The sequence below is a fragment of the Coffea eugenioides genome, chromosome 11 (genome assembly GCF_003713205.1).
Source record: "Coffea eugenioides isolate CCC68of chromosome 11, Ceug_1.0, whole genome shotgun sequence".
NCBI classification, from domain to species: Eukaryota; Viridiplantae; Streptophyta; class Magnoliopsida; order Gentianales; family Rubiaceae; genus Coffea; species Coffea eugenioides.
The window spans coordinates 5,796,659-5,868,747 of NC_040045.1; the positions used below are offsets into that span (position 1 = coordinate 5,796,659).

A 72,089-nucleotide genomic window follows, 5' to 3' on the forward strand; every position below is an offset into this window, starting at 1 on the left:
CAAAAGAACTTTAGATGTGTACCAGGAGTTCTTTTGCAAAACTTCTTTTTCTTCTTTTCTTTATTTGCTTTATTTCATTTATTCGGGCTACTAGTTTCTTATTTCTTTGTTCTCTTACACTAGTTTCTCATTTCTTTCTTCTCAAATTGGGCATATTGTTTGTATTTATAATTTTGCATTATGAATAATCAATTGTCATGGATTTTATCTTTTTCTGCACTTATATTGATTATTAAATATTCGAGTTAACATCCATTTATCATTTTAAATTATGAATAATATATACTCAATGTAAATATGTTGATAATCTAATAAATTCATTCTTTTGTGTTTTAATTGGTTATAAAATGAATTTCAAATGAAATAAGTATTTTATAGAATTATTTGGATCATTAAATAAAGTTATCATTGTACACAAACATAAAAAAATAATTACTTTTAAAACTTTATCCTTAGAGCATTAGATTTTAATAGGAAGGAAAAAAAAAGAAAAAGCTAAAGGAAATTTGTTAAAGAATTCCTAAAAGCAAATCATATTGGCATTTACCTTTATTAGTTAGTGTAATAACAATTTCTATTGAACCAAACAGTTGCTGATTTGGCAGTTATTAGATGATCCACCTAGATTCACGCACTGCTATCGGGAGGCTAACACAGTTGCTGATGCTTTATCCAATGTGGGTATATCTCATCCAGATAAACAAATTGAGGTTTACGATACTTTCAGTAAATTCCCAAGGTTGGCTCGTGGGGCAATCCGTTTGGACAGAATAGGGATACCTTCAATTAGAAAAATGAGGATTATGTAAGAGGAATATTTGGTTATATTTTCCATCAATAAATAAAAAGAATTTCTTACTAAAAAAAAAAAATTTCTATTGAACCAATGACCCCTTGGGCTATTAGCCACTACAAAGGCACTTAAGGTTTTTGTAGGATGAAAGGTCAAGAGTTCAACACTTACCTTCCATCAATTGCCATTAGCATGTGGTTTCTCTAAATCCAACAGATGCCAAAGGGTACCTGTCTAGTCTAGAGATGGTTTAGTTCCATTCGGTTCTCAATGATTTAGTTGGGTCTCTCCTTCCTCTTCCCCATAGTATAGATGTTAGTCTAGAGATGGTTTAGTCTCATTCGGTTCTCAATGATTCAGGTAGGTCTCTCCTCCCTCTTTCCCGTAGTATAGGTGTCTAGTCTAGAGGTGGGAGTCATTCGTTTGACAAAAAATGGAGAAAAAGGTAATAACAATTCCTGTTGGAAAAATAAACCAAGATAGTAGTAATTGGTTAATTTACTTAACCACATGGAAAAATGGGACTACTACATTTGTTTTGATCAAAATATAACAAACCAATTTGACATACTAGCCGAATATTGAGAATCAAAACTGCACTTCAAATTGACAGATTTATACACTTGATAGTTTTGGTTTTAGGTCGTAATAACTAAAGTTTTCAATATGTTGTAGGTAGTGCTTCATTCATACAAACTTTTTCTCTTTTAAAACTAAATTATAGAAGCCCCTAAAGATGCTTTCCTATTTCCATCATCTCTTCCTTTCTTTACGATTTATAAGATCCCTGTTTGAAGACAAAGTTCTCAGCAAACTTTAAACAAATTGATGGTCTTATGGTGGTACGAGAGAGGGAGTGTAAATGAAATGTTCCGAATTCAAGACATCTCACTTACATTAAAAAAAAAGTTGACGATCTTAGAAACAAAATATAAATGAAAATTTACCCAAAGGTTGCACTAGTTTGCAGATCATAGTATTTAGACAATAACGTTTTCAATTTAGGAAAATTAAACAAATTGTCCTGATCAACTAAGTTCATTGTCTTGATCAATTAAGTTGAACTGATCGTCGCAGTTAAAGTCCATTGATTAATAAATCAGAATAATTGGGCTTCATTAAGGTTTTTTGCAACCTGATATAGATTTTAAGAGTAAAATTGGAACATCACTTTAGTTTGTTCCAAATCTAGCTAGACCCTGATTTGCACATGGCATTAAATCGACAATGAAACAAAAAAAATAAAAATCATAAAATAGAAAACAAACCTTTAGTTGAAACCAGGACTGCAAACGAATCGAGTAGCTCCCGAGCCGAGTCAAAGCTCGACTCGAGTTTGATCAATATCGAGTTCAAGTTGAGCTCGAACTGGCCAAATCGAACTTGAGCTTGAGCTCGAGTTCAAAATATTAAGTTTGTTAACTCGCGAGTCGACTCGCGAACTCGAGTATATATATATATATATTATTTTAATACTAAAATTAAATATATATCCCTAATTTTTAATTATTTATTAAGAAAAAATATTATTTTATTTATTTTTTAAAAAATAAAATAATTACTTTTTATTTTTTCGAGCTCAAGCTCGAGTTTTAGATTGGCAGCTTGTTGAGCTCGAACTCAAGTTTGAATTTGATAAAAGTAAATCAAGACTCGACTCAATTAGACTAAAATTCGACTCGAGTCGATTCGTTTGCAACCCTAGTTGGAACTTAAAATCTCATTCCATAGAGTAGCTAGCTTTGCCATACTTGAAGAGGCAAACCAAACCCCCATATGTTTGTCAATTTTGGTGGTTTGGTTTGGTTTCACATCGTATGAAGCTGGTCCAGTTTCTGAAATGGATCAAAGTTTTCGAGCCTCGATGATACGTTATTGTGACAAGGGACCATGCCATTATTACATTTAATCTTAATTAATTGTCAGTGAAAAATGAATAGAAAATGTGTTATGTTTGGATTGCATTTCAATTTGAGTAGTCTAACAAAAAAAAAGTCTATACAATTGTAGTTCTTTTATCTAATTTAACATATCCTGGCCAGGTGAGAGATTGACGCATCAAATAAAGTGCACCAAACGAATTGCAATTTGCAGCATTAAATTGCACATATTAACTACACTGATAAGAAATTGTTTTTCTGGTGTACCGCAAGTTGCAGTGCAGAATTGATCTTTAGATTTGTCAACGCTTCCCATTAAAAAAAGATAGTAGTGGTACTAGTTGGATCAGAAATGCCCAGAGGCCCCTCTATGTGTCCATGTGCTGCATTTGGTTACATGGAAGAGGGAAGTGGGCCAGGAACGGTTGCAGGAAGCAGCGGCTTCGAAAGTTTGATGGTCTAGATTTGGCCAAAAATATATATATAATGTCCAGATTTCATTTTGTATATCATTTTTTACACTATATATGGGATCCATAAAATTTTGTTCTATAGTTACACGTGCAAAATGAGTTGCATCGTGTGCAAATTGAGTTACATCTTGTGTAAAATATACAAAATTGATCCGGACGATTTCTCTATTGACTATTCCTGACCCTGATCCCATGGAAGAGATTGGTTATATGTCATGTGTGTGTGTATATATATATATATATGTGAGTGTGTATATAGTAGGGTTTGGGGCAAGTAGGATTAAAGTTTTTTAGTACGGTTATATAGTTGTTATATGTATATAACATGATATGATGAACGCCAACATTATTTTGATGTATAAGTGTATTTGATTAATATACAAAAATTAATTTAATATATGGGTACAATCATATTTGTTAGTGTGCACCAAATTTTGAAAAAAAGTAGGACAATCATACCAATTGCACCAAAACCAACCGTCACTACACAAAACCCTATATAGCAACCATTGGGTTCTAGCCCAATGGCCACTAGGAGAAAGGATTAATCGCTCTCTGGGTATAGGTGGAGCATTGAATCCCTTGCCCGCATATCAGGTGCTTTAGTGAACCATTTGCCGGTTTCTTGGCTTCACATTTAGAGGGTGCCTTAAATACGCCTGACTAGTCTATCCCCACCTCCTTTCCCCTAGTATAGGATCAGTTGTTATTGTTGTATTGAAAAAAAAAAATACATGGCATGTTTATAATACCTTGATTTCGCTCATGTGGAGAAGATATCATAATTACCAGGACATTTACAAATTTTTTTTTTTCAAAAAACACTGATGCGACTTTAATCACCTCGTTTTTACTCCATTAAGGATGATGTGAGTTTTAACAGTTTATAATTCATAGCATGTTTATTACAATTTTTTTCTGCATTACGACATCCAAAGACTGCATTTTTACACAAAATTTCTGACCAATCTTCAACATGACCCATATAATCATTCTAGCGGCCAGTGGATTCTTCAACTGATTGATTTTTGTTGCTCGTTGTGGCCCAAATGTGTTCTTCAACAATGCATTTTTGCATGATCTTTTGGCTTGAATTATATGAGAAACTACAAATTTTCAGACTGTTGGAACTATATAATACTTCTTCATTTTTTCTTCTCTCTCTCTCTCTTCTTCTTCTTTTTTTTTTTTTTTTTTTGGTTTTTATTCTGTAGAATTTGATATAAGATTTCGGGGACCATCAAAAGTATCTTGATAAGTGGCTGTACTTCCATTTCCAATCATAATTATTATCTATTATGCTTACCAAATCTAGGATATATAAAAACTTTACCAGTACTATAAGAAAGGACAACTACACAAGGGGGTGAATTAATGTTTTATTTTCCTCAAACTTCACAGGGTCTACTAGTAGTTTGGTCAAACCATATGCAAGGTAGATGAAATTAACAACCCCTGTGGAAGAAAACGAATCACAACAATATTGTTCTTCCCTTATTGATAATAGGGCAAATTACACTTTACCCTCCGGTGGTTTAGTGTTTTACGACATAATCCTCTTATGGTTTCAAAAACTATACATAAACCCCTCATGATTTGGATTAAAGTGTCAAAGTAACAGAACTGATCATTCGTAATGGAGTCACCTAAAATGTTAAAACTACCTTTGTGTAAAGTTGAAAATTGTTTATTAACCAAGGGGGATTATATGTATATTTTGAAAATCATAGGGGGTTATATGGTAAAATATTAAACATAAGGGGGTTATATGGTAAAACATAAAATCATACGGGGTTAATGTGTCATGTACTTATAAGGGTAATTTCAACATGTTTAAAGGTTTCATTACAAATGATAATTTCCGTCATTTTGACACTTTAATCCAAATCATGAGGGGGTTATGTATAACTTTTGAAACCATAGGAGGGTTATGTGAAAAATCGCTAAACCACTGTGGGATAAAGTGTAATTTGCCCTTGATAATATCACATAATAATTGATTACATAATAAAGTAGAGTTACATCATACATCATAACAAAGCAGAATTTTGTTGATTTTGAAAAGGGAGAATAAGAACGACAAGAAAAATTAGGCTACACAACATGGCGAGCACAGATCAGGAGTTTCATAAATCGACTTTTGTCTTGTTCAAGTCGGTTCATATAATTCGTACTACATTTGGTGTAAACTCATATGATTTTGAAATAATCACCAACTCAATTGTATTGACAAATTCAAATCTGCACTCAAACTTATATGTTTAAACTAAAAGTAGTAAGAATTACATGAACCGATTCGAATTGGGCGAAACTTAACTTGTGAGACGCCAAATCCGGCAAGGACGAGGACAAACGAAAAAAAAAAAAGCCTAGACATGAACATTGGATAAACAAGGGAGACGAGAGCTTTTGCATGGGTACTCAGGTGAGAGAATAGACAAAGCGTGGTGCACTCCTAATAAGAATAATAATAGTTCTTGAATCTAGGGTGTCGGCAGCCGCAGGGTATTGATTAACTACAGACCTGAGATAACCGGTGGAAGGTAAAGCAGGACAAGTGGTAACGTCACGCAGGTTAACCTCCACGGTGAGTCCTGCAAGTAGAGTTGTTAAGGGCAAGTCCACAACCGCAGTTAAATCAGTTATACGGAAACTGAAAGTTCCAGCTGGCAGAGTTGTAGTATGGAAAATGGGCAGCACTGAAGAAGAGTTAAGATAAGATAAGGTGACGGGTGCTGATAAGAGGGGTTGGGAGCCCGGTGTAGGGTTTCCGGTTGAGGTGCAGGCCAAAACGCCATTTACCACAATTACATCTACGTTTTGGCCATTCCAAACAATGCCCTGTGCTTTTGGAGATGTGCTAAGTGCAAAGAGGAGGAGGAATGCAAGGACAAGGAGCAGGTTTTGGGGGAAACAGTTATAAGCCATTTGATTTGGCTGTACTGCTTTCTTTGATGATTTGGTTTGCAGTAACATGCTTTTTTGAGTTTGAGGGAGGCCCTATTTATAGATAGATTTCTTCGGGTTTGGGACAAGTACGATTGGCCTTAGGTATGGTTGATATAATTATTGTACATTTTTCATGATTTGGTGTACACTCATATAAATATTGCACTAGTATAATAACTGCACCAATTATACCTAAAGTCAACTGTGCCTACCCATTCCCAATTTCTTCCACTAAGTCTAATCCTAATTTTGAGAACCACTTGCATAGTAGTAATTGAAATGTCCCAACTATGCAAGGAAGAACTAATTGTTGTACAGGGTTAAGCGTCACATTGGGAGCCACCTCTAGACTCTATGGAATTAAATGCCACATTGGATGGAGACTATCTCTAGCATCTCTATGAGTCACATCTAGAATTCACTCAAGTTTGATGGGTGCCATCTTCGGATTATCACGAATTTTGTGAGAATGCAAAGTCTCTAGAATTCACACATGGCTAAGTGAACAGTTTGAATTGTAACGGATTTTACGAGAACGCAAAGTTTTAAAGGTGAGAAGAGTGAGATGTCCCACATCGGTACGGAACAAGATAAAGAAATATTATATATATAACCTCCGGCCCATAATTTGGTTTAAACCTGTGATTTTAGCTTAAAAGTTATCTCATGTAGACCCGAGGTGTGGATGATTTTCGTTTTCGGGGCTGCTTTCCACATTGGACCATAGTTTATTGAACTCCATGTTGCCTAATTTAATTTAATGTATCCAATTATTGGTTGGTTTTGATAATGGCACAAAAAGAGGGGCACTAGCGATTGGGGAAGGTCAGCTGCATTAAAAAAGAAAAAAATTTTATAAAGCAGGAGTTTGTTTCTTAATATTCAGAATAGGCATAGAATAACAACGCTAAGAACTTATCAAAACAAACAAACCGGTCAAAAAGTACCTGCACTAAAAAAGATGATTTGTTGCTCGTAATTTCTCCAATATATCATTTTTTTTTGGGTGAACTTCTTTTTCAGGCAAAGGTAAAAAAAAAAAAAAAAAATTTTTGAGGGAGCTTAATTGCTTTGTTCCTCTTTAGTATTGTATTTACCTTCATCTGTAACTTGTCCCTTGAATTATCAAATTATTTTGATGGATCTAGGTAGTGGAACTGTAACAATGGTGAAACATTTTTGTTTTTATTTTTATTTTTTTAATTATTATTGTTTTTTAGAGATTTTGGAAAAACCAAAACTACGTACCTTTCAAAAGTCTCTCTCTCTCTCCCCCGTAGTAATGTGGAGGGCTCAAGGCCCGTTACAGGCTCACTAGTCTAAAAAGGACGGGGCATCCAATTTCCCATGTCCTGGCTCCATATTCTTAGGCTGAGCTTTGCAAGATATTCCTGCTTCAGCTGGCATTCCCTCTCACTTCTCATCAATCCCTTAATTCTTTGCACTAAGTTTTAGTGAGGGCTTTCTGTAGTACAGTTCTCTATCATCATTAGGGAAGTTTTGGAGTCTGATTCAAGCATTATCTTGCTAAGCCCGAGACTCCAAACCAGCTCCAGACCCGACCCTGAATTATAGCCCACGATTCTACTGTGACATTGCTGGCTTCTCCAAGATTCAAGCAAAACCCTGCTAACCATATTCCATTTGCATCCCTTACTAGCCCATCAGCACCTGCTTTCCCAGGATTTGCTAGCTGAAGTAGTGAAGTGCCATCTACATTAATTTTGTTCCAGTCCACATGAGGCTTTTCCCAACCTATCTTTCTCCAATCCATTTGCTTGTTCATCCTTCCTTCTGTCCACACTTTAGTTGCTTCCTCCCCCTGCTTCCTTAGTACTTGGATGCTTGTAAGTGGCCTCCTAGAGCTCCCTGCGTGGCAGAATTCAGTCCAGGCGTGATAGAGCATCTGCTGAAACATCACCTGCCAGTTGGAAATTTCCACTTTCCCAATTTGTTTGCCTCCTATATTCCAGTCCAGCCACTCCATCAGCTTCCTTGCTTTAAAATCCACCCAGTGTTTTGGGCCAATTAGTTGTGCGCAAATATCAGAGATCCACCTACAATCCCTCAAGGCATGCAACGTAGTCTCAAATTCATCGTTGCATATTGGGCATAGACCACTGTTCTGCAGGTGCCTCCTGCGCTTTTCTTGGTATGTCAACAATCTGTTATGTCCATGGTACAAAGACTCGGCCGAGTCGTCACCGTCTCGAACCCTCCCGATACGATACCGTGACGAAAAGATACCGAGATACTTGACTTGCTGAGAAATCAGCCGAGACGTCACCGTGACGACATTCATCAGTTGAAACGACCGAGTCACTCCGAGTTATTTCGAGACAACTTGAATTCAACAAAAAACCTTTAGAAAACAAGGAAAAAAAGGATTAAAAAAGGGAAAACCAGAGCCATTGGAGTAACAACTACAGCTAGATCCCAACACACGAGAAGGAGAAGTAAATATTGAAATCATTGTGGTCTATGTTATTTTGATTTTATTTGTGATGCCATTGTCTTAAATAATTAAAAGTACTTATTGTGTTTAATATATATAAAAATAGTACATTTTACAAATTTTCTTTTGCTATTTTTTTATTATTTTTGTTTAGCATAATTTTTTTATATTATTAACAATTTTTAGAATATTAAATGCTTTAAAATTTGCATCTCATCAAGACTGCGATCGATATGTCGAGACCGATGTAGAACGTTTCGGGCCGCGACCGCGACTTTGAACTGTGAGTTATTTCTGATAAGCCATACCAGAGACTGCCATCTACCTGGCCCTTCCTGCTTCCAAACTCTTTCCCACGCTCTGCTTGATGTTGCTAATCCCTCTTCCTTCTCTATTTCTGCAGTATAGGCTGACTTCGCGGAGAATTCCCCATTAGGTTCCAATACCCATATCAGCGTGTCTTCGTTATTTGGTTATCATCCACACATACTGCATGCAGCTTTTCAATAAGCTTACCAGGCAGCAGTTGTAGCAGTCTTGACATATCCCAAGTCCCAACCCCTCTCAAAAGACGTTCTCTATCCAACTCAAAAAGTAACCCAATTTCTGGATCCAAAATCAACTTCCAAGGTAATCCAAAACTCTGGACGCTCCTGTAAAACATGAAAGATTGTCCTAGTTTAAAAGTCCACCTGAATGCAAAATGTCTAAAATCCTAGTAGTCGATAAAAAAAAAAATCCTCGCTAAATGTCAGCTTTCCATGTTACAAGGACAATCCTAATTTTGAGTTGGTTACAGGGAAAAACCTTTTCCTGTAATTGCATTTTCAAGAAAGAAATAACCACAGTCAGGCAAGGCCAGCTAGAAGTAATTTCGTCCAGAACCTAGACATATGCAGTAGAAGCCAAGGGACAAATCATTTTTAAGCTAATACAAGGGACTTGTAAATGTTACCTCTGAAAATACACAATACACAGCCTTTTGCATTGGTGACTCAAAGAAAAAACTGTAATAATAGCTACACATTTTAATAGGCAATTTTTATGCACTTACTTAGACATTTAATTGATTGTTAAAAAAAAAAAAACTCAGACTTCTTAATTCATTGATGTGGTTGTAATTAGGCAAATATCCATCGTTGATTATTTCCATCATCACTACAACTTCCAGCAGACCATTATGCTAGAATCGTGCAATACTCTTTAGTAAGTACTAACAAATGAGGGGCGTTTCATCAACAGTACATTGATAAAACATAACAATTACTATATGATACAGACATTACTTTCTCTACAACGTCCAATATCTAAATTTAAAAACCATACATAATCCAGGATCTATAAGAGTGATTAAAATGTATGAAATTCTGAACCCAAAAGTTCTACAGATAACCAAAGGCTATTGAGAAAATCTGGTCTTACATGGATCAAAATACAGTTATCCTAAAAGTACATTTCCAGATTTACTCAATCTCCAAAAAGGAGATTTTTCCACATGTTAGCCGCTTGTCAACCATTATGACCCAAGACCGGCTCAAAATCATTAGAATTCAGTATGTCGAAAGTGGAAAGGATGAACAAACAGCTTTATACACAGTCTAATGATGCCAACATCCGACACACAAGCAGTAAGCTCTCTGCAAATTAACACCTCAAACCACATATATGCTCTACAGAGATCTACAGTTCATGTAGGAGAAACGATGAGTTTCAAATTTTCTGTCAGAAGTATCTATAGAACAGTTTTTTCACTTGGTGCATGGGAAGGAACTGATGTTCAAGAAAATGTTCCCTACCTTCCTTGCCATCTAGAGTAATCCTGTTCAAGGTCTTGTTGTAGAAGTTCAAGGGGACAGATATGGAAGTCCAGAATTCAGCCATTGATAGAAGTCCATTGGTCAGTCATCAAATTAGACATGAATTAGCCACATGAGAATGCATACCATGAATGAAGAAGTTTTTGAATGCCTCCCTCTATTTCCTAGGTGTGAAGGAGTATTTCTCCTAAGGGGTGCATGCTCTTTCTTGGAGAACTTTTCAGCTTTTCATTTCCTTCTACAAATGAACTGATCATGCCAATTATTTACATAAAAGGGTGCACTTTTGAAGAGCTCTTCTAAGGTTTTTGTGGTCTATCTAATGCATATCTACTTGATTTTGTAAAGTTCCTTTTTATGGGATGTTCTTTTGTAGATTCATAATAAAAAAAAGTAGTCAAACGTGCTTTAAAAGCGCGTGTGATAAAATCTTAATATTCATATAACTCCTTTATAATTTGTATAAATGTCCACTTTACTCTTATGTGATTTTTGCATTTATCCACGTAATATTCCTATATTTTTATACAAGATAGTTAAACCATTAGTTAATTTAACATTTAAGTAATAGCACTATTGGCATTTCAATTAACAATATTCTATAGTTATTTTTTGTTAAATTTTCACTTTACATAAAACCATAAAAGGGCGAGTGAACATTTTGAAATATTAGGGAGCCATATGACAATAGATAAAATTACAGGGGGATTATATATAATTTACCCATTTTATAATGGGGCTAATTAGTTGGAGAAGAGCCTCGTTTGGCAATTTTCAAAAAAGACATGGAGCAGATAAGGAAAACAATCGATGAATTCCAGCAGGTTTCCATCTTTGATTCCACCAAGTCTGAAATTGGCGGGTTGGTGAGTACTCTTGAAAAACTCTAGGATAGAGAAGATGTAGAAACAGCGTTCGAAAACCCGTCGGTACCAGATTGGTGATTAGAACCCATATTTTTTCCATGCCCGTGGTACAAGGAGATGGGAAATTAACTCAATCAAAAAGCCAAGTATCCATATGGTAGGTGGTGTGATAAAAAAAGTAACTGTAAAAGGATTTTTTTAAACTGGTGTCGAATAGGCACTTGTAAATACACCTAAACTATATTGAGATTATCATGTGAATACATACACTCATATTTATTGTCCCCCATACTTTTCTAACTTAACTTTTCTTGTATCAAAAAAATGAATACCTAAAATCTTTGCTAACGAGTGCACAATGAGCACCCCAATAGCCAAGCCGATAAGAAAAGGTAATTCAAACTCATGCAAAGAAAGAAATATTTTAAGTTGGATTGAAAGATAAACTAAACTATTCAATACTCGAATCGAACTCAGATTCATAACAGCTCCTTCGATCTTAGCTTACCAATTAGTCAAGCTAAACTTGAATATTGTTTTATGTTCAATGAACTTTCAAATTTGACTTGAATTTTGTTTGATTAGTATAAAATTAGATTTTATATGTAAAAATTTAAAATTACTTGACCTCAATTCGAGTTTGGCTCAATAAAAATTTGATTGCATGCAGCTGTGCTATTGCTTGTATTCAATTCGATTCTCCTAATGGTTTAACATGACGAAGAGGGTCAAATTGGATTCGAGTAGATAAACTAATATGACCTCCCCGTCCCTCAATCCTTGACCCTAGTTGCTGCTCTTGTCAAAGTTGGGGTAGGGAATTGTTGATAGACAAAATCTAGAAGAGGAATTACTTAGTCCGGAATTAAGGAGCTAAAATGACATTAAACAAAACATTAAGGACGATAAGAGCCATTAACATAAATGTAACTTTAGCTATAAGGCTGGTGATATTGTCAAAGCAATAATATTTCTGTCAGGGCAAATTTTCCTCAAACGTCAAAATTACTAAATCAAAAACAAAATGTTAAGATTACCTTCCATCAGTCAACTTTCTATATTCTTCTTGATTTTATAACATCTATTAAGAGAGAATTGCAATTTTAGTTCCAAATGTTTGGGCAACAGCACTTTTAGTTCTAAAAATTTGGATGAAAGCAAATATAGTTCTAAATATTTTAATTTCTAAGCATATTTAGTCCTATTAATTGATTTTTGCCAATTGCTACTAGAATCCGGTCATGTGCTATTACTTGCTGGCAATTAACTTTTTTAAAAATGAAAAAAATGAAAAAATGTTATTAGCCATAATTTGTAGTAAATAAGGGCTAATGATTCGCATGCTGATCAAGTGAGTAATTAGTTTTTAGCCTAGAAATACAAACATTTGATTGAAAACAAAAAAGAAGCTTAAAGACTAATTACTCACACGACTAGCAATATTTTATCAATTTTTTTTAAATTTTTTTAAAAAATTAGTTGCCAGCACATGACCTATTTCCAATAGTAACTGAAAAAAATAGTCATTAGGACTAAATGTGCATAGAAACATAAATATTTGTGACTATATTTGCTTTGATTCAAACTTTAGGAACTAAAAGCGCTCATAGCCCAAACATTTAGAATGAAAACTGCAATTCTTCTGTCTATGAAGCACTAATTACTCCTCTTCTTCTCTTTCCAATTAAAGTTTTTTCCCACTCTTTTACTTGTCTTCTTCTCTCTCTCTCTCTTTCTCATTAATTCATCAATTGTTTTCATGATTTATTGAATTGATTTTCCTTTAATAATTTCTCATATACTAATTCTACGTTCTCTTATTTTTTTATTTTTATAATTTTACTCAAAAGGTTCTTTTTTCAAACACATATAGTGATTTAATTCAAAATAAACAATAGTTTAAAATGAAAATAATCTCAAAAAAAGTAGCCTTACTTTCCCTTCAATAGCCATGGAATCTAAAATGTAATGTAATTTAAACTTACTTTCATTTAATTTTTAGAGAATATGAACACTGATGGAAACTAAGGCTTACATGATAAATATAAATATTTGATAAAAGTCAAGAATTAATGCATAATGGATCTAAGAAAATGAGTAGAGATTGCGCCAGCTAAGAATCACAACAAATGTGCATTTTTTTTCTTCATTCAGTGATGGATAGTCTCTACTCTCTTTTGTTCTGTATTTTCTTGCTTGTTAGTTCAGGTAGACTGAGCGGAAGTACTGATGTTGCTGACGCAGAAAGGAAGGCAAGTGACTTTTGCTATTCACATTTGTTCTTGCTAGTGTTGAACAGTGGCATGGACTATCATTCTCAAAGAAAAGATTTATGATATGTTTTATTGCATTATTTTTTTTTTTGTGATGACTGTCATTTTTTATTCCTTAAATATACTTTAAAACCTTTTATAGCAACTCTATGTTCTCGTGACGTGAAGATAAAATTGTAATTATTTACTTTTTGTAGCCAAATTTTACCTTTCATATTCATTGGAAAATCAGCATTAAATATCCACTGAGGGAGTTTGCTTGCGACTAATTTTTTCGAGTGAGTTTGTTTGGATAGGGTATTATTTGGAATAATTACTGTAGCACTTTTTGTGATGTGATGTATGTGAGATAAAAAGGTAATTGGGAAGATAAAAAACTGTATTGGAAATTGTAATGGTGATGTCAGCAAATATATTTGACCAAATAATCTGCTGTCCAAAACTTATTTGGAGTGTTTGGAAAAAGATAAAAATGTATTCCCTTATTTTTTGCCCAATTAAATTATTTCCTTTTCCAATGTTGTTTTAGGGAAACAGGTCTTCATGATTTCCTTCAACTATGCCAAGAGACTTAAGATCCAGGGAGCAGACAAAATAACAGTTGCGTGAAGATCTAACATCAGATAATAAGAAAGAAGGAAAATATCAATAATATAAGAGGAGAAAAGAACAAAGAACAAAGAATCAGAAGCTTAGAGGTTTGTAATTTGTGTGAAATAAGGAATAAGGAAGAAAGGGAAAAGATAAGGAATAAAAATTAAACCAACATCAATTTATTCCTGTTGGTATTTTCTATGAGTGCTTCTAACAGTTGTCAGACGGGCACTAGTTAATAGATCTAACATACTATAAAATTGCACGTACTAATTATTATTAACCTATTTTGTATTTATACACTTTTTCTAATTAATTTCAGTTTTTATAAAATTTAAAATCTAAAACAAATCTTAACAACTGTACAGTGGATATTTGTTAGATAGGGCTATTTTCTATATTTTATTTATATATAAGTAAAATTGTGATATATGATGTCATCCAATTCTCTGGCTTTTGAACCCTGAACCAATCGATTGAACTAATTGACACTCGATCCCAGAACCCAACCAAGTCGACATTCATTTGGTCCAAATTTCAAAACATAGCTTTCAAGCGTACAATAAATTCACTCATTAACATATCTTCAGCACAAATCAGAAGTGAAGCAGTTTTTATTAGAAAATACAATATCAGTGGATAAAATGGCTAGTGTTGATATCAAGTGACTCAATTAATAGTTATCGGATCTTAAGAAAACAAAAAAGAACTTAAACGTGATATTTATGTAGGAGAAATAACAATATAATAAAAAGTAGGACAGAGAGTGGGACAGAAGATCCGCTACGCAATCTTTTAATGTAACTATCAGTGGAAAAAGAGTGGTAAACATGGTATCCGCATCTCTTGAGTGGTTTGATGGTATCCATATTGTTAGAACTCCAATAATATTGTATACTACAAAAAAGTGAAACAAAAACTGAGGCTGTAATAGTCTAATCATTGTAATTTAGTTCTTCTACTGAAAATTATGTAATGAAGCATGCCATATATTGGACTGAAGTGTCCTGAATGTAAACAAAGTTGGGATTCTTTGTAGATATGAAGATCAGCTCTTACACTATAAAGGAAAAAAAAAATTGGAATAAGATGAGAAGAGAAAGGAAAATAAATGGATAAAATATGTGTGGAGTCCAAGAGAGGGCGGCGCAAAACTGTATTTGTGTTCCAAGAGAGGCGTGCATAAAGGAACCTCCCTGTTCGTTGTTGACTTCTAATGCCATGCTTTCCCTATAAGCTTAACGTTCAGAATATTCCCCATCTCCTCTTGTGCTTTCTCTTCATTGTTGCAGAAACATTTCGTGATGCTTCTTTTTCCTTGAAGATCGGGGTTTCAATACTTTGAGTTAATTTTAGGGATAATTTCATAAACCTCCTCTGAGATTTTTAACAATTTTACTGGCCTCCCTTGAGGTTTATCAAATTACACTTACCTCCCTTGATACAATTGTAGGTCCAATTACTTACATCACATGGGGAGAAATTACTCATATACCCTATGACATAATGTCTTATTAGAAACTAATATCTAATGGTTGAGTAATTAGAGCACTAATTAACTATTAGTAATTAATTAATGAAAATAATTTTTGAAAATTTCTTTAATGATGAGTGGTGACTTACAATTATAAAGTAATGCTAATTGATATACCAAATGATGCTATTTTATGATTGATAGAATTTGACAATGACTAGAAATCAGTTGTACATAATATAAGAAGAATGGTTTAAGTAGAAGTAAAAACATTGGGCAAAAGAAAGTTGTTCATGAGGATATTTTCTTTAAAACTCTTAAAGTTATGATAGTTATAAAATAAATTTGTGGAAGTAAAAGAGAAAGAAGGGAAAAGAAAAGCAAAATTCAAAACCTTTTTCTGTTCAAAATTATAAGAATCATAGCAAATCTCAGGTTGAAGAGAGATGATTGGTCTGTTTTGCTAAATCTTGTGATAATTAATATAGTTTTGTTACTTATTTGTGTTATCTAATGTATTGAATGTGAACATTTTGATTAGTGAAATGTGTGTGTTAATTGTTTCTAACTTTTAATTATTTTCATTCTTTTACTAATACAACTTATATACATCTACAAGAGGTGTTTATGGAATAAAAGTTTCATCTCTCTCTTTAAAGTACTTTTTTAATGTTACTTTTCTTACTTGGACTTATTTTATTAACCAAACTTTAACCTCAAGGGAGTTTTGTGTAATTTTGCAAACCTCAAGGGAGGCTAGTGAAATTGTTAGAAACCTCAAGGGAGGTTTTTGAAATTATCCCTTAATTTTATGAATAAGAATTGAATGTTTATTAAGGGATAATTTCAGAAACCTCCCTCGAGGTCTTTAACAATTTCAAGAAACTCCCCTTAGGTTTCAAAAATTACACTTACCTTTCTTGCTTTCACTATTTATGCTTCAAAATAGGCCGAATAAGCTACCAATTCCTTCAAATATCCTAAACTACCCTTTTCATCAAAAAGATAAAAAGGAAAAATAAATAGAGCTTTGTTGATTGCCTTTCTTCCAACACCAAAGCAAACAAATTCTTTCTGCCAAAAATAAAGGTTTGGAAAAAAAAAATTCAACTATCATGATTGCCTTCTGCAAAGCAATACCACCACAAAAGCCAAGCAAACACCCCAATTTAAATCAAAATAAATTCTAATAATTATAGCACTCAAAACACTACAACCTATAATTTATGTCCAATAACCCCAACCCCTACATTTACTACACAAGTCAATTAAATCCGTCACTTGGTGCTAAACTAGATAAAACCCAACCTCAAATTTTACCCAAAACTAACACTTCATCAACAATCAATAACGCAGTTCTTTCCATCTTCCTCTCTTTGCAGCTTTCTTTATTATTTTTTTCAACCACCCATTTCTAAAGCCCATCCATCCCTCAAATTCCTAACTTTTGACATCACTAAGTTTTATCACCCATAATCAACCAGCATTGGATAAAATAAGTAGACGCAGAAAAATCAAACCCATTACATTTAAAATTAAAAGGATAAAAAGGATGAACCTAATCATATTTGCAAAAAAGAGATGAGAATAGAGATAAAAAAAAAAGAAGAAGGAGGGAAGGAGAGGGATAAATATGGGCAAGGTATGATAGATAGAATTTGGTCTTGAATTAGAGGAAGAATATAAGGCAAAGAGGAATGGGTGGCAGGAATTTAGCAAAAATGGAAATGAAAGAAAGAGTAAGGTAGAGAGGAGGAAACAAGAGAGAAATAGATAGAATAAGTCAATTTTGGTTTTTCTTGAAATTTCTGAAATTTTCCAAAAAAAAAATGTCATTAAGTATCCTATATAATATAGGGGTAGTAGAGTACTTTTGCAGTAATAGGGGAGGTATATGTAATTTTGAAATATTAAGGGGATCTTTGTGAAATTGTTAAAAAGCTCAGGGGAGGTTTCTAAAATTATTCCGTTTATTAATTGTCCACTAGGAGGCGCCAGTGGCAAGAAATTGGTCAACTAAATTTGGTTGTTCACAATCTAAGGTTGAATTAAGCGGGTCTTGAAATATTTTAAGTAATTATTTGCATATCTCATTTGGACTGAAACTATATCATCTTCGTTACTGTTCTATGTATGAACAATTCTTGTAAGTAGCTTATCTTGTAGTGACGACTGACGAGTAAATGTGCATAACGAAGCATGTTTATGGGTAGATTTTTTATCGAGTTTATCTCTCATTAATTATAGAAAGAGACGCGTTGCTTGATTACAAATGCGAGGAAAAGTCTTAATTCTTTGAACTCGTTTTTTAGGTGGAAAGCCCCAGAAGTACCCAACAGTTTTGGACTAAATAGCTACTAAAAATAACCAAAAAATTGACATAATTTATAAAGGCTCATTTTAGACTCTGAATCCTATCCAGTCCTAAGGTCTAGAACCATACCCAAAACCAATTGGGAGGAGAGGCCAATCATGGGTATCCGTTGTCTCTTCATGTAATTTAATTAAGAATATGAATGTATGTATCTATATATGTGCATAAGTATGAATGTGTGGTACATGGACGTGCATGTTTGTGTGTACATGTCCGGTATATTTTGGATATCAGTCGATTTATTCTAAGTTTGGACGCGAAAATGATTCATTCTAAGTTTTTTGTGTCGATTTATACAAATCCTGCCTAATTAAGTCCAATGATTCTCTTTTGGGATTTAGATTTGAGCAGGGTGTGCTTTTCAAAACTCCCCCAGCTTGTTTGAAAGTATCATGGGCCTATATTGGATGTTGGTAAATTGCAATCAAATACATGCCTGGTAAAGGATTTACGCGTGAATGTTGTTGAGATAGTGACTAATAGGAACTAACAGTTTTCTCCTCGTCTCTTTGCACAAGCCGATTGTGATATCTTTATTTAAAGTTAGGGGAATTTTTTTTGATAAAATATCATCATTTCATTAAATCTATATTAATGGCAGAAATTATATTATCAAATATATACAAATATCAAAGAACATATCTGAAAAAAGATACTCCAGCGTTGAAGAATAATAAAAATTACATTATAAAACTCCAAATTTAAAACTCTAGATATCTGTACATGCTTTTAATCGCCAGATCTGCTGACTAACTATTTCAAATCTAGATATTATGGTGAGATCTGCCGAATAGATCCAAGAAATTCTAGATCTGATAATCAAAATTTGAAAAAACTCAGATCTAATAAAAGAAAAATGAAAAAATTATCAAAAACTCTCACTAGGAATCCCTAGGAGAGAATAAAACTCTCACTAAAAAATTTAGTAGAGAATCAAGTGTTCCCAGCTTTCACTTTCAGGTTACCGAATTATGTCTAGCTAAATACACGATGCTACAAGGTTGATGCTACAAGGTAAAATCTAGAGATTTGGAGAGGATCAGGGAGACGTGTCGTTCCTTTCGTTTCAGAATGAAGAGGAAATAAGTAGCATTGTCAAGAATCTTGAGAAATTTACAAGAAAAAAATTTCTAGTAGTAAAAGATGTCATACAAGACTCGGCAAATAGATGCTACTGGCTTCTTGTTGATACGTTACCAGTTGACAGCAATATAGAAGACTGAATCAATCTAGTCTGGGAAAAGACTTAACCTGCCATACAGGCAAATTCTGAGATAAAGCTAATGAATGTTGTAGCTTGGATGATACTAATGACATTATAAGATACTTCTAATCACAAAATGTGATACATGGACATGATAATTGGTTTCCATAAGTTGCAGGAAAAGGATACTCAATATAGTCCAATATCTGTGTCCCAAATATATATTGGACCTGGGGGACATGGGAAATTGGCTCTTTGAGGACCCATGCACAATACTTATTATACTTGCTTGATTTCCTTCGTTTAAACATATCGACTCTTTGAGGACCCATGCACGGTATGATAGATTGTTAATTGTTAGTAATTTTATTGTTAATTTTCCTCTTTGTCTTTGCCAAATATTGTTTTAATTGTTATCATATACTTATATTTGGTATTTGGATCTATCTAGGAAGTGGAACTGAAAAGTACTAAAAAGGGAACCTTCTTGAGATAATTGCTCCAAGCGTGGGAGACTTCAAATAATCCACAAGCCTGGCCCACATAGTGCTGAAACCGGATTGCATTTCCTTTTGCTGATTAGGAGTGTTTTGAGTATTGGAGTCTTTGACTAGAGATAGGAAACGAGAAAAGGGGAAACATTCAGAAGGCCTTGCCTTTTTGTACTTTTGCTTCTCAATTTCGGCGGGGACCACGGACTAGAGGGCATGAGTCATTTTTGCTTTTAAGAGACAAACATACAGAGGCTAGGAGGATAGCTTTCAGCAATAGTTTAGTTTTCTTTCTTTTTCCTTTCATGCGCGCCGACTGTTTGACAAAATTCCCAACGGGAAAAATATTTTTTATTTCTTGATTAATTAGTGAAAAATGGTTTGATGCTCATGAGTTCAATTAATTTGCGTGGAGATTTATTTATACGGCGTGGCTAATCTCTTCACCTAGTCAAGGATCAACTCAACGGCGCAGTCCCAAATATCTGTGAGATCTAATTAGTTTTTATGCGTTCATTAATTTGTTAATATTTGCACGTTGTCTACTTGAATTTCCTTAGAATTATTTTGTTAATTGGATGTCAATGGTCCGATGTTCAATGCGACTTATTAATCTCCTGCCAAATTAGTCAATTAAATCCGTAATTGTTTGATTGATTAATATTAGTGGCAACTGGCGTGTTTACACACTAGGGGAACGTGCAATCTAATTTAAATAACCCTCGTAGCGTGTTATTGATTGGGGTTAGGTTTTTCTAGTTCTTAATGCAATTGGGAAATTAATTCCTACGGTCGTACCTTGGAGTATTTTCTGGTTAGGGGTAATCAATGGTCGTACTTTGGTTATCAATAAATTAAGGAAAAATTGGTCGTTAGAGTTCGTCGGCGACTATAACTAGCCTATTAATAAATTAAGTGAATCTCCCTTGCATCAATGATCAGGTAAGTGGACTGTGTCTGAGTAGTTGTATCATTGGCTAGAATTTATCTATTCTTGATTTAATTCCTGCCTATATTCGTGCTAGTTAATTATTTATTTTGAGTTGAATTGCTTAATTGTTTTTAGTTTCATTCCGATAAAATCCCCCTTTACCAATTGAAATCTCAAAGAGACAAATATCCCCAATCCCTGAGGAGACGACCCTACTTGCCACTGTCTACTTGTTAGTAAAGTCTGTCAATTAATTAATTCTGGTATATCGGATTAAGCAAACTCTTCTGGAACATGGTGAATCAAGTAACCCATTGCACACTTAGAATCCCTGCTCCAGTACCTAGAATTGATTATTGACTGCTTTTAGTGATAGTTAGGTATTTTTATTATTATTGCACAGGTTCGACACTTATCACAGTGCTTAAAAATGTGCATACTTGCTTGATTTCCTTTGTTTAAACACATGATACACTTGATTTAACTTATTGAAATCAATATAGAAAACAAAATCTATTTTAATTTATTGAAACTTTCTATAAAAGGTGTCAAATGTAAATTTGTTTAGATAATTTTGTAATTTATTAGAAAATAAGAAGTTCAGAATAAAAAAAGAAGAAGTTAAGGATAAGATGAATACATGGAATACTAAGTTAAATTATTTTATTATAACAATCTACCTAACTATGGCCTTGTTTGGCAGACAAGTTTTTTGCCAAGTTTGTCTGCTACAAGTTTTTAAAAAACTTTAGCTACAGTAATCTCAAAAAACTTTTCAAAAATTTTAAACTATACACTTCAAAATATTCAAAAAAAAAACACACTTCAAAAATTTTTTTAAAAACTTCTACAGTAAATTACAGTAAAGTTTTAGACAAACACCCAAAAAACTCACTTGTCATATGAATATTAAACAGTTTCATAACACGAAATGTGCTTGCTCGCTCCATAATTTGATAGTATGATCCTATGCAAATCATGTGTAACTTCAATATCCTTTGCATAACTTTTTCTTACTTCATAGCTTGAATCCTTGGGAAAATATCATTCTTCATCTTTTTCGACCAAAGCTGAAGCTATCCATCATGATAGCACAAAAAAAATTACAAATTAGCCAAAAGAATAAAGAAACTACAAATTCTAAATTTTTAGTATATGATACTCTTGATTGACTTTCACTCAAATAATTACCCCTCAAAATTCATACTTGAAACACCTATGATTTTTTCTTTATTTTAAGATGTTACGGTTTCTTTGGAATACGTATGGACTGCAAAAAAAAAAAAGGCTAGAAAAGTTTTATTAAAACTTAAAGTACGAAAGAAAGCAATGTATACATAGGCCTGCCTAAATATAGTGATAAAATCACTCTATCTTATTTTTAGAAGGCTTATGAACCAAATACCCAATTTTCCATAAAAGATGAACATAAAAATATGAAAAAAGAAAATTGATTCATCCTCGGATTAATAATCCAAATCATCTAGTGTTTTGTTGATTCTAGGTTGGATAGAATATATTGGAAAATAATTCTATTTTGTGTTTGGTTGGAGATTGGATGAGATAGATTACTATTTTAATGACCAAAGTACCCCTTAATTTGTCAGATCGTTTTAATAAAATAATTTATAAATTTTATTAAAATAAAATAATTTGAAACTTTAGAATTATAAAGTAAATCAAGGCTTTGGTATATAAAAATTTGCATTCACTTAAATTCGGCTCATTCGGGCACTTAAAAATAGGTTCTAACATAGTTTCTAAATCTAAATTTGAAATTTAATTAAACAATGGGCTGAAATTTGGCTAAGTTAGGGTTAAGTTGAATAAAATCTAATCCATTTAAGAGTTTTAAATGAGCTAAACTCAAGCCAATAGTATACTTTTCTTTAGACCGAATTTGAGCTTATTAGAGCCCTCATTCGTAAATCCCAACTGATAAGATTATGTATTTATACAGAATTTGATTGAGAAAATAAGGTTAGTAAAGGCAATATAGTCCTTTTATTATGATGTAAGTAGGGAAAAATTAGTCAAAAAGTTTAAATTAATTAATAGGGGTAAATTTGTCAAAAATTTTAAAATAATGAATAGGCACAAATTAGTCAAAATTTTTTAATATAATTAGTAGGGGCAAATTAGTTCATTTATTATTATATTATTGTGTGAGAGTATGGTTATATAATATTCAACATGAATATGTATCATTCACAAGGGCAAATTGGTTCAAATATTGTTATGTTAGTAGTAGGGGAAAATTAGTCAAAAAACTTTAAATTAATTAGTAGGAGTTATTCAACAGACTTCAAAAAACTATCCCTAACCTCCCAGTCAAATTTTTGCATGTGTAAAAGAAAATAATCAAATCAAGCTCATGAGCTCTTTCTTTTGTTTATCTGATGCTGAAATTTTTTTAGTAATTTTTTGTGATTATTAGGTAAAATGATACTCATCATTTAAGCCACCGTCAATATATACACTCACTCAATTACTTTTAGAAGCAACTGTACTCATTTTCTCATTAAAAGAACTATAGTAATCACTTCATAACTATTCTTCTATACGAGTAGTTTATCTTTAACATTCAATGATTTGTTAGATTATTTTTCTATTTTCTTCATTAAAGAATTAGTCTTTCCTTGCTAAGTATCTAAGTTCTATTTGGATTGATCATTTTTTCAAGGGTAAAATACATAAAACCCCCTTGTGGTTAAGAAAATTGACACGAAACTTCCTCATTGTTTAGAAACACCCACTTAACCCCCTTATGCTTTGGACTTCTTAGGATTTTACCTGCTAACCGGCTGAGAAGCTAGCGAGTGATATTGACGCGACCTAATGGTAACTTGTGACTAGAAGAAACTCGTTTCATTCCAATTTTACCCTCCACGTCATGACCACGATGATCTCTTCCAAACCAAATCTCCCTCTCACCAGAGCCACCATTAGCACTCATCACTTGCTTGTGCTTTTTGTGGTTGAACCTTCCTGACACCCGCGAACGCCCCACGATCTTTGTGCCCGTCTAGAAGGACATCCTGAATAATAAAAATCCCTCCAAACTGCCCCATATAAATATACTACCTCATTCCTTAATGGCTTATTCATCAACCTATCCAAGAATCAAACTCTTGTGCAACTCCTAACTTCTCACCTTCTTCGTCTGTGTCCAATACTCCCTAAATTATTGGATCAAAATTTCAGCTTTGTTTTGGGATAGCAACTGATCCCAATAGTTCTTGTCAAGAAGTATTGTCCCACGAAACCACAGGTAGAAAAAAGTTGAGCCAAACATGCATGACATAGATGAGGAGGATGAAGAAGAGACTCTTTCCTTTTGTGAATTTTCAATCAACAGCGATGCTGATACGTGGGAAGACTCCTCAAGAGAATCACAAAACACAAGCTTCAAATCTTCCGAGCGAGACGATTATTTCGAGTTCTTTAGTGGAGAGTTGAGCTCGGGGAAAGCTTCGTTCTCTTATACACCACCTGAAAACATCATTTTTTGCGGCAAACTAATTTCTTTCAAACAGCCTATCTCCGAAAACCCCGAAAGAATCGAAAAGGTCAAGCATAAAAAGCACAAGAGAAGAGATCTGGGTCCGGGGAGGGAGGGAGAGGGTGTGATTTCGCTTTTGTAACTGATTAAGAAAGCTAGTGAGTTAAAAGGGCCCGCCTGTTTTGGATTTGCCCATCAAATCAAAACCTTCAAGTTGGGGGGGGCGGATTGAGGAAATGCAACATAAAGCATCTGGGGTTGTTTCTCTACAATTACAACAAACAACAACAGAACAGAAGAGGACAGAGCAGTGGAAGGAGGATGCCCCATCGGGTGGTGAAGGAGGTGGTGGTTGTGAGGGTGGTTTGCAGCGGCTGTACCAAGTTGTGGGTGGCCGGAAATTGTTTTGGAGGTCCGCATCATGGTCCTCTTCGCGGACTAGGTTGCCACCTCTTAACTCGTATAGTGAAAAGGATGGATTAGATCCACCTGAGAATGCTAACGGTAATGGGCAGGGTCACAGAGTTTCTAGTCCTTTAACTCCGAGATCCCAGAATAATTTTAAGAATAGGTCGTGTCTCCCCCCACTGCAGCCATTATCAATTGCTCGTCGGAGCTTAGATGACTGGCCAAAAGCTGGTTCTGATGATATTGGTGAGTGGCCGCTGCCTAGCACTCCTAGTGGTAGGGATGTGAATAATGGTGGAGAGAGGTTGAAGCTTGATTTATCTAATATACAGAGGAACTCAGATAGAAATAGTGGACTCGTTAAAAGAGAAAAGATAGTTTTCTTTGATAAGGAGTGTTCAAAGGTGGCTGACCATGTTTATCTCGGTGGGGATGCAGTTGCCAGGGATAGGGACATATTAAAGCAACACGGGATAACTCATATTCTTAATGACTAATTGCATCTGTAACTTTTCACATATTCACATATTATATATGAGGGTATTTTTGGTATTTCATATTATTACCGGCTTCTCAGCCGGTTAGCAGGTAAAATCCTAAAAAGTCCAAAGCACATGGGGGTTAAGTGGGTGTTTCTAAATAATGAGGAAGTTTCGTGTCAATTTCCTTAACCACAGGGGAGTTTTATGTATTTTACCCTTTTTTCAAAAACAAGTTTTTCAAATACAATACTATAGTAATACACAATAATTCAAAAAGCATTTCATCCATACAATATATCAAATATTTCAAAAAATTTTATGGTAAAAATTTTTTATATACACTGCTACAATAAAATTTTTTAAAAATACCTCAAAAAATAACTAATCCAAATGATAGTCTTTCCTTTATTTCTCGCTCTACTTTTCATTTATTACACCAAGTCCATAAAATCCTCTCAAAACCCAGGTCAAATAATTAATCTAAGTAATGAAATTTTTAAACACTCTAAAGCTTCTCTCGGTTCCGTTTGGATTAGCTGTTTTTTGGGTTGTTTTTCAAAAACACCACTGTAGCATTTCGAATCTGAAAAACAAGTCCGTTTGGATTAGTTGTTTTTGGGGTTGTTTTTCAAAAACTATATGAAAAACTTTTACTGTAGATTTTTTTGGATTATTTTTAGAGGTATTTTTGAAACATATTTTTGAGTATTTTTAGAATATTATAATATTTATATTTTTATATAAATATACATTTATGCATTTATAATACATTTATATTTACAAATGTATAAATGTATATTATTATAAATGTATAAATTATAAATGAATATTATATAAATGTATAAATTATAATTTATAATTTTTATATAAATATACATTTATGCATTTATAATACATTTATAAATAAATATATTTATATATTCATATAAAAATATATAAATGTATTATATTCTATATAATACATAATATAAATATATTTATAAATGTATAAGTATATATTATTATAAATGTATAAATTATAAATGAATATTATAAATATATTATAAATTATAAGTGTATATTATTATAAATGTATAAATTAATATATTATAAATATATATTAATATTATGTAGAAATGTATTTATATAATTAATATAAATGTATATATGCATTAATATTATGTATAAATGTAAAATTAATATTATGTATATTAATATAAATGTATAAATGTATTATATTATATATAACACATAATATAAATGTATATTTAAATGTATAAGTGTATGTTATTAAAAATGTATAAATTATAAATTAGTATTATATAAATGTATAAATTAATATATTATAAATATGTTTTAATATTATGTTGAAATGTATTAATATAATTAATATAAATGTATACATGTATTAATATTATGTATAAATGTAAAATTAATATTATGTATATTAATATAAATATATAAATGTATTATATAATATATAATATATAATATAAATGTATATTATAAATATACATAAATATTTATATATTATGTATAAATGTACATTTATATAAATGTATAATATATTATATATTATATTATATATAATTTATATAACATATAATATTTATGTAAATATATTATAAATATATAAAAATATATTTTAAATAAAATAAAATATTTATGATATGTATATGTAAATATATAATATTAGAAATGTATAATATATATAATATACATTAATATTAATTTAATTTATATATAATATACATAATTGAAATATACATATTAATATATATTATAAAACAAAATTGCATAAATATATTTATAAATTTATATATAAATAAATGTATTTATATAAATATATAATATTTATTTCAATTGACATAATATATATAATATTATACATAATTGAAATAAATATATTTATATTAATATAATATATATATAATATACATAATTGAATATACATATTAAAATACATAATTGAAATATACATATTAAAATATATAATTAAAATATATTAAAATATGCATGATATATACATATAAAATACATAATTAAAATATATAAATTGAAATATACTTATTAAAATATACAAATTAAATATGCATAATTGAAATATATTTGGAGTTGTTTTTGATATATTGTTTGGATTGGTGTTTTTGAAGTTGTTTTTGAAATACACATTTACTGTAGCATTTGGAATGTGAAAAACAGTTTTTCAAAAACAGGCTCAAAAACACCAATCCAAACGTACCCCTCGTTTTTTGAGTTAAAAAAGTGCATTTATCTCTTCCCCGAAAGGACCAATTTCTCAATCGTAATGCAGGCCTCCGAGGCTAGAGGCAGTTTTCAAAATATGAGGGGTTTAACAGCTATTTGACAGAATTTCAGGGGTCCTTTGAACATTAGTATTACCTCTTACAAGTCCTGGAATTGCAAATTTGTCTCCCAGTCCTAACAACCCCACCCAACTCTTAAAAACCCGACCCACCCGACTTTCCTATTTTGGATATGATTGATTGGAACATCACCGTTCCCAACGGCAGCAAGGGTCCCGAGTGTAGCAAGAAACGCCAATCACGAAAAAACCCAGAAGAGGAAGAAGAAGGGATTCTTTGATCGTCCTCGCTCATTGCCAGCGGCCACTATTTTTCACTTACTCATGTGGGTTTCTGTTTGTTCTTAATCTTTTGTAGTCATATTTGATGGGTTCATGTTTATTTATTTTTGTTTCTTTTGATCCTCTTGGAAGTTTTGTTTGAGAATTCTTGGTTTTTGATTTAGCCACTGAATGTGTTTCATGTCTGAATTTTCTGCTCAACTGCCTTCTGGATAGTGGGAATTCAATTCAATTCAATTACGGGCAATTAACTTAGGCTAGTTAGATTCATTTCTGTGATTATTATTTCTTGATCAGAAAGCTAGTTTCTTTGGTTTTGATGAACTGAATTTAGCTTGCTTTGTATGGAGTCTCAGCATCTATTGCTGAATGTTGTTGTACCCTTTTTCTTGCAGTTATTATCAAGTAACGAAATGCTTTAAACAGTGAGATTCCCTGGCTAGACATGGTGTTCGGATAGTGCAAAGAGTTGAGATTTTAACTTGAGTGAGTGATAAATAATGTACTTTTTTCAAGGGCCATCAGCTGCAGCTCGAAAGGTGACAATGTGTAGAATGTAATGGTAAATTTTTCTCTAGCGAGCTGCCCTTAAGACCTCCTTGGACTTTTTTGAGGCTGGTACTTAATTAGTTTTATAGGTGCAGACATTGATGCCTGTCAAACAAAATAGAGATCTTTATGAGAGTGATAATTGTTTCCTTTGCAGGTTAACTAGCTTAAGTGTACCGCTGGTGATATCGTAAAGGAGCATTTGAAGATAGGACTGAAGTTGAGTGATCAATTGGTACACAGAAAACATGTCGTTCTCATTCTTCAAGCCCTCGCGGCCTAAAACTCCACAAGAACTTGCCAAGGCCATAAGGGACAGTCTTATGGCTCTCGATACCAAAACTGTTGCTGAAGTTAAAGCACTTGAGAAGGTCCTATTTTTTTGCACCTTCTTTTCTCATTGTTGCTTTAAGTTAATTTTTTTTTGAACCGTGGGTTGTTAGTTAAAGTTCAACATGGTCATTCTAGTGATGCACTCTTCTTTAGAAAATTAACTCAGTCATGCTATTTTTGGAGTTTGTGGATAATGCTAAAGAAATGATAATCTCATGCAGCTGTTGTTTGGACTGAGTTTTCAACTGTGAGTTGTCATGATGGAGAATTAAGTGCCATAAATAAAATAGACAAGGCTTCGGTTGTTTTCAACGTCTGGATTTGGTCAGTAGATAAAAGCTTAAACTTTTAAGGGGGCTATAATTTCTTCATTTGGAACACTCACTGTCTTTTTGAGAGTAGAATTCACTTGTTTTGTTGGTTCAAGTTGTTATTTTAAGTGTTTTTGTCTTTTACTTGAGCGTGGCTATAAATTGTGGGTAATTGCATAATATGACATGGTGAGAGATAAGGAATGTAATAAATGTAGTGGTACGAAGCGATGAAGGTTAGATTTAGTATAGATGAATTATTAGAGGCTTCTTTTTTACTGCTTACTCATACTTTTCTTTACATTTCTGTATGAGAAATTTTCTATGTCATCGTTTGGTTTTCCTAACTAAAAAAATGTTATTTGGTTGCTTGAGAAGGATTCCAGACCGAATATTTATTGCATATATGCAGTTAGAATTCACTGAGTCTGGACAATACATGTTGTGCAAAAATACTAGTGTTATTAATTATTTGAGAATTCTAGTAAAAATTCTTTAACTGAAGGGCTCAATCTCTCAAACGTGCTATGCATTCTGCATAGATGGCCAAAATTCCCAATTCTCTCGAGTTTCCTTCCCCTTGTATATCTTATAGGTTGCATCAATTTCTGATCTGCTGGTTTAAGGAGTATGCCTCGCTTTTACCTTCACTCAAATTGATATCTGCACTATTAATTGCTTTATCCAGAAGAAAAAGAGAAAAGTTATTCCATGAACTATTTATTCAGCAAGGTTCTGGAAGCAATTTTTAACTCCTTGAGGCAACATTTCTGTGTGTCAAAGGAGAAGGAGCTTTTTTTTTTCCCCTATTCATCTGGTAATTCTCCTTGGTGTTTTTTACTAGTTCAGGAGCACATCTTGGTTTACAAGGTTTTCCTGATTCTTAAACGAATTGCTGATGTAGTTGTACTTAATTACTGGGTTATAATTTTTCAACTAATGGACAGATTTTCATGTACTTCAGACACAATGTAGACGGATTGCTTGAATTTTTTTTATAATTAAAGTAAGGATATGAAAAGCTAGTTTCATGGAATATTGTCATTCATGTGTTAATTGTTCCTGTGTCGCACAATAGAGAAAACGTTGAGCCCTTGAGAAGCTGAAAACTTGAGTATGGTCCTTGCTTACTAGTGCTAATATGATTGCAATGAGATGTCACATGATGATAATTTGGAAAAGAAGATGATAACCTATTAAGTGCTTCTAGTGCAAATAAGGGAAATGGAGACACTGAATTTTGTAGCATTTAGTGAATTGTCGTACCCTTGATCTGCCAAATGGTCCTTGCCTTGTCTGATTTCATTTTGTATGATCCAATGTGGCTCTTTGTAACAACTTCTTTTAACTTGCTTTACGGAACTCCCCTAAAAATGTAAGTGAATCAAATAATTCTGGCAAAGTGATCTATCAAAATTCTTGTCTGCCTGCCTCTTGTGTATGAAGCACGTATAATGACTGCTTTAAAATGCTATATAGGCATTAAACTATACAATGTTGATGTATCTTATAGTGTTGTTTCTAACAGGCTATGGAAGAAGTTGAGAAGAATATTATGACAATGAGAGCTCTGGTTTCAGGAGATGGGGAAGTTGAGCCAAATGCTGATCAAATTTCACAAATGGCAATTGAAATTTGTAACGAGGATGTTATTTCTCTTTTCATCCATAAGTTACCCATACTGGGATGGGAAGTAAGTTGTTCATACTCTATTCTTCAAAGAAACCCGCTTTAATATCTGTTTTAACTTATTTGCTTTACAAACTTTTCTCAACTTTGCTAGGCTAGAAAAAACTTGGTCCACTGTTGGTCGATATTGCTGAAACAGAAGGTTGATGACATATGTTGCTGTGTGCAATATATGGAGAACCACTTGGAGTTGTTAGACTTCCTTGTCGTGTGGTAAGTATTTACCCTTTCATGTTGTGTCCTATCTTCCTCACCCTTTTCCATGCTTTTTGAACAGTGAATTGTTTTATTGCACGATTTCCCTGATAGAAAGCTTATCTTTCCTGCCAACTTAAGGAAGGGACAAAATGGTAGATCTAGGTTATTAATGCCCCAGTTATTTCTTCAAAGAGCAAGAACCAGTTATTTCATGTTATTGAGGACAATGTGGATTTGAGTGTAATATCTGCAATGGTATTAAAACACAGATCAATCTTGTAATGATTAGCTGGTTGAAACTCAGCAGAACAATTGAATGTCCACTCTCAAGTCTGAAAATGCATTTGGTATTTAGTTATTTATCATTTAATTGGTTATCTAACAAAATTAGCCAAAAAAAGAAAAAGGAAAAGAAAGGAGTCATTCAGATAATTCTTTATTTACATCCTGCTACCAAGGTTCATAGCAACTAATGTCTCAAATGTGGTTCAGTTCTGTAAGAGTTTCCAAGTGCAATGAGTACATGGATTTTGAACTAATTAATGAATTTTTCTTTTATAAGTCGATAAACTTTAATAACAAGGTGTAGCGGATAAAGCCTTATCATCAACAATAGTCAATGAACACTAGGTCTTAAAGCCAATAAAAGTCATATACTATTGCATTTGTTAGAGTAGGATGGATGATCTAAACTACCAAAAACAAAATAAATATCAGTGCTTGCTATAACTTCAAAGAAAGATTTTCTATCACATCTCTAAATTGTATGTCTTTTTTAGCAGAAGCAGATCGTAGCCAGTCGGTCATAATTTTATAGAGTTCTATTGCTGTTTCCCTACTTTGTCTACGTCAACCAACTAATATGATCTGGACTTTATCCAGATAAACTGACAGGCACTTAAGAAGTTTAAGTACCATGAGCCAATCCTTGTTACCCCTGAATAATGAATCAACAAGCTTTTTATACATGAAATTATATATCTTTCTTTTGTTTTTCTCAACCTTTTAGCAGTGATAAATGTGTCCTTAACTAGCACAGAGAGCTAGCAAGGCTAACTTGGAGTGATTCATTGGAATCTTTCATTCTTTCTCTTCGTTATTATGATGCAGTGATAGGAAAATATCACTGCTAAGATATTGCATTCAACATTTATCTTCACTTTCCTAAGATTGTTGCTTGAAATGCTGTTTATTAGTTCGCTAAAAGCCTCCAATACCTAGTGTTGTAAGGGTCTTTTAAAGTCAAAAAGCTACATCCATCCTTTTAGCCAGATGTTTCAGCGCTTCATGCATTTAGTCTATTAGTAGTTTAGGTTGAATGTTATTTTCTGACATGTTGCCTCTTGTTATCTTTGTGAGCAGCTACGACAACAAGGAAATTGCCTTGCATTGTGGGAGTATGTTGAGGGAATGCATCAAAAGACCATCTCTTGCAAAGTAAGAAATTAAAGTTCTTGGACTGCCCTGATTTTCCAACAATAAATGACTGTGGTAGAATGTTAATAGATAAACAATTAGGAGACATGGCATAAAAGATAGCTTTCTGTCCCACACACATCTCTCTCTCCCCCTCTCCCGCTGCGTCTCTCTCTCTCTCACTCTCTCTCTATCTCTCTCTCTATCTCTATATATGTGTGTGTGTGTGTTCTGTGTGTAAATAATAGAAATCCTGGAATCTAGAAAGTGGAAATCTAATGCCTTTTGTCCTTTGTTTTTTATTCCCAACCTATAATGGTCGTATTGTCAGCATCTGCATTCATGGGAGAAAAAAGTCAATGGCTGTCACTGAATCTTGCAACACATATTTCATTGTTCAATTTCCTTCTTTTCTTGGGAAATATTTTCCCATTGTATTCTGTTTCATGGCATATGTGATGTTCATACTAACAATTCTTCAGTAGAATCCTTTCAGGTACATATTGGGGTCTCCAAGCTTTGAGTTATTCTTCAAATTTGTAGAGTTGCCGAACTTTGATGTCTCTTCTGATGCATTTTCTACTTTTAAGGTTGGATATATGCATATATGATTTCTGGTTTATGCAGTGTTTATTGTTAGTTTTTTGCATTTTTTGCTTATATTTGTAAAAGCTTTGTTCAGGATCTACTAACTAAACATGAATCATCTGTTGCTGAGTTCTTGTCTGCTCACTACAATGAGGTTAGTTCCTCCTTTCCAGCTTACTGATTGACAGAATAGTTCCTTTAATTGGAATAGATCAAATGTGAAACAAAAATCACTCTTCATTCATGCGTAATGGAAGTATTTATCTCAAAAGTAGAACTGCTTCTGTTATTCTTTTCTTCTTCGCCTTTTGATTTACTAAACAATTTTGTTTTTCCAGTTCTTTGAGCACTATGAAACACTTTTGACCTCTAAGAATTATGTGACAAGAAGGCAGTCTTTGAAGGTTGGTGCTCCGTTTATTTGATAATTTAATACTTGTAATACTCCTGGTTGTCACTTAGTCTAATGCAAATTGAATTTCAGCTTCTCTCAGAATTTTTGTTGGAGCCTCCAAATACCCATATTATGAAGCACTACATTACAGAAGTCCGCCACTTGAAAGTCATGATGACATTACTGAAGGTTTTTGTTACTATTTCTCATTACCTCTAGGACGAACAGCTGCTCCATTTGCAAGATCAATATGTCATCTTAATAAGAAACAAGAATTGGATTTGTGGATATTTGAGAATGATATTAGTGTAAGGGAAGAATAATGATGTCCGCACAATGTGCTGCCTTCTAAAAATATCTAGATGTTCATTGACTCTATTATTACAAAAAGTTGCATAGTCTAAATTTCTTATTAAACTGTGTTTCAATGTATAGATATAGATGTATATATTCTCAGGTTTTATCTTAAAGAAAAGGTCTAAAATGCTGTCTAGGAATCTCCCAAAGTTGTCTTGGATGGTCCTTACCAAGCAGTTTCCATGTGACCCAAACTGCAGGCATCTAAAAATGGTTCTTGGTACCATAAAATAACTGTTTATTTTTATGCCATCTCAAGTGATGTGCTAAAAATCCCAAATATGTTACAAGGTTTGATGGAGGCGTGTTTCCTTTCCAGGTAGTTATAACTGCATGAATTTCAGGGCAGTTACGAGGGACAAAAATTACTTCTCAGCAATAAAGTTGGGAAAAGCAGAATATTTTTTAATTGTTGTTGCATCAGTTACTTACCACTTAATATCCACTTTCCCCAGGCTGGAAAACTGGTTTTGATTTGCATTTATGATCGATAACAATTTTTTTAATATTGTATGCAGGATTCAAGCAAAAACATCCAAATTTTGGCTTTTCACATTTTCAAGGTGCTCAAATTTTCCTTTCTTACTGACTGCTGGTTTTGATCCCCCTTGGAAATGGTAAATTAACAATAATAGCTCCTCCATTGAGAGGTGGAAGATTTGGTAAGAGAGTTTCTCTCTCAAATTTTATGAGGTCTCATTTCCCCAAAAACTTTTTGATAGAAGAGCCATAAGGATCTCAGTCCGAGCAAGACACTAAGGGAAATACTCGAGTGAAAACAAACCACGCTAGTATCCATGTCTTAGGATAAGCAAAGCTTCTGTGCCTAAAGGGGTTCTTTGTGTATAAAATATTGATGTGCCATGGTACGTGTGTTTGATGTAGAACAAATTGTATAATACATGCATAATGAAGATGCTTATATGTACATATAATATTATTCGACTTGCATATTTTTGCTGTTATAACCCAGAAGAAAAAACTAGAAGGATGGTTGATAACAAGCTAGTTACAACTCTGCAGAACTAAAACCTCTTGTGCTTTATCAATTAGTAGTTGATGTTGTTATTTGAGTAGCTAAGTTTGTCTTGGCATTAAATCCCAATGCCACCTACTTTGATAATTTTATAAGCTGTGCCCCTTGCAGAAGAAGCTGAATTACATGATACGACATGATTATGGTTCATGCGCTTCATTTGTTTTTGTGTGTGTGTATGTGTTTTTTTTTCTTTTTCCACGGGAGTTGCAAAGTTTTATCCTTTTCAACTCATATGTCCCAAGAAAGGAGCAACGTGCCAGGTGCATCAGGCTTGTCCTTGTGTGAGTCCTACCAACCTAACAGGTGCATCAGGCTTGTCCTTGTATGAGTCTTATTTTACGAGAAGCATTTAGATTTTTGTCGTGTGCTTAGAGTAGCAGCAGAGAGATCATACTGCTACAGGGCAAACTGTAAAATATTTCCTGCTAATATGTGCACAGAAAGGATATGCTTTGCTCAGGGTGCATCCCATGGAAAAAATATGTAGGCTTAGTGCAGGAATCTGAAGTTTTTGGGTTGGGTGGTAAGGTGGGAGGGACTGTAGTAGTGTTAAGATGAGGGAAACACAATTGCCAGATCTTTTGGTATTAAGATTTTGGCTAACCTTGAAAATTTTTAATTCTATTTGCTTATCATTTTATGGAATTCATGGATGCATGCATGATGTGAGATATTTAAGTTGTTGAGGATAACGTTTAGCTACAGTTGTTCTGTTGGTAATTGAATATAAATTCTAGTATACTAAGATTTGATACATATTCATTTGCTCAGACTTCAATTTACATGGCACCTCAATTCTGTCTTTGACTGCAGGTGTTCGTTGCTAACCCTAACAAGCCTAGAGAAATAAAAGTCATCTTGTCCAAAAATCATGAAAAATTGTTGGCATTGCTGCATGATCTCTCCCCTGGAAAAGGCAAATGCATGACTAATTTTTTGCCCCACAACCCCACCCCCCTCCCAAAAAAGAAAAAACTGCCCATTTATCTTTCTGTCTTCTCTTTGTGAACATATATGTTGTTGCAGGTGGTGAAGATGAACAATTTGAAGAAGAAAAAGAGATGATTATCAAGGAAATAGAAAGATTATCTCGACTTCCAGACCTTGTATCTTAGGTATATAACACGTTTATGTGTTTTGCCCTTTTCTTTTTTTTCTTTCTATGGTCTGCCTAAAGCAATGGCCTTTGATTTCTTCGAATGATGATTTGAGCTGCTGCTGGAGCCATGGACGTGTGCAGGAAAGACGATCTCTTCGGCAAAGAACTTAGAGATCTGCTTTTGAGATAAATTAATTGTGTTTAATTGATTGAAAGAACATGTATAAATGTTTATCCCTCTTCTTGTTTCCCCACCAATTAATTATAAATAACATTTTGTTTGTGTTAGTTTTAAAATTGAAGCGATTAGTATATTTGAATACACAATTGGTCAACAAGTATAAGATTAAACTTAACCATTACGGTTGGCCAGTGATTAGGGGAGAGTTTTTAGGGTTTTTTCTGCTGTTGGATTCAGAGTTTGAATTCTATACTTAACAGTTGGGCAGTTGGAGGTAGGAATGGGGTGGGAAAGGGTGGGAAGTTAAAAGAAAAAATGTGAAGATTTGACCTCGTGCTAAATTATTTTGCACAAGTATTTTGCAATTTTGCAAAATTGCAAAATTTACCTCGTGGGAAGTTAAATTATCGTGGACAATTGAAAGAACATCCAAAGGTTCAAACTACTGGGTCATCAAAGTTAGTCTAGTATTCGCGATTTTGCGAGCTGAATCCTAGGTCAATTGGCATTGTTGGGATTTACTCCATATCCGGTCAGTTTAGGTACTCAAGCCAGTCTCGCGGTAGGTAGGTACACAAGTCGAATGGTTCAACTGCTGGGCCTGGTTAGGGTTTAATAATTGTGTCATCATGATTAATTTATATATAACTTATGTGTATATATGACTTATACACTTACGAGATCTATTAGAGCCAGAGAGGGAAGTGGGGTGACGGTTATCTTTCTTTGCTTATTATGATGTTGCTAGTGTAGATCGATAAGTTTAGATCTATCTAATGAGATTGCTTAACTTCGTGATTACTATCTAATGTATTTAAACTTATTATAATATTGATAGTGTCGACCTATGAACTTAGATCTGTCATATGGACATGAAGCTGGTAATTGCCAACCTCCGGTCTAGGCAGTAAGGTCATGGGATTTGGCAGTAAGTCCTGTAGGAATGTTGAGGTTCCTGTGGTCCGAGATTCAGGACGGTGAAGTGTTCAAATGATCAGATCTAGTTTCATAGACCTACATTGTTGATATTTGTTTAATTATTTATTTACTTGTCTTTGCTTATGGCTTTTTTTTACAAAACAAATTTTAGCCTTCTCAAATTCTCCCTAAACACCAAACCAGTAGATGACCTTCAAACCCGAATTGCTCAGATCGAGCAATCAATTCTCATTCAAAAGAAACTAGAAAACAAACCTTTTGAATTCCAGATCGACAAACAAAAACTTAGATCCGAATTATTTGCAAACCACAATCAATTTAAAAGAAAACATTTTTTTGAAAAATATTAGGGAGAAGTCCGGAAAAACATACAAAAAGACTTCTATGATTTTTTGAGAAAAACAAAGCAGCACATCCAATTCTTTGACTGGTATGAATCCCAAAAAATTCAGGTTTCCACACCAAATCTCATAGATCCAGTCCAAACTAAGCCAAAACCCATAGATTTATCCATTGATCTATTTCAATCAAATCATATACTAGAATCCCCTTATAAATCCTCAACTGAATCTTTAGATCCACCAAAATCAACTCATGTATCCATTAACCCATCAGATTCACCAAAACCTTTTAATTACAAAAACATATCAGAACCTTAGATCTACCAAAATCAATTCATATATCCACATCAAGAACTATAAACCTATCAAATCCATAAGAATCCTTGAAAAACAAATTTATAGATACACTAGATTCTCCTGTAGATTTATCAAACCTAGTAGAACTACCAAACCAAGAGTCTATCGAAACTTCAAAATTTCCAATGTCCGGTCAACCAATAAACAACTCTGACAATACCACTAGTCTTGATGCAGGAAAAGACATAGGATATCCCACAGTAAATGTTTTGACCAAGACGCAACCCATTACTAAACTTGTGGCTATTAGATATCCACAAACAAAGATTATCTCTTCTAAAAAGAAACCCAATCAATTAAGACTATAATCCAAAATACTACTAATTCTTCACAATCATTTATCTCAACCTTGTCCCATGAATCTAATCTCCCTTCCAGAAGTGCAAGTAGCAAACTTATTTCTCTGAAAATTTCAAAAGAAATCTCTACAAACAATAATCAAGAAGAAATTCCCAAATTATCTATATATTCTTTCATAACATACAAACAGTTGCAGTTTGACAAATTGAAGGTACTTAGTATCGAGTACCCAAGCCTCAAGGTAGAATCTTATACAGAAGAAACAAGGTTCTCCAGCAAATACAAGGGACAAATAGAAGAGACATGGATCTTCAACCAACCAGAGAGACAGTCTCAAATACAAGAAGTATTTTCTCAAACATATCTGACTAGATCTCATATCAATATTCCATGATCTATTATATGGAACCAGGATACATTCTGGATGATCGGGGAAAAACAACACATTCAGTCTTTACACTCCCCGAAGAACAGGATTAATCATCCTTCCTCTCAACCAAAAAATGTGGGATGGCAAACGGCAGGGATATGCAATCTATCCACAAACATCTAGAAAAGATCTCTTTAAAATCTTTACTTAGTTTATCCCTAAAATTTCTCTTACAAATATTTATTTTTCAAACTTACTTTTCAAGTCTTTAGACCAATCAGAAAACCAAAGAGCTAGGATTAAACAATCCTTTCTTATTCCATTACCCAAACAAGAATTTAAAATTACTTAGTTTATCCCTAAAATTTCTCTTACAAATATTTATTTTTCAAACTTACTTTTCAAGTCTTTAGACCAATCAGAAAACCAAAGAGCTAGGATTAAACAATCCTTTCTTATTCCATTACCCAAACAAGAATTTAAAATTCAAAGAACCACCTTGATTAATACCATACAAAACTTCCAAGGGTCATCTACCCTAAATAAACCATATTCAAACCCTTTCTTACAAGATTATACTCCCAACCGAGAAAACACCAAAAATCTATACCATTCTCAAACAATCTATTCTGATATTTTCATGACAAAACCCAATATCCTTCAATATTTATGCAATACAGACAACATCCATGGATGGACCATAAATGAAGTATTCAAATACAATATTCTTACAATATCTCAACAGATGATGACCACAACTATGTCTAATCAAATATTACATGGCTGCAATCAGTTAGCTGCTCATATCCTATTCACGGGACTTATTAGGCAATTCAAAAAATGGTGGGAAGAACATCTCATCATAGAAGACAAAGACAAAGACATTCTTCACAACATCCTCGATGAATTTGAGATCTTAGAGACAGTGGTAACATTGATACTTAATATTACAAAAACATCTATTAGAAACATCCTGGACATGCTGACAATATTCATATCTGATGATGATTCAGGAATAACCAAAGAAGATTTACTAGAGCTATTCCCAAACTCCAGAAGATATCAACACATATTCTTAACCAAAATATATACAAGGCCAGATAGAAACAAGGTTCACAGGAGAGACTTCCTCAAAGACCTCCTCAGATCTCTACAAAAAGAATCCAGATACAAGAAGATTAAGCCTGAGGAAGAGACAACTTGTGAACAGATTACTAGACAAGTCCAAAAGGCAGGTTGGCTTCCCAGACAACATGTAGGAGAACAGGCCCAAGAAAGAAACCTTGGACCCCGTTACAAACAATTTGGGCTATCTAGCTACTATACAAAGTCCAATAAACAGCCCAAACCTACAAAATATCTTGAAAACCCTTTCTCTCCTACAAAACAACCATCTTTATCCATTTTCAAAACCCATAAACCTAAACATATAACCCAACATTACAAATCCAACTAAAAAAAAAAATACCTTAGGACTAGTAGACCAGATCAGAGCCCAAATATCAAATCTTCTGATCAAAACAGATACTGATGAATCTGAACAAGAAGAAGATTATGATGATGATATTCCAACATCTTCTTCCCAAAACATCAGTGATGAAGATGAAAAAGAAGGTCCTATAATCAATGTGTTAACCAAGGACCAAAACCTTCTCCTCAACATCATTGAAGATATTCCTGAAACAGAAAAAAGACAACCCTACCAGAACAAACTCAAATAGTCTCTAAACCAAGTTTCGAATCCTTTAACCAAAAAAAGACAGCTTCAAAATCCCCAAACCAAATCCTTGTAAACCAATACTCCATGATTTCTTAGAAATCTCTGACAAATTCCCTACTCAACCAATGGCCTTCCAAAATTTTCAAAAAGGAATCAACCTTGCAAACTTGAATGACAAATCCCAATCACTTCAGGAGTATTCTGTCCCAATACGATTACTAATTACTAACAATTATGTAATCGAAACTAAAGCCTTATTTGATACAGGGATAGATCAAAATTATATTTCTAAAAACCTCATTCCCATCCAATTTCTAGAAAACCTTAGAGAAACCAACAATCCCAAACTTGATATCAGATTCAAATTTTCAAATATCCAAAATCAATTCTCAGATACCTTCTGCAGACAATGAAATTTTAATTAATTCTTAAAATTATCATTGGTCTATACATTATTTTTGTGACTTATTTTTTGTCCAACCGAATATTGCCATATGTCATGTACACTTGGAAAGATTGGTTATTAAATAGCCAATTATATTTTGCCACGTGTCAAGTTGAGACGTTCCAATCAATTGAAATTGCTGGGATATCTCCACCAACCAAATCATATCATATCACATGTCTATTGGATAGATATTTAAATACTTATTTCTTATTAAAGAGATAATATTTAGAGTCGTTTGATCCATATATATCTCTTATATACTGCAATGGTTTGTCCAATCAAACAGCGCCACGTCACTTGTCCCCACAAGCTTGGCCAATCGAGAAATTACTTATCTCTTTATTAATAAATATAAAATGAAGAGATAATATTTAACTGGCACAGTCCTAATACGACTGTACGTCTTGCAAGGCAAGTAGAGTGGTGTACATGTTTTCAACCTCTACCTCCTGCTACAACTATAAATATGGGTCTCTCTACCAAATCGACATACACAAAAACATCCAGAGGCATCTCATACGCTCAAGCATTGAAGCTCCAAGCTACGAAAGGTTCGGGTCTTCAAGCTCTTCAAGTCTTCCATATATCAAGACTTGAGTCTTCAAAATATCTTTCAAGTTCTTCAAATCTTCCATATCAAGATTTGAAGGAACCGGTGGTGGATCCAAGAACAAGCTACGCAGCCCTTGGATTGGCGTTCGAGGAGGAGAATCGAGGGAAACTCTCTACAAATTCGAGAAAACCCCAGAGATTGTACTCATATATTTTTCTAAATTTATATATTACATATTTGTCGTGTATCTTTCTTGTCGTTTTGTAGATTTGAAATTTTTATCGCTTACAAATTTTTGGCACGCCCAATGGGACCATCTCTGCCTTCCATCTCTTTTCTTCGAATATTCAACTACATACATCATCAATGGCACCAAAGAGCAACAAAATCATGATTGCACGTTCCAAGGCTACTGATGCTAAGCCTGTTTAGGAAGCTGTATATGTTGCCACCAATACCCGCGCTATTGGTCCTGTGACAAGGAGTATGACGAGAATCTCCACCCAAAGTAGCATGGAAGCTCCATCGGCGCCAACTCTTGTCTTCGGTTCAACATCACCAATGAACTATTCTTCCACGATGGGGATCCAAAACGTTCCTACCTCGATTGAGAAGGCTCTTGCCATGCTCCAATTTGGATCCGAATCCAAGTTTTCTAAGCATGACGATGATTCATCAAGCACTGGATCAGCCTCTTCACATGAAACTCTTCATTCAAGATTTTCTATTAAAAATTTTGCTGGTTCCTCTGCTGCAATGCCTGCTATGATGAAAAATACTTTAAGTCTCGAAGAACAAGTTTCGAACATGTCCAAGATGATGGAGACCATAATGAAACACATCAAGGACCAAGATGCTCTTATCGCTCAACTACTCATCCAAAAAGATCGCGCTCCTGAAGGAAGCAATGCAAACCCTAAGGAGTACCAAGAGCATGAAATTCCCTCATCTAAAGCCAAAAACAAGGTGAAGGAAGTATATGTGACCGCCGATGGAACTATTCCCATGGAACAACTGAAGGAACTTGTTGAAGACGTGATCAAAGATAACAAAGAGGGTGGTTCAAAGTCAAGCTTTACCTACTGCAAGCCTTACACTAGTAGAATTGACAGCCTAGCAATGCCTGCTGGATATCAACCGCCTAAATTTCAACAGTTCGATGGGAAAGGTAGTCCAAAACAACATGTGGCCCATTTTGACAAACCTGCAATAACGCTGGAACCTATGGTGACCTGCTAGTCAAACAGTTCGTCCGATCCTTGAAGGGCAACGCGTTTGATTGGTGCACTGATCTTACTCCGGGGTCCATCGACAATTGGGAACAGCTGGAACAAGAGTTCTTGAATCGCTTCTATAGCACTAGAAGAACCGTTAGTATGCTGGAGTTGACTAACACTCGTCAATGGAAGGATGAACCTGTGATCAACTACATTGATAGGTGGAGAAGTCTGAGTCTCAACTGTAAGGACAGACTGTCTGAACCCTCTGCCATAGAAATGTGCATCCGAGAAATGCATTGGAGCCTCAGCTAAATTTTACAGGATATACGCCCAAACACATTTGAAGAATTAGCTACTCGTGCTCATGATATGGAGTAAAGCATTACGGCCAATGGAACTGATGGGCTTCCTATTCAAGCCCCGTGAGTGCAGCCGCCTCATCAAAGCAATGAAAAGCAAGAAAATAAAAAGGGGGGCAAGCCTCCTTCAAGATTCAGTAATAAGGAGTTCATGGCAATAAACACAGCTCCCATGAAAATTACTACTAAGGTAAGCCGAAAGGTCACCGAAAAGATAGATTCCCCTCAAAATAGGTCGGTAAGAAGACCCACCCTAAAAGAAATGCAAGAAAAGGAATACCCCTTCTTTGAATCCGATTTACATGGGATGTTCGATGATCTTTTCAAGAAGAAACTCCTTAAACTTCCCGACATGAAGCGCCCAGAGGAAGCCGGTCAAATTAATGATCCAAATTATTGCTGTTATCACCGCTTGATTGACCACCTTCTCACTAAATGCTTTGTCTTTAAGGACAAAATTATGGAATTAGTCCGTCAAGGAAAAATCCTTCTTGAGGAGGATAAAGTATCGACAAACCAAACAACAATAATGTTTGGGTCGGTGTGTTGTCCGATAGAAGTTTTATCCACATCAAACAGTACTTTGTCTAAGGAGTTTGAAAAATCCTCAATTGAAGACGTTATTGAAAATGATAACGAAGGATGGACTTTAGTCACTCGAAAGAGAACTTGCAAGCCAAAAATAAAGAAGTACATCTTTTCGAAAAGCATTCGTTCGACAAAGTCTAAAATGACAATGAAACAACGAAATGCAACAAAGGAACAAAAAGGAGTTGCCACAACGTCAATTCCTTCAGATTTTCAGCTCCTTCAAGAGATTCGACAGCCCGTGACACTGAGAGAATTTATACCCAAGGGATATTTAAGTGCCGATGCTGATAATTTCATTTCTTGTAATGTCGTCAAAGTTGAAAATTCTCAAACCACACAAATTGACACTAAATTTGAGGAAAAACTCAAAATCGATGATAAACCACTAGTAGATTGTGCAACGACTATCATTTTTTATGATGACGATTTAACTGTTGAGTTCAAAACCCACAATCGACCTTTGTTTGTTAGTGTGTATGTTCGAGAACAGAAGATGAATCGGCTACTCATTGATGGGGAATCTACTGTCAATATTATGTCCGTACGTGCTATGAAAGAACTATGAATCTCAAGTGATGAACTCTCCCAGAGCCGCCTCATGATCCAAAGATTTAACCAAGAGGGGCAAAGAGCAATTGGTCTCATAAGGCTTGAATTGCTCATTGGTGAGTTGTCTTCAAGTGCATTATTTCATATCATTGAAGCCAAAATCTCTTATAATATGCTCTTGGGACGACCCTGGATTCACGAGAATGAAATTATACGGTCTACTCTGCATCAATGTTTCAAATATTGTCGAGACGGTATAGTTAACAAAGTTGTTGTCGATGATAAACCTTTCACTGAGGCCGAGGCTCACTTTGCCGACGCCAAACTTTACCTTCAGAAAGAAGCAAAAAGAAAAGAATCAGTAAAGGAAGAAAGTCAAGATTTCAAAGTACCTATTTTGCGGTATATTCCAAGATCAAAGAGCGGAGAATGTCAGTCTTCTTTTATCAGGAATGATACATTAAATGTTTCGCTCACCAAAATAGAGCCTGTTAAAAGTGAGAAAGCGAGCTTGCAAGGATTTGTTCGTTCCAAAGAAGAACCGGCAGTAGAACATTACTCACTACCAACTAATCAGACTCAAGAAGATTTTGATCCAAACGCATATAGACTTCTTGCTAAGGCCGGTTATAACCCAAATGAGAAGCATACATTAGGCAAACTCCCTCCTGAGGTAACTGGCGAGAAGACTCATAGATTAACACCTATGCAGAAAATATTGAAAGAAAAAGGTTATAATGTTGAAAGTTCATCGATGGGTTTTGGTTATCAACCGCCTTCTCCAGTGCGTATAATGATCAAAAGGGCAAGTTATAACTACGTGAACGAAGAAATGGAGGTCACAAGTCGAAAGAGATCTGTGTTCGATAGGTTGGGAAATAAGTCAAAGCATACTTCTGTGTTTGACAGACTTGGCCCGCAGCCAAAAAATTTGAAACCGCCCGTCTATGAAAGATTAGGCAGTAAAAAGCAAGAGTACTAAGTTGCCAAGGAAGAAAGTCTTACTCCAATAAAGAAAAACGGACCAAGAAAGCGAGTCTCCAATTTCTTCATGCACTATGGAGATTTATTCAATGTAAGAATTGAAATCACTTTTGAAGAGTAGGGTCAAGAAAGTATGGCTTCCTGTCATCATATTACGATCAGTGATCTCGAAGAAGAAGAAGAAGATGTGGATGACGCTCCCACTGAACTTGAAAAAGGGGTAAAAAATACAGTCGATGTGTTAAAGGAGATTAACCTTGGCACAAGCGACGATCCTCGCCCAATTTACATAAACTCTTGTATGACTCCTGAAGAAGAGAAAGAGTATGTTGATTTGCTGCTCGAATTCAAGGACGTCTTTGCCTGGAATTACTTAGAAATGCCTGATTTGGATCCAAGGATCGCCGTTCATAATTTGTCTGTCAAGCGAGGAACAAAACCTGTCAAGCAAACTCAAAGGCGCTTTCGGCCCGAATTGATTCCTCTGATAGAAAATGAGATAAATAGATTGATTGAAACTGGGTTCATACGGGAAGTGAAATATCCAACATGAATTTCAAGCATTGTCCCTGTGAGGAAGAAGAATGGGCAAATCCGAATTTTTGTTGATTTTTGAGACTTAAATAAGGCTTGCCCCAAAGATGATTTTTCACTCCCATCACAGAATTGACAGTAGATGCTACAACCGGGCATGAAGCATTATCTTTTCTCGATGGATCGTCTGGCTACAATCAAATACGTATGGTGCCCGAGATGAGGAGCTCACTGCCTTCCGCACCCCCAAAAGAATTTATTACTATAAAGTAATGTCGTTTGGCTTGAAAAACGCTGGAGCGACATATCAAAGGGCAATGCAAAGAATTTTTGATGATACGCTCCACAGAAATGTAGAGTGCTACGTTGATGACCTTATGGTGAAATCAAAGAAGCGAAAAGATCATATTCAAGACTTTCAAAGAGTTTTCCAACGCATTCGGAGATACCAACTGAAGATGAATCCTTTGAAGTGCACATTCGGAGTCACTTCTGGCAAGTTTCTCGGTTTCATCGTTCATCAACGGGGGATAGAGGTCGATCGATCTAAAATTGATGCCATTGTGAATATGCCTGAACCGTAAAATATTCATGAATTGAAGAGCTTTCAAGGGAAGTTGGCTTATATCCGGAGGTTTATCTCTAATTTGGCCGGACGATGCCAACCCTTTAGTCGACTGATGAAGAAAGGGGTGCCCTTTGAGTGGGATGAATCGTGTAGGAATACTTTTACAAGCATCAAAATGTATCTCATGAATCCCCCAGTGTTGGCTGCGCCTATTCCAAGAAATCCATTGATTCTCTATATTTTCGCTCAAAAACGGTCAGTTGGAGCCTTACTTGTTCAAGAAAATGATGAAGGTAAGGAGAATGCGCTGTATTACTTGAGTCGGATGATGACATCTAATGAGTTGAATTACTCACCCATCGAGAAGTTGTGTTTGACACTTATATTTGTCATTCAGAAGTTGAAATATTATTTTCAAGCACACACTATTCGACTCATATCTAAGTCTAATCCCATTAAATATATCATGGCAAAACCTATACTATCTGATCGGCTCGCGAGATGGTACCTCCAGTTTCAACAATTCGAAATTATTTATGTACCTGCAAAAGCTGTCAAAGGACAAATATTGGCAGACTTTTTAGCTGATCATCCTATACCTGTCGAGTAGGAGTTGACTGATGAACTTTCCGATGAAAAAGTGTTTATGTTCGAATCCCCGTGGTTGATGTATTTAGATGGAGCTATTCACCGTGATGGAACTGGTGCGGGAGTTGTCTTTTATACCCCTGAAGCAGATATATTACCGTACTCTTTCACTTTAACACGCCGGTGTTCAAACAATGTGGCCGAATATTAGGCATTGATTCTCGGTCTGGAAACGGCCGTAGACATGAAGCAGTTGCATCTTAGGGTCTATGGTGATTCCAAATTAGTGGTAAATTAATTTCTTGGTATTTATGATGTCAAAAAGCCTGAATTGATCCCATATTATAAGTATGCAAGACAACTCATGGGATATTTAGATAATGTCACTATAGAACATATCTCTAGAAATTTCAACCAACAGGCCGACTCTTTGGCAAAGGTGGCGTCCAAGATCACTCTACATTCTCATCGAAAATAAATTTCAATATGTCAAAATTGGGTCATACCTCCGATGTTCGATGAAGAAGATGCTGGTGAGGAAGAAAATGCGTATCATATTTTTGTCCATGAGATCGAAAAGGAGGATTGGCATCACCTCATCATTGATTACCTTAATCATGGGAAGTTACCAGAAGATCCCAAGAAAAGGGTTGATATACGTCGTCGAGCGCCACGTTTCATTTACTACAAAGGGACGCTCTACTGAAGATTATTCGATGGGGTGTTTCTACGATGTTTTGGAGAAGATGAGGCCATGCAAGCAATGGAAGAGGCTCACTCTGGGATATGTGGTGCTCACCAATCTGGCCCAAAATTACACTTCCGCATTAAGAGAATGGGATACTACTGGCCGACGATGGTAAAAGACTATCGATTTTGCTAGAAGATATCAAGCTTGTCAATTCCATGGCAATTTCATCCGTCAACCTCCTGAGCCATTGCATCCAACTGTGGTTTCTTGGCCGTTCGATACTTGGGGTTTGGATATAGTTGGACCACTCCCAAAATCTTCTGGAGGACACATTTTCATTTTGGCGGCAACGGATTATTTCTCAAAGTGGGCTGAAACGGTTCCTCTAAGAGAGGTAAAAAAGGAGAAAGTAGTAGATTTCATTCGCTCGCACATCATTTATCGATATGGAGTCCCGCGTTATATCATTACGATAATGGTAAACTTTTTTGCAATGTAGCTATGAACAAACTTTGTGAAAAGTTTCATTTCAAACAATACAATTCGTCCATGTACTACGCTGCCGCAAATGGACTCGCTGAAGCATTCAACAAGACCTTATGTAATCTGTTGAAGAAAATCGTGGATAAATCGAAAAGGGATTGGCATCTTCGAATTGGAGAAGCACTTTGGGCATACCAAACTACTTTTCGAACTCCCATGGAAGCGACCCCATACGCGCTTGTTTACGGTGTTGAAACTGTTCTTCCACTTGAGTGTCAAATACCTTCGCTAAGAATTGCGATTCAAGAAGAGCTCAGTGAAGAAAATAATGTTCGTCTTCTCCTTGAGGAGTTAGAAGCACTCGACTAAAAGAGATTGGAAACTCAACAACGAATTGAGTGCTATCAAGCCCGCCTTTCAAAAGCATTCAATAAGCATGTCCGGTCACGCTCTTTCCAGATTGGAGAGTTAACACTCGTTGTTCGGAGATCGATCATTCTCACTCATGGCGGACAAAGAAAGTTTACTCCTAAGTGGGATGATTCATATGTTGTTCGAGAAGTGTATACAAATGGCTCCTACAAGTTGGTTGCTGAGGATGGATTAAGGATTGGCCCCATTAATGGCAAGTACCTAAAAAGGTACTATGCGTAATCGGAACCGCGCGATGCTCCTGGCCCGCATGAGCCAAAACTGTGGATGGCGATCACCAATAGTGTAGTATGTGGTTAAACTGCTAAAACACTCCACCAAGTCTAATGTGGTAAACAAATAGATACTCTTGGCCCGCATGAGCTAAAACTGTGGATGGCAATCGCAATCACCAATAGTGTAGTATGTGGTTAAACTGCTGAAACACTCTACCAAGTCTAAGGTGGTATACAAATAGATACTCCTGACCCGCATGAGATTAAAATGTGAACGACAGGAACTACGTGTGACTTGATTCCCTTGTTGGGATACGTAGGCAGCTTGGAAGGCAACTTCTAAGTTCAGTTACACCTGCTAAATCAAACCTTTTTTTCCTTGCAAAAAAAAAAAGGTCTCTTCTTTTTCTTTGAAGATAAAATGCTAAATTTAGAAGTTCTTTTGTCTTAAAAAAAATAAAAAAAAACAAGAAACAAGAAATAAAAAGCATTTTATTATTCAAAAAAAAATCATTACAAGAAAAAAAAAGGGAAAAAGACATGGTGAAAGGTCTCAATGTCAAATTTGTAGTCCACTACAGCTATTTTACATGATTCCAGTGCAGACTTCATATCTTCAAGTTCTTTCACTGCGTCATCAGTCAAGATGCCAATACTTTCAATAGAAGAGAGCTCATCATGTGCTCGGGTTATTTCAGTCTAGATCTCTTCGAAAGTTTCATGCTTTTGATCGATAGTTGAGCTGATTTCCAGACCTTATTTCTCCAAATTGATAAGTTCCTGTTGCAAAACTTTCTTTCTGTCTTCAATAGACTGCAACTTTTCTTCAAGACTTTGCAGATGACGAGTTAGTTCTTCTTATTCGCCTTAGCTCTCCCGAGTTGGCCGGTCACTTTGGAAATGAGTTCTATATGTGTTTCTTTACTCATCTTTTTCCATGACGAAGATGCCAAAACGTCATATGCCTCCGCCTTGGCAAACAATTCTATCAAGAAGTCCTTTAAAGGGAGACCATTGGTGGGATCCGTTCTTGTGATTTTCGCAATGATTTCCTCTGCGCACTCTTTTAAAGAAGAGATCTGCTCAATAAGAGTGTCAAGAATCTGTCCGCGAAAATCCATCCACAAACACTGCAAGTATTTTCTTCAATGCGTCTGGATCAACTTTTGGTCATGAAACTCTGAAACCAATGCTACCTTAGGTCTTTTTCGGATTTCGTGCGAACTAGTCAACTCCTTCTTATGCGTTGACGAGGTACCTTCACTGGGGGCAAGTTATTTTGGAATGCTGATAACGACTTCGTCACTTTTCTTGTTTGAAATTATATCATCAGCTTCGAGTTTGGGTGGTGAATTGTTACCAACACCTTCTTGACGGAATTCAAGAAACGGGGGCTGGAAAAAAAAGTTACAAAAAAAAAAATAGAGAGATGATTACCTTAAGTAGCGACACTCCAACTGACGGTGGTGTAAAGGAAATCTCTTCCAAATCAGAAGATGTCCTCTTCTTTGATCGGTTCCAATGACGGTCTTGACTACTGCTACCGCTTGCCAACAAATGAGTTTCTCCTTGGGTAGATCCGATGCCCTGAACTTGAGTCCCTTCCTTTTCTATAGCCTCGATAGAATCACGATCGACCACCATTTCAATTTCGATATCTTCTTCTGTGCGAGTCACGGATAAGGATTTTGAAACTTTGGGTGGCGTCTTCTTGGTTGGGATCATTGGTTGCGCCTCTTTGATGGCCTGCCGAGAGTCCTTGGAAGACTTATTTTTTGTGACGATGTTTTTCGAGGGACTGCTAGTAATTTTGTTCTTCCGCAAGGTGGATAAGGTAATACCCGTTACAATCTCTATAACTCAATTATGATCAGAAGTAACCTTACTTTTCTTCGATGATTGTTGAGGGATCTTAACGGTAAATTTAAAGGAAGTAGAAGAGACACTATTTGACCGAGTCAACCACCAGGCGTCATAGTTTTTTGTGAACATTGGATGCTTCCTGTGCGTGGGTATAGTCATCCGAGATCATGTCTGCGTGCGAACTGAGGAATCCCATAGTTGAATAGCCTCACCTAAAGTATAAGTATGAGTGATCTCTTTCAAGTTGTTGGGAATGTCTTGACAGAAGCCGAATTGTCTACTAAACCTGCAAGAATTATATTTTTCAATAATGAAAGTATTATCCTTACGTAGAGTTAAATGACAAGAGCGTTGACTAATAAAGTAGCTCGTAAGTCTTGATGATAAGGATCCATCGTCGATCAATACCTTTTCTTCATTCTCAGTCCAACACAATTTGGGAAGCATCAAAGGATTCATTTCTTTGAAGATTTCCTCAACTTCTGATTGGCCATAAAATATTGTCATTTTCTCACCACTAAATCTTTTCATGTGCGCGTGGTGGCTACTCACTTGATTGTTTTCATAATATACATCGAAGTATTGGTCAATCCAAGTATAGACGTAATGGATTGGAAAAGTTACCCCACATTCTCCAAGGTTAGGGGCGTGGACGATTTCCGTCAACCCATGATATATGCTCGCAAGAACGGGAATTGCAATGCAAAATCTTTTCCCTGTAGCCATTAAGCATGCAACCTTGAGACACTTAGGCGAATACGATCGACCTTTTTGCTTGGCAAAAGGAACTTGCAAATCCAACACGCTATGAATGCCGCACTATAGGTTTCCTTTCTTAAGAACCCTAGGATATCCAGTGTGTCGAAAGGGATATTGAAGTCATTCGTATCAGCAAGGTCGTATGGCTCTACGCTTCCAGAAGGGTTGTAAGTCATTTTCGATTTAGATGTGGTCTTTCTTCTATTTGCCCTACTCGGAGGAGCCCTATATCTAGTCTCTCCTTTGAACCAGAAGCGAATCCAGTCTTTCATCCATACCCCTTGGTCATTCGTCCAAAGGTGGTAGTAAGCGAAAAAGAGGTGCCTGCAACTCTCAGGAAGAAGTGGCTTCCCTTCTTTGTCACGAGTGAGAAGCTCTTGCGCCGAAAGAACAACTTCATCAAAGAACGAGCCATCGATCGAAAGGCCACCAAGTCGATAAAGGTCCCAAAGTGTGATGGACAACTCCCCGACGGGCGTATGAAGTGTATTTGTCGAGGGACACCAATATTTGAAGAAGGCTCACAAGATATTTTCACAGCGGTCGTAGGAGTATCGCGACGCGTAGACAGATTTAAATATGCCAGCACGGGTAAGCACTTCTTTATACCTTCCGAGGATGTCCTCGACCCATTTCCAATAATGAGAAATGAAGCACGCCTCGCCAAAGAAGGACGAAGGGGTCTTCCATGTAATTTTGTCAATATTGAATCCCACGAACGGAAGCATGAATTTGGCTATTTCTGAGTCTCCATTGTGAAGTCACGAGTTTAATACGACCACTTCTTCTTCCCTCGACGTAGTAGAGAAAGTTGATGATGCCACCACTTCCTTGGTCCACTTGCTAGTCCAATCCTCAAGATGAAAGCATCCTTCAAGTGGTATAAAAGATTCAGCGAACGTGCCGATTGCTGGTTTAAGAACATGTAGTGACAAGCTCTTTGATTGAGGTCCTCCCCGTTGATCCGTTAATGAAATATGTGGCAATGGAGTGACGTAATCCTTAATTTGCATGCTTGCTGAAATTTTGCAAAATGTTAGGGGATGAAGGGAAATTCTTACAAATTTTGGTAATTAGAATTACCTTGCCTTTTCCCAAGTCCCCAAAATTGCTTAAACTTGTTCTTCAAGCACGGTTTTGGTTCTCTACGAAGAAGCAAGTTAATAAAGTTAAGATCGAAATTATGTATGATAGAAATATTTGGGATGGAAAAAATAATTGGTGTGGAAGTTGAGATAAAATTTCTAGCCCTAAGGAATAGCTCAAATAATATTTTGAGCCAATTTTCATTCTCAAATAATATTTAAAGGGCATACATGATTTCGAATAATATTCAAAAGGCACCTCAAGTAATATTTTGAGCCAATCGTCATTTGGTTAATTTCAATCTTCCAGTCGAGACCCAAGCTTCATTTTCAAATAATATTTTGAGAATTTATTTGGTAAGGCCGTGAGGCTCTAAGTTTCTCAATTGACCGAAGCTTCTTGTAACAATTAAATATTGCGAGTAAAAAAAAAGGGGTTTCGAGTACCTGGTAAGCGAAAAGAAAGTGTTGAAGTGCAACCAATGGATGGCGATTGACGCTTGCGGCTCGGCAACGGTGATAACCAGCTTCAAATTGTCTCTATTGGTCAAAGGACAACAAAGCTAACAATAAAAGGCAAGTAAAAGTGAGATGGGATGTTCACGAATGAGTAATAAAGAGGTTACAATTTCGACAGGTCAATCGAGTATCAAGTTTGGACGTAAAAAAGGATTGGTGGGGTCTTACTTGTAAGGGGCTAATACATTAATCCGTTTCATTGTGCAACTTTAAAAAGCCATTTTGCTTTGTTAGATGATCATGAAGTGTCTAGAGTCCGATACAACTTGGTGGAGATACTTGTAATCAAAACATGCAAGGATTCATATATTAATTCACCTCAAGCTATGAGACCCGACAATCATGTCATTTTATAATAGATTGATGATTCAAATTTTCAGGTCCAAGCCGTGGCAGATTGGTATGTAACACCGCAAGTAGTAGTCATATGCAAAGTGCCGAAACAAATTAAAGTATGCAGACAAATCAACGGTACAAAAAGCTTCTATATCTTGCATGCACAGTCACTACCATGCCAAAATATTTATAGTGGACAAAGAGTCGAGATGATCACCTCTAAACCGGCGCGATGTTAGTAGTAGGATCCCACACTAGTAGCGACAAAAGGCTGGCACCAGCAGCTATAGCAATTCTTGACAGCAATTTTCGAGTTACGAGCTGCAAGAGAGCATTGGTAGCAGCGACAGAGCTACTCGGTAATAGCAGAAAATTATTGTTGTTTCTAACTTCTCACAAGTGAACCTACGGCTCTAGTCGTGATTATTTATACTAGTAGCATTGTGTTGGGTCCGAGGAGAATCCGGATGAAAGGTGGTTTCAATTTGGATAAGGGTAAACTCCTAATCCTGTATGGATTGTTGTCAGGATGCAATTTCATGTACAATTGAAAAGGAAGCCGTGCAAGCTTTATGGTTTGGAGTCAATATGTGGAGAAGTCTGGAGCTTGCTGTGTTTTTTTTCTTTCCATGTGATTATAAAGGACAAAGCTTCAATTCATGTTGGACTTGGAGGGAATTATTTTCACAACCAACTTCTATAGGCTGATTGATTCCTTGAAGAACTTGTGTTGGGTTGCTCTTCAAGCTTCGGCCTTATCACAAAAAGGACCTCAATTGTTTAAGTTCATCAAGGATACAAATCCTAGAAGTTCGACAAGAAGCTAATTGATTTGGACCTTGAATCTTGCACAGCAGTGGAGTTCATAATTGATCAAAAAACAGGATGCCTGTCTCACAATTGAAGTTGGAAGCCCTCTAGGCCAATCGAAAAGCGATTTACATGCAAGGTGCACACGAGACAAAAGCTTAAGTGATCACCTACGGGATGGAATTCTAATTGAATCACTATATGATTCCTATTCGGATATTAAAACCCTCTTGGGGTCGGCTCCTTACTTAAGTGATTTACTTTACAAGAGTTATCTCCGCAAAGCTTCGGAACTTAGGAAGAATTAAGTTCTTCAATTCAAGGAACCTGTGAGATGAGTTTCAAGTTGATTATAAGTCCAACGTGAATCTGGCTTCAAGCTCTCCAGATTGGTTAATCAGGATTGGACTATGCATATCCCATAGACTCCTAATGAATTTCAAACTCTACTTGGTTACTGGTTCAGCTTGAGCGTGTGGTTGGGGCGGTAGATATGAGGCTAAAGAAAGAGAATTGATTTTTTTTTTAGAAATTGAAGGTCTTGCTCCTATGACGTTCAAGCCAAGTGAAAAAAAAACTGAAACCTGTTCGGGAATGCTAAAAAAAATTTGAGCAGATCTCAACAAATGTTTAACACAATTTGTATTGGACTTCTTTTCAAGTTTACTGATTTAATTCGGCAACAAGGTTGTGTAGCTCACCAAGGATGCAAATGGTAACTTCGGGAGGTTGTCCGAACCTTGCAAGGGAAGGAATTCTTGTGTGCGTAAATCTCAAATTCCTACAAGTAAAAGGAGATTTATACGAGCCACCAACTTGAGGATATTGCATGGGATGGCTAACCTTGGGAATTGAAGCCACCGAAACCAGTTCGGGAATGCTAAAAAAAATTTGAGCAGATCTCAACAAATGTTTAACACAATTTGTATTGGACTTCTTTTCAAGTTTACTGATTTAATTCGGCAACAAGGTTGTGTAGCTCACCAAGGATGCAAATGGTAACTTCGGGAGGTTGTCCGAACCTTGCAAGGGAAGGAATTCTTGTGTACGTAAATCTCAAATTCCTACAAGTAAAAGGAGATTTATACGAGCCACCAACTTGAGGATATTGCATGGGATGGCTAACCTTGGGAATTGAAGCCACCGAAATTTGCCTAATAGTGCATACGGAGCGGTGGACTTGAAGGTTTGGCATGATATGTCTTGACCATGAGAATTCATAGCACTATGATTTGCATGGATTGGTGGCACACCACATGGCCATCTTATGACCAATTCAAAAGCCACAGCATTGCAAAGCTTTGGACAAAGTTCATGAATTGATATTTGAATTGCAAAACTTTGAGTAAAGCCACGGTATTGCAATGGTGGACTTAAAGCTTCCAAATGAAGTGATCTGGCCTCGGGAAATTGGAAGCGCTAGTGCATGCAATTATCATTCCACGTTATCAATTAAGGGACATGACTAGTTTCAAGAAGCTTCATACATTAACGACCTTGAATGGGAGATCAATGTTGTCTTGATCCTAGGACAATCGAATTAAACTAGGAGACAAGGAAAAATATATATATCGAAACTCGTTCACTCAAATTCCGCTTCAATTTCTTTTAGCGTTCATGAACAAGTTTCGAGGGGGCATTTGTAGACAATGAAATTTTAATTAATTCTTAAAATTATCATTGGTCTATAAATTATTTTTGTGGCTTATTTCTGTCCAACCGAATATTGCCATATATCATGTACACTTGAAAAGATTGGTTATTAAATAGCCAATTATATTTTGCCACGTGTCAAGTTGAGACGTTCCAATCAATTGAAATTGCTGGGATATCTCCACCAACCAAATCATATCATATCACATGTCTATTGGATAGATATTTAAATACTTATTTCTTATTAAAGAGATAATATTTAGAGTCGTTTGATCTATATATATCTCTTATATACTGCAATGGTTTGTCCAATCAAACGGCGCCACGTCACTTGTCCCCACAAGCTTGGCCAATCGGGAAATTACTTATCTCTTTATTAATAAATATAAAATGAAGAAATAATATTTAACTGGCACAGTCCTAATGCGACTGTACGTCTTGCAAGGCAAGTAGAGTGGTGTACATGTTTTCAACCTCTACCTCCTGCTACAACTATAAATAGGGGTCTTTCTACCAAATCGACATACACAGAGACATCCAGAGGCATCTCATACGCTCAAGCATTGAAGCTCCAAACTACGAAAGGTTCGGGTCTTCAAGCTCTTCAAGTCTTCCATATATCAAGACTTGAGTCTTCAAAATATCTTTCAAGTTCTTCAAATCTTCCATAACAAGATTTGAAGGAACCGGTGGTAGATCCAAGAACAAGCTGCGCAGCTCTTGGATTGGCGTTCGAGGAGGATAATCGAGAGAAACTCTCTACAAATTCGAGAAAATCCCAGAGATTGTACTCACATATTTTTTTAAATTTATATATTACATATTTTTCGTGTATCTTTCTTGTCGTTCTGTAAACTTGAAATTTTTATTGCGTACACCTTCTTCTTCACCAAGTATCGAATCAACAATAGCATACTAGAAACATCCTTTCCCAATGAATTGGTCCCTTTCCAAATTATTTATAAAAGGATAATATCTCAACTTCTTAATCCTAAATCCTTTAAACTAACTAATTCATTTTGCAGAAACATGGCAGACGAAGGAAGCTCATCGCCATACAATCTAGGAAAGAAACAAACTAGCAACTGTCTCTTTGATCGATACTCTAGTTGGGTACAAACCTCCCTCGGAGAAATATCCAGCAATCAAACTAATGGAGGCCAAACATCATTAAATTGGATTCCTGATGAATCAACTTCAAATTGGATTCCTGACGAATCAACTTGGATACCTGAAGCAACTTCAAACCAATTCTAAACAATTGATGAAAACTCGACAATAAATTAGATTCAGGAAACCGAAGATGATGAAAATCCATTCTTAATTCCTGAAAATCCTAATACTCAATCCTTCCAGATCAAACTCACAGACAATGCTTTTTCACACCTCTGGATGGAATATCACTATATTGAAAACGAACGCAAAGAATCCAGAATCAGAAACTTTGATAACATATACTTTAACCGAGATACTGGATAAAGAATTCCATGCTACAACACATACAGATACAACCATATCGAGGTAACAGACTCAAACTATTCTGTACAAACCCTAAAAGAACAATACTTCATGCAAAGAAGAAATATTCAAAGAATGGTCATCAACAAGTATCTGCTTGAGAAACATGGAATCAAAACACAGCACTACAAGAAATGGATCAAAGAAGCATTAAAAGAGTTATCAGCAAATATTTGCTAATACACAAACAGATGCTTCTAAGGACATTCAAGTTGGCTCAACTGGAACAAGAATAAAACAAATCCAGAGAAAATCAGAAAAAAATTATTTTCACTGTAGTAGTTCGGCAAGTTACTATATAAACACGGTAACAAAAAGACAAACTGTGCACTGTAGCGTGCGTTGTACATTGTAGCAAACAGTAAAAATCACTGTAGCGGGTACTGTAGCAACATGAAAAAATTGCTATAAATACTCCTCAATCCCAACACAAACACACACACACACACCATTTCTTCAAAATTACTTCTCTCTTTAACTTGAAAAATTCTCTCCTCCTTCTCTCTAGAATACAAACTAGTTTTTAGTTCAAACAAGGAAGCAAGCCTTGATCAAGAATCAAACAAGTTTCTCAAACTTTGTAAGTGTTCTTACAAACCTATATTCAATCTTATTCTGTTGAATGGTCGGCTAAGCCGCCTCATATTCATTTACTTATTCTTATTTTATTCTGTTTATACTAACAATTCATGGTTGGCTCTACCGCCTAATCTAATCAGTGGCAGTTCAACTGCGACCCATTTTCTAACTCTTATGCTATTTACTTTCTTTATTTTACTTATTTTTTTGGTTTAAGGGCCTAACCCTTCATCCCGTCTGGTATCAGAGTTATATATATATATCTATACACATATATAAGAAGCAGTTGGAGTTTACTCTTTGGAGCACTTTTTGGCTCGCATTTTCATCTGCTTTGTTGGTGAGAAAAAATTTAAAATGTAGAGATATGTATGTTATTATGCAGAGGGAAGCACCATTTGTTCCTTTGTTCTAAAAAATTCATCATCTCATATAGATAGACGGTAGTTTCATGTCATAATCCATTAATATCCTAGGGAGATGTATCTTATTATGCAGAGGGAACCATCATTTTTTCCTTTGCTCCAGAAAATTCATACAGATAGGCGGTAGTTTCCTGTCATAAGCCATTAATATTCTTGTTTTACCGGACTACTGCAATACAGCAATAAAAAATATAATGACCTTATTGCTCTTCCACATGCTTGCTTTTTGTGCAACCAAAGGATCATAGTCATGGGTACAATTGTACATTTGATACCTTTAAAATTCTATTTGTGCCGCCACATTGTTTTTCTGCATTCCAGGTGGAGCTTTAGTTTTGTGACGTCTGGTTTTTGTTTGTGCGAAAGAAGATAACCCATTGAAATCCTTATTTGAGCGGCCTACAGCAATACAGCAATCACAGTATATAATGACTGTATTGTCCTTCGAGATGCTTGTTTTCTTTGCAACAAATGCATCACAGTCACGGGTATAATTGTATATCTGATATCTTTAATTCCATTTCTGCCGCCACTTTGTGTTTGTGCGTTGCCGCTCAAGCTATAGTTCTTTGAGATTCTGCTGAAACAATATAAACGTTGTTTGTGGTTTCTTTGTTCTCCATCTTGCATTTTTTTCATCATCTTCCATTTTCTTCTTTGCAGCTCTTAAACAGTATGAATTTTCTTTCTTTTGTCGGCTTCTAGCTTCATTTGCTACTTTTTATCCCTGCAAAGTTTATCGTTCCTGTTTCTAATCTCTGCAACTTCATTAACTGCTTCTTATCCGTGCGAGTCTCCTCACCAATTTCAGGTTCGGTTCTGTGCTTTCTTATTAATATCGTCGCTCTTTTATCGTTTGTTAGGAGTGTCGTTATATAGTTTTTGTGCGCATGTTTCTTTTCGTTGTTCTACTGTTTATTGAATGTCTTATTGGTTTTGAATTGCTAAATGTTGCACTTTTGTTTATTGGCTATCTGATTGTTGTTGTCTAATAAAATGAGCTTGTCCAAGTTTGTTGTTGATTCTTCTGATTCAATAACTGAAAGAAAGAACCAACGTAATAAAAAACTAAGAGAACAATACGCTGCACTCTCTCCTCAAGAAAAGGAGATTCGCTTGGCCAAACAAAGACTCAATTGCTTCCTTTTATAGTACAAGAAATTCAACAACAAGAGCAACAGGTGAGCATATACAAACTAAATACATTCTAACCTGCTATTATTACACAAACACCTACATATACCTTACACTAATAAAAACATGTGATTCTCTTTACGTTGTAGAACGCACTCAATTATCAAGCAATAGAAGACAGTGTCAGCAATAACATAATAGTCTGCTTTATCAAGAAGACTGCTTCGAACTATGCTCCAATAACCAACACAAAATACTCAGCCATCATAGTACACAAACTTCCCAACATCACCAACACTTCAGAAAGTAGCTCCAGCGCAATTACTGGAGAAAAAAATACAACAAAAATGCTCATCGACTCTCCACCACAACCAGAGACAACCGAAGTTGCACATACACCTGAATCTTCAGCAAATGTAGACAGCAACCTCCTCACTACACTCAAACTCACAGAGAGCCCCATCAAAAAATAACGCACCGACACCTATACAAAATAAGCTTAAAAACCTTTAATACTTTTGAAACTCTAAAAAGCTCTTAGAAGCTTTTGCTGTAAATATGTATAATATGTGTGAATGATCCTATAAACTAAATATAGACAATAATCCAGATAAACCTGTCCTTTTAAAAACATCTGGAAAATTGTCTATCTAACAAATGCAATCCAGCGGCCTTTTGCAAAATATACTTCTCACTCAGCTCCTCAACACAGTAATATAGAAAAAAAAATTCCCTCGACGCCTGCGTATCACGCGGGGACCACACCTAGTATATATATATATAACCTTTTGAATAGCACAGAACAATGAAAAATAAGTCCAATGACAGCTCACTTTGATGTTTAGATAACTTTTGCAATCAGCACAACTATACAAGAGAGTCAGGCATATAATTTAAATGCATTTAAGAAGGATAAAGGAACTGGTGCGGACTTTAGAGGTGTGGTTCATCTTTTCTTTATAGTGTTTAACTTTAAAAGTAGCTCTATTTAATTCAATTTCGAAAAGTATAATGTATTTGAATTAGCCAAAACTATTGATGGATCAGCATATCTAACTTGTATGTAGTAAGGTCTAATTTTTCCTTAATGCGATAAAGTGCACAACTGAGTTTAGAAGTACATGTAAGTAACTTTGAATAAGATCAGTTAGTCAACATCAATATTATAATATGGTACAAAACTCAAAATCTGTAACAATTCAAGTAACTTTCACCTAGTGTAATAAAGTACATGCTGACAATAGTGAAATTCACTAGCATTTATAGATAGAGCAAAAGTATCTATCGGTAAAAGAGCAATTTAAATTACCATAGCACGTAGTGTGGTAAGATTGAAACAAACCCAAAAAAAAAGGAGGAAAAAAGAAAGGCAATTTAGTATTGGTATTTCATATTTAACGTATGTAGTCAATAATAATAGAAGGAAAATTTTAATTGGATTTGTCTAACGAGTGTTCATTGGGAACTCATTAAAATGCACATCAAGCATTAAATTCTTGAAAAAATAAAGTTAAAGAAAAGTGTATAAATACAATAAGAAAAATAATTATTAGTATGTGCATTCACATGGTAGCTTAGTTACAATTTAGGTGCGCACCTGGTCAGAAAACCCTTTAATCATTAGTTCTAGAAAGAATTGGGAAACAAAGTGCAACATACCTTTGATTCCGAGAAGTTTAATATAACTAAATCTAAGTCGTATCAAAAAGTATACACTTAGTAGGTACCACTATAATGAATCATAAGATCGTTATATCGATATACATGTGTATCTTTCACCGTAGATTTGATTCAAACCTTACTAAAATAGAAAATGTCATAAGTACTTGGACCTGCGTATTTTGAGAAAAGAAAGATGTACCATTTAATTTGATGTGGCAAATCCTATTGATTAAATGCAGCTACATAATTGTGAGAGTTGGATTTCAGCTATAACCATAGTTATTAAACCTGACTCGGAAAGGAACCCAACGAAGGAGGTGGATCAACGGGTCATTAGTTTAACCAGTGGGTGAATGGTTGAACCGGTGGATCACTAAATATATTTAAATATTATTTTTATAATTTTTGATATAAGATATATGATATAAACTGTAATAAACAATGCCATAACAAATGTTCATTTAATTTAATTCGCTATAAAATAATTAATTCATATAAGAATCAGCAAAACATAAATTTTAATAGTATTCCACCGAACTTCAAGTGTAATATTTTATCTATTTTTAGTGTAATTATCTAGCATATTTATGAATTTTAAGTGCAAAAAATTATTAAAATCAATATTTATCTTTAAAATGAATTATGTAATATGTTAAAATAAGTTTGGGGCGTCATAAGTTTTTATAGTATTCCACCAAACTTCAAGTGTCATATTTTATCTATTTTTAGTGTAATTATCTAGCATATTTATGAATTTTAAGTGCAAAAAATTATTAAAATCAATATTTATCTTTAAAATGAATTATGTAATATGTTAAAATGAGTTTGGGGCGTCATAAGTTTTTATTAAAAGATTTCAAATAAATTTGTTTTGGAGAAATAGAAAAAGAATAAAGATAGAATTGACAAAATTTTCATATATTATAAGAAAGCTACTCAACTAACATATGGCAAGTGGTCTGATGGTGAATATATAATAGATACATGCCTAAAATCCCAAGTTCAAATCTTAGCAAGAGCTTATTAAAAAATTTTTCACAAAACCAATTGGATTTTCGGTTTAATTCGATTGAACTATTGGGATCATTGACCGGTCAACAGAAATCCAACTTGGCCTAATGGCCATTCATTGGGTTGATTGGTTCGACCGCCAGATCGGACCGAGTTTAATAATTATGGCTATGACAAACATACATATACTTCGTGAATTTTCTTTTTCTCTTGAGCGTAACAGAACTTTAGGCTATGTTTGGATAGTAAATTTTTTTTTAAAAATTTTTCGCTTGCATCATAAACACATTTTTTCAATTCACTTTTTTATATGCTCAATCACTTTTTTATCTCATGTATCACATCATAAAAAGTATTATAGTAATTATTTCAAATAATTATTTGAAATAATGTTCTATCCAAACAAAGCCTAATTGCTTTTGTGGAATGGATACATAACTGCAGAACATTCCCAACCCAAAAAACCAAAAAACAAATGCCTAACACTAACCATCCAAAATCACAAGTCTTCTTAAAACTGGATTGGACCCATTGAAAAAACATCATTAAAGAACAAAGAGTGAGCACCAGCATTGCGTGTTACCGCTTCATATATATGACATGGGCCGGCCCTGCTGTCGCGGTCAAAGACTTGCACTTTGTTCTTTTGCTCAAACCGGCTTTTGTCTCGTATTTAGTGCTTTTCTGTTGTCCTAATACTGCATCCTTGCTTGCAGCCTTGCACAGACATGGTAGATAATATGCAATTATTAGGAGACAAATGGTTACAATTGTTTATGCTAAACCAGCTGAGCTAGTTCAATTGGCCATTAGACGAGGGATTAGAGGGATTAGAGGGATTAAATCCTTCTGACTATGTTTCCTCTCTAGAATTTACCGAAGTATGATAGAAGGTTATTTAACTCTCTTTGTGCCTCTCAATAGATTCAATAGGTCCATCCCTCTCTACTTTCCCCTAGTATAGGACCAACTATAAAAATGCTGTATTAAAAAAAAATTGTTTACACTACAAGTACTATTTGGATGGAGTGTTTTCATATCACATTTTTTCAATCAAATTTTTTTGTGCTTATTTATTCACAAAATTGGTACTGTAATATTTGTCCATGTAAAACACCCCAAAAAGCACTAAATGGCCAATTCATTGGGTTGATTGGTTCGACCGTCACGCCGGACCGAATTTAATAATTATGGCTATAACAAATATTCATGTACTTTGTGTATTTTTTTTTCTCTTGGGTGTAACAGAACTTTAATTACTTTTGTGGAATGGATACATAAATGCAGGACATTCCCAACCAAAAAAATCAAAAAACAAATGCCTAACACTAACCATCCAAAAGCACAAGTCTTCTCAAAAGTGGATTGGACCTATTGAAAAATCATCATTAAACAACAAAGAGTGAGCACCAGCACTGCATATTCCCGCTTCATATATATGACATGGGCCGGCCCTGCCGTCCCGGTCAAAGACTTGCACTTTGTTCTTTTGCTCAAGCCGGCTTTTGTCTCGTATTTAGTGCTTTTCTGTTGTCCTAATACTGCTTCCTTGCTTGCACAGACATGGTAGATAATAGGCAATTATTAGAAGGCAATGGTAGATAATTGGCAACCATTAGGAGACAAATGATTACAATTGTTCATGCTAAACCAGCTGAGCTAGTTCAATTGGCCATTAGACGAGGGATTAGAGGGATTAAATCCCTCTGACTGTGTTTCCTCTCTAAAATTTATCGAAGTATGATTGAAGATTATTTAATTTTCTTTGTGCTTCTCAATAGATTCAATAGGTCCATCCCTCTCTATTTTCTCCTAGTATATGACTAACTATAACAATGCTGCTAAAAAAATGTTTACACTACAAGTACTATTTGAATGGAATGTTTTGTATCACATTTTTTAATCAATTTTTATTTTTTGTGCTTATTTATTCACAAAATTGGTACTGTAATATTTGTCTGTATAAAACATCCCAAAAAAACAACCATTGAGACAGAGCAGCACCTCGATTCCCAAATTAAGAATTGAACAATTGGTTTGATGCTATCGCACTTGTGAGTGTAGTGTATCAAATTATTGCAAAAAATAAAATAAAATTGAGGAATATACTAGGATAAGATGTTGACAAATCTCTTAAATCCACAAGCATACCAGTTATTATTACTCAAAATTCAAAATTCAAAATTCAAAGTTGTACTAATTACAGATGGCAGAATGATACATTTGTTGAATCATAGAATAAGTATCGTCCAATTTTGCATCATGGCCTCTCTAGTTGAGTTTCGTCCAATTCAATTTGATTGATGTAACTTTTAAAATATATAATACAATCATAAAATTTGTCTAACTCATACAACTAAATAATGTAAAATTCATAATTATGCTAGAGTTATACAAGTTTACATCAAATGTCTTTAGGATTATAACAATCAATGGACAAAATTCATCTGGAGAGGCCCGCTTTACTTCTTTTTATCCTGTCGAATACATGTATATATATTCAGTGCATCATTAACTATTCTTCGATTGAGTAGTTTTCAAACAAACATTTTTTTTTTCCTTCTCCTCATTCTTTCTCTTGGAGTGGGAGGAACAATTTTCTTTTTCATGCACACAGAATTTTGAAGTTTTGAGGATTGCAAGAAACCTCAATGGAAGTAACAAACAGATACGTAGTGATTAAACATATTATTGATGGAGCACCACAGGAGTCAGACTTTGAGCTTAGAACTGAACCTCTTACTTTATCAATTGAGCCCGGAAAAGATGAAGTCATCGTCAAAAATCTCTTCTTATCGATTGATCCATACCAATTGAACCGCATGACGAGCCAAAGTTGCTTTCAGCAAGCAACCAACATTGCAGGTGCCCTCAACCCTGGCGAGGTATGTTGCAAATTACAAACTACTTTTGTTGATTGATGACAATGCAATGAAGATTTATTCAGAGATGTATGCAGAGTAATGCTCACAAGAATCAATTAATTGTTGTTAACAGGAAATTGATGGTTATGGTGTGGGGAGAGTTGTCGCTTCTGGCAATCCTGAATTTAAAGAGGGGGACTTGGTTTCCGGGTTCCTGAGCTGGGCAGAGAACAGCATCATAAAAGAGGGTACCAGCAAATTTAAAGGAGCTAAGTTAAATAAGGTGGAGACCATGGGATTTCCACTTTCTTACCATGCAGGATTTCTAGGTAAGTTCATATCATACTTCCATTGTTATCAACATGTTATAATGCTGCATTTTGGGCCTGATTAAGATTGTCTTTCCAGGGTAGGATCAGGATATTTGAATAGATTAACTACTCTTTCAATTTTGTTATGCAGGATTCAGTGGGATAACAGCTTTTGCTGGACTTTTTGAAGTGTGTAAACCCCAGAAAGGGGAAACAGTGTTTGTTTCTGCTGCCTCAGGATCTGTGGGAAGTTTAGTTGGGCAGTATGCCAAGCTCTTTGGGTGCTATGTGGTAGGCTGTGCTGGTAGCCAAAAAAAGGTCAGCCTTCCATTTCCAAATGGACACATTATTTACTTCCAGTGCTGATTTTTGTGTTTCCCTTTTTTGTTGGTGAGGTTTGTTTCAATTTATTATGTCAAGAGGGTTTGGTTTACTGATAATAGGAAATACTTGGTAAGCATTAGAGCAAAATATTTGAGATCAAACCTGTACTTAGGAATGACCTATGACCTAGATAAAGGGCTGGATGACTTCATGATATCTTTTTTTTTATTTCCTTTCCTTTTGTCATTAATTTCTCTATTCTGTTAATTCTGCTAACAATAATGTTTTCAACTAGACTTAAGAAGGATACATTTGAGAGTTTAGGTGCAAAGTGAGAATCATATACAAGTTTGGGGCCACAAAGTGAAATTATTTCATAAGAATAATGTTGTATTTTACCTTGAAATATTTATAGGTAGACTTGCTCAAGGAGAAGCTTGGTTTTGATGAAGCATTCAACTACAAAGAGGAAATTGATCTTAAGTCAGCCCTTAAAAGGTAACTCAAATCCACTGCATCTATTGAATTTCAGGAACTCGAGTGATTTATTTAACTCTTTTACTTTGAAATTTCACTTGAACTTCAACTTGATAATCTATCATATAGGAACTAACATTTTGGCAAGTGAAGATGTCATGTACTTGGGATAGCATTTGCTAATTTTTGAACAATGATACTATAGGTACTTCCCTAGTGGGATTGACATATATTTTGACAATGTGGGAGCAGAAATGTTAGAAGCAGCAATTGAAAACATGAATCCATTTGGTAGAGTGGCTGTTTGTGGCGTTATATCAGAGTATACGAATGAAGGAAAACGTGCAGCTTTAAACATGGTGGATGTCATATACAAGAGGATCACAATTCAAGGATTTCTTGCTGCTGATCACTTCCAAGTTTATAAGGACTTCCTTTCAACCACACTTGAGCACCTCCAGAGTGGGAAGTTCCACGTTCTTGAAGACATATCGCGTGGTGTGGAAAGCATACCATCAGCTTTTGCAGGACTTTTTCGAGGTGATAATGTTGGGAAAAAAATGGTTCAAGTAGTTGATGATTAAGTACCAGATCATTTTGCTGGAGTCATAATTGAGCAAAAGTAAGTAAATGAAGATTAGGGAGCTGGGGAAGGAAAAGGGCTTTAAATCTCAAGGATTTCTTGGCTGTAACTGATCTTGTAAACAATAATATCCCACTGTTGGAGTCATGAATCAATGATCTTTTCCATTGATTTGTTCTCAGATTAGTAATTTTAATCTCAAGGAACCTTCTGTTAAAACAATATATTAAATTAATATCGAAGTAGTTATGTACGAGAGTGAAAATTATTAAGAAGTAAATTTGAAACATCTTGAGAGTAGCTGATTATTAGGAACCGGTAAAAAGCTAAGATTTCATGCTTATTTAAGAATGGCTTGCATCTACAGTTGTCAAGCAAACTTGATTATTCAAGTAGTGGTTGTAAAAGATGTGGCCCGAACAAATACTAGTCCTAGACCTGTAGTTTAGTAATACTGCTATTTTAGGCCATGCTTGGATTGCTTGTTTCCGTTGGAAAATATTATCGTTTTTCGTGATCACATTTCCCTATCACATTTTTCTCTCACATATATCAAATCGCTACAGTAATTTTTTCATGAAAAATGACGGAAAATGCAATCCAAACACAACCTTATATACTTCTTCCGTCATAAAGATAGATTCACTTCTACTTTCATATAAGTTAAGAAGGGTAATTAATGTAATCATTTTTGCTTATTACTTTCCTTATATACCTTTCTATTGATTCTTGTTTTAGTGTCTTATTTATTCCTTCTAGTACAATGGTTGACTAATAGAATAGCATGTTTACTGATTCAAATGCACATTGACTATGGATATAGTAGTAAATCCATATACCAACTATGCTTTAGAAAAGAAATAGACCTATAATTTGGGATAAATACAAAATGAAAGTGTTGATCTATTCTTATGAGACGGAGGAAGTATATATCAGTTTTGTAGCTATTCTTGCAAATGTGATCATAAGAGTTGACCAGACAAAACAGAAGAGGGGGCAGTTTGCAAATAATTAAGTGCTACGAATGGCCCAAAAAGTCTTTTTTTCTATTTTTGTAATCCGAAATATACTCCGACTCGAGCCCTTTCGACTTGAGCCGGCGCACCAAATCAGAGGGAAATGCCACGGTCTCACACAACATTTTTCCTGGTGAGTCACAGGGTACTCCAAGGAGCAATTTCGATCCCAGAACCTTTTGTGTACCAAAGAATCGCTACTATCACTGGACCAATCCTGTGGGACAAAGAATATAAAGTTTTTGTTTTTTCACTTGTTTTGTTAGCCTAGTTGTCATAAACGGTTGACTTGAGTCTGATAGGCTGTACAAGTTCTGAAAATCCTATTTAGAATTCCCATTTTATCCATCATATTGTTATTACCTTTTTGGTAAGTGATAAAGAAAGATGGTAAATACGTAGTTTATGTTACATCAAGATACAAGCAATTTTTAAATTTATAGTTTACGTGATTTCATTATTTTTCATCTACAATCGTATGTTTCACAGTTATATACAAATTGACAACGGTACTCATTTTAGTTGGTAAGACATTTACGTGTAATTGAGTGATTAGAATTGAAGTTATAAAAGGATCATTAGGCAGAAACAACTATTGATGCCCCTTCGAAAACAGTAATAAAGAAACACAAGTATATAATAGAGGACTTGGGCTACACCCTGGACATAGGAATTGGAACATTTTTATATGGAATCCCTGGACTCAAAAGTATTGGGAGATACCCCCTCCACCGTATGGAAATGCAATTGGCCACAGCCAAGTTCAAATCCGTCTAGGTTTTGGCTATGACCGTGTCAGTGATGATTACAAAGTCCTGGCTTTCAAGAATGGTTGGAACTGTATGCAAAACCTAACACCAACAATTACTCTTTGCAGTAACAAAGTTTATGTTTATAGCTCAAAACTAAATTTATGGAAAGATATCGGTGATTTCCCATTTCAACAAGCAACCATGTTCCCTGACCCTATGGATGGTATTCTGGCTAATGGTGCATTGCACTGGGTTGGCGGTCTGAACTTTATCTTTGCTTTTGACCTTTGCAGTGACAAATTTCGTTCCATGCGCTGTCCTTTCTGGGAAGACCGTTTCCTCCCAAAATTGTGCATCTTGAATGGTGTCCTTTGTTTGCTCTCTGATTATGAGTCTTGGAATCAGAGGTTTGCTGATATTTTTCTAATGGAGGATTATGGAGTTCACGAATCTTCTTGGACTAAATTAGGCTCGATTAGAATCCCTTTTGGCAAATGGATAACACCTATAGCATTATCCAAGAACAAGGAGCAAGTGGTTTTGCAAATTAGCAAGGCTACGCTGGTGCTTTATGATCTGGAGACGAATTCGTTCAATGATGTAGCCATGAGTGGTGCAGCAAGTTCTATAGATTCACCTATAAGTCTAACTTCATGTGTTTGTGTTGGAAGCCTTGCTAGTCTGTTCTGGCAAGCCTGATTAGGCTGATTTGTCATAAACTATTAAAGATAGAAAGCATGTGATCATTTTTGAAAGCCTTGTTGGTCTGTTCTAGGAAGTCTGGTTTGTCAAAAACTGTGGAAGACAGAAAGCATGTGATATTGTTATCATTTGACAATCTCGAGGTGCAATCAATCCAGTGTTGTAGGCATAAATGGTGCAGGAAAAAGAAAAGAAAGAAAAATGGTGGTGCAAGATATTTTATACTTCTGAATAATCTCAAGCAGGAACTTGTTCAGTGATGTATGCATAAACAGTGGTGCAATAAAAGTGTACAGTGTCTCATGTCTGAGTTACAAACTTTGATCGGCCTTATCATGATGCTTGTTTAATTTGTCAAATTTAATTTAGGCTTTAGTTTAAATCCACAAAGAAATCGTTGCGAAAGAAGTTGGAGTAGATGCTTAGAATGTTAATTTGTTCACAAAACAATTTATCATTCTGATTTTGCTTTCTTGTTTTGAAGTTTATTAGCACATAAAACATCTTCTGGTTCATGAATCAATTAGTTTAGGATGGCTTTTTGTATTTTCACAAGTTTGAATTAGATGCACCAACTCTGTATGTATTTCTCGAGCAAATGTACAAAAACATGCAGTCTTCTTTCTGCTGCGTAATTTCAATGTTATCTTGTGCTTAAACAACTTAAAATTGCTGTCAAGGGTTGACCTGAATTGAATCATGTAAATACTTTGATTAACATAATCAAGATGAGGCCAATTTTGGGAGCGGGACCGAAAAAGCTAAGGATTCAATACTGGGCAAACATCTGCAATATTCCTTTAACTTCCGAGTCACTAGGAAACATGATTCAAAGTCGTGGTCGCGGTCACGGTCGCGGCCCGGAACGTTCCACATCGGTTTCGGCATATCGATCGCGGTCTCGTTGAGACGCAAATTTTATAGTATTTAATATTCTAAAAATTATTAATAATATAAAAAAAGTATGCTAAACAAAAATAATAAAAAATAGCAAAAGAAATGACCAAGTCAATCCGTCACGGTGTAACTCGGCCGATTTCTCGTCTTGATTCGGGATAACTTGGAGTGACTCGGCCGAGTCAATCCGTCACGGTGACGTCTCGGCCGATTTCTCGGCGAGTCAAGTATCTCAGTATCGTTTCGTCACGGTATCGTATCGGTAGGGGCCGAGACGGTGACGACTCGGTCGAGTCGTCTCGGTCTCGGCCGAGACTTCGAACCATGCTAGGAAAACAGGATTGAGGTAATCAAATCCAATTATTTCTTAAGTATGCCAAATCAAGATTCAAGCTCTTATGTTTATAGGATCCTGATTCAAGCTGTACTTGTTTAGACTTGATCAGATTGCTCGAAAGAGCCTTTTGGCCCCTGCAGAAATTCAAGTTCTTTTTGCGATGATCCTATTATTCTTATCTTCTGCAGGAAACAGCTGCAGTCTGTAGCCACCTTCCAATGGACTGAACTAAAAGATAAACACTCGATCGCCATGGATAGAAATAATCATACACAACAACTTTTGCTCCAACAAATATGAGTCATCAAACGCTAATTATTGGTTGATCCACAAAGTGGCAGTGGAAATGACAAAACATACACAAGATTTTGATTAAAAGAAACTTTCTTCCCCACAGGAGTTGGAGAGAAGACATGATTTATACATGTATAAACAAGAAACTTTATATTTTAGAATAAGCAAAAGTACTCACTCCATTTCACTTTGATAGTTTTGTTTTCTTTTTTCATTTGTCCCAAAATTATAGTCTACATTCTAATTAAAGAACATAGTTACTTTTAACTTCTCTAAAATATCTTTATTTAATAGTATACTCGTTACCAGTAAATATAACTTACCTTATTTAATACATTCAACTTTTTCATCAATAATTGCTTTGATATATGTCTTGAATGTACAATATTTTTAATATACCATCATTATTGTTGTTGTAATTAATGTAAAAGTATATTGATTAGTGATACTCCTAATATTAATATAAGGGTATTTTAAGAAAATATTAAATTAAATTTATTTTTTCAACAGAGTTAACTAATTTTTGTTAAACAATGTGAGAAAAAAAAACCAAAGCTATCAAAACACACCAAGTGTAATCCATGAGCTTGGAGCAGCCGGTAATTGGATTGTTAATGCCAACTGGAGGTGGGAAGTACGACTTTTGCATGTGGCGCCTGAAAAATTTTGAACCGGACCTTCATCCTCGAGTAAGAATCGGACTCGGTGGATGCTCCTCAAGCCGAATCTAGATTAGTCTCACTAAGGGTAGGGACAATATGTTCAAAGAAAAAAAAACACATGCACACACACACACACCAAGTGTAAACTTCAAACAACTTTATAAAAGGCAACTCTCCCACTTGTGTATATAATATACTATATGAGCAAACCCCAGCTGTATGGTGGTGTATAGTGGTCAAAGAAGAGAGAAAGAACAATTCTTCCTCAATCTTCAATTCTTCATCAAACGCCGGCTGGGCTACTTTCAATTGAAGCTCCTGTCAACTGTTAAGGCAAGCCTAGACCCAATATAGTCTTGCTTTTAGTTACATCATTTCAATCTTCTTGCAACCAATACTCCTCAATATTATATGCTCCAGTTGGGATCACCAAATTCGCGATATATCCAGTCTTATTCGGTGCAGAGGCTAAACTGATTTGCTTTGATAACATCCTGTCATGCTCTGAGGTAGGAGGCTCACCGACGCGAATTAAGCCACCAATTGACTGACAACTTACTTTGTAGCAATCACTATCATTTGGTAAAATGTCAGACCATATCCCTGACCATGTGCTTGTCAACGTGCTTTTGAGGTTACCATTTGATTCTCTAATTCGCTCCCGGTGCGTATCAAAATCATGGCGTTCTTTAATTGATGACCCTCACTTCATCAAAATGCATTATTTGAATAAAAACCACCTTCAAACAAACTATCATCATGATGATACTAAGATTATTGCCTTGGTTGAACATGGCGCTTCGGTTTTTACAAACTTACAAACTTACACTTTAGATTCAGATCTTTCTTGTAGCTCCATTCTGCATGCTAAGCAACTCAACTGCCCTATAGAGCTCTCTGAATATCATGTTCGTTTAGCAGGCTCTTGCAATGGCCTTCTTTGTTTGCTAACTTCAGAGTCGGACATTTTCTTGTGGAATCCAATCCATGGACTCAAAAGCACCGTAAATTACCCTCTCCTCCTTATGAAAATTTGATTGGTTGTAGAGTCAATTTTCGTCTGGGATTTGGGTTTGACCCTGTTAATGATGCCTACAAAGTGGTTGCTTTCATGAAATGTTGGAGTATTTTCGACCAAGATTGGTCAACTCCGACGAGTCATGAGGTTTATGTTTATAGCTCAAAGCTTAATTCATGGAAAAAAATAGGTGATTTTCCATTTGAGAATCCTTTTCGGGAACCCATGGATGGACTTCTTGTTAATGGTGCATTACACTGGTTTTACTGTGTAGGCTACATTCTTGCCTTTGATCTTAGCAGCGAAGAATTTCGCATGATGCCTTGCCCTTACTTGGAAGGTCGTCGGGATTATGATTTGTGGGTCCTGAATGGTTGCATTTGCTTGGTTTCCTACTTCTTTGCCCATGATCATCGGAGATGTGCTTATATTTCACTGATGGAGGATTACAGAATTGATGAATCACGTCGGAATCTATTAACTTTCCTAAAATTCCCTTTTGATGAGCAGATATTATGGCACCACATAAAGCCAGTAACATGTTCAAGG

At 35.1% G+C, this 72,089-nt stretch overlaps 4 protein-coding genes across 13 annotated transcripts in view; all 4 read left to right on the forward strand.

Annotated features, from left to right (window-relative positions):
• The first annotated feature begins 27,476 nt into the window (after positions 1-27,476).
• LOC113751152 (calcium-binding protein 39) lies at positions 27,477-35,814 on the forward strand. Of its 10 annotated transcripts, none has more exons than XM_027295042.1 (14): positions 27,477-27,597; positions 27,949-28,115; positions 28,260-28,473; positions 30,275-30,439; positions 30,530-30,648; positions 31,996-32,070; positions 32,546-32,639; positions 32,732-32,791; positions 32,976-33,041; positions 33,122-33,220; positions 33,907-33,951; positions 35,241-35,343; positions 35,454-35,542; positions 35,605-35,814. In XM_027295042.1, the coding sequence occupies exons 3-13, from the start codon at positions 28,351-28,353 to the stop codon at positions 35,540-35,542; spliced, it is 1,038 nt and encodes a 345-aa protein (XP_027150843.1). In that variant the 5' UTR covers positions 27,477-27,597; positions 27,949-28,115; positions 28,260-28,350; the 3' UTR covers positions 35,605-35,814. The 10 variants fall into 10 exon arrangements, with proteins under 10 accessions (XP_027150843.1, XP_027150845.1, XP_027150844.1 ...); XM_027295044.1 differs by having other exon boundaries at positions 35,633-35,814; XM_027295043.1 differs by having other exon boundaries at positions 35,640-35,814.
• Positions 35,815-63,880: 28,066 nt separating this feature from the next.
• On the forward strand, positions 63,881-66,005 carry LOC113754433 (NADPH-dependent oxidoreductase 2-alkenal reductase-like). The gene is made up of 5 exons (XM_027298840.1): positions 63,881-64,188; positions 64,301-64,496; positions 64,630-64,796; positions 65,218-65,300; positions 65,485-66,005. Exons 1-5 carry the CDS (start codon positions 63,955-63,957, stop codon positions 65,861-65,863), a joined length of 1,059 nt encoding a protein of 352 aa, XP_027154641.1. The 5' UTR covers positions 63,881-63,954; the 3' UTR covers positions 65,864-66,005.
• A 976-nt stretch (positions 66,006-66,981) lies between these two features.
• Positions 66,982-69,793, forward strand: LOC113751874 (F-box protein CPR1-like). The gene is made up of 4 exons (XM_027296020.1): positions 66,982-67,011; positions 67,589-68,319; positions 68,406-68,475; positions 69,755-69,793. Exons 1-4 carry the CDS (start codon positions 66,982-66,984, stop codon positions 69,791-69,793), a joined length of 870 nt encoding a protein of 289 aa, XP_027151821.1.
• Positions 69,794-71,109: 1,316 nt separating this feature from the next.
• LOC113751875 (F-box protein CPR1-like) overlaps positions 71,110-72,089 on the forward strand; it is a 1,157-nt gene continuing 177 nt past the window's right edge. The window contains exons 1-2 of the mRNA XM_027296022.1: positions 71,110-71,186; positions 71,444-72,089. The exon at positions 71,444-72,089 is cut by the window's right edge and continues 177 nt beyond it. Coding sequence (XP_027151823.1) covers positions 71,110-71,186; positions 71,444-72,089 — 723 coding nt within the window. The remainder of the gene's footprint in view (positions 71,187-71,443) is intronic.

Excerpts from the sequence above, each read along its gene's own strand:
- LOC113751874 (XM_027296020.1), top strand. The coding sequence starts at position 66,982 with ATGCCACGGTCTCACACAACATTTTTCCTG. Across the intron at positions 68,320-68,405 it reads AGCCTTGCTAGTCTGTTCTG|GAAGTCTGGTTTGTCAAAAA; the intron begins GCAAGCCTGATT and ends GGTCTGTTCTAG. Across the intron at positions 68,476-69,754 it reads TATCATTTGACAATCTCGAG|GAAACAGCTGCAGTCTGTAG; the intron begins GTGCAATCAATC and ends TATCTTCTGCAG.
- LOC113751152 (XM_027295039.1), top strand. The coding sequence starts at position 28,351 with ATGTCGTTCTCATTCTTCAAGCCCTCGCGGCCTAAAACTCCACAAGAA. Across the intron at positions 30,649-31,995 it reads TTAGACTTCCTTGTCGTGTG|CTACGACAACAAGGAAATTG; the intron begins GTAAGTATTTAC and ends CTTTGTGAGCAG. Across the intron at positions 33,042-33,121 it reads CAAGAAGGCAGTCTTTGAAG|CTTCTCTCAGAATTTTTGTT; the intron begins GTTGGTGCTCCG and ends ATTGAATTTCAG.
- LOC113754433 (XM_027298840.1), top strand. The coding sequence starts at position 63,955 with ATGGAAGTAACAAACAGATACGTAGTGATTAAACATATTATTGATGGA. Across the intron at positions 64,189-64,300 it reads GTGCCCTCAACCCTGGCGAG|GAAATTGATGGTTATGGTGT; the intron begins GTATGTTGCAAA and ends TGTTGTTAACAG. Across the intron at positions 65,301-65,484 it reads CTTAAGTCAGCCCTTAAAAG|GTACTTCCCTAGTGGGATTG; the intron begins GTAACTCAAATC and ends ATGATACTATAG.